General features: G+C 46.5%; 1 protein-coding gene, 1 long non-coding RNA gene and 1 pseudogene across 8 annotated transcripts, besides 7 other annotated features; 1 reads left to right on the forward strand and 2 right to left on the reverse strand.

Annotated features, from left to right (window-relative positions):
• Positions 1–15684: 15684 nt before the first annotated feature.
• IRX2 (iroquois homeobox 2) lies at positions 15685–31727 on the reverse strand. Of its 6 annotated transcripts, none has more exons than XM_011513979.3 (5): positions 31215–31727; positions 29432–29837; positions 28395–29102; positions 27591–27666; positions 21903–23082 (listed from the first exon to the last, which is right to left on the reverse strand). In XM_011513979.3, exons 1-4 carry the CDS (start codon positions 31461–31463, stop codon positions 27614–27616), a joined length of 1416 nt encoding a protein of 471 aa, XP_011512281.1. In that variant the 5' UTR covers positions 31464–31727; the 3' UTR covers positions 21903–23082; positions 27591–27613. The 6 variants fall into 6 exon arrangements, 4 of the variants coding, with proteins under 4 accessions (XP_011512281.1, NP_001127694.1, NP_150366.1 ...); NM_001134222.2 differs by lacking the exon at positions 21903–23082 and adding an exon at positions 25895–26836; XR_007058585.1 differs by lacking the exons at positions 27591–27666; positions 28395–29102; positions 29432–29837; positions 31215–31727 and adding exons at positions 15685–17189; positions 17296–17371; positions 17782–17934 and having other exon boundaries at positions 18018–23076.
• Positions 27866–28811: an enhancer, noted in NCBI's record as "H3K27ac-H3K4me1 hESC enhancer chr5:2747930-2748875 (GRCh37/hg19 assembly coordinates)". NCBI's record gives its function as "activates a minimal SCP1, AML or CMV promoter by ChIP-STARR-seq in primed H9 embryonic stem cells {active_cell/tissue: H9 hESC(primed)}" and the evidence as "EXISTENCE:reporter gene assay evidence [ECO:0000049][PMID:30033119]".
• Positions 28812–29756: an enhancer, noted in NCBI's record as "H3K27ac-H3K4me1 hESC enhancer chr5:2748876-2749820 (GRCh37/hg19 assembly coordinates)". NCBI's record gives its function as "activates a minimal SCP1, AML or CMV promoter by ChIP-STARR-seq in naive and primed H9 embryonic stem cells {active_cell/tissue: H9 hESC(naive and primed)}" and the evidence as "EXISTENCE:reporter gene assay evidence [ECO:0000049][PMID:30033119]".
• Positions 31842–32766: an enhancer, noted in NCBI's record as "H3K27ac-H3K4me1 hESC enhancer chr5:2751906-2752830 (GRCh37/hg19 assembly coordinates)". NCBI's record gives its function as "activates a minimal SCP1, AML or CMV promoter by ChIP-STARR-seq in naive and primed H9 embryonic stem cells {active_cell/tissue: H9 hESC(naive and primed)}" and the evidence as "EXISTENCE:reporter gene assay evidence [ECO:0000049][PMID:30033119]".
• IRX2-DT (IRX2 divergent transcript) lies at positions 31943–38628 on the forward strand. Of its 2 annotated transcripts, none has more exons than NR_122125.2 (4): positions 31943–32514; positions 32730–32804; positions 33335–33420; positions 35079–38628. It is a non-coding gene; the product is annotated as an IRX2 divergent transcript (long non-coding RNA). The 2 variants fall into 2 exon arrangements; NR_122126.2 differs by having other exon boundaries at positions 33335–33405.
• Positions 36654–37606: an enhancer, noted in NCBI's record as "H3K4me1 hESC enhancer chr5:2756718-2757670 (GRCh37/hg19 assembly coordinates)". NCBI's record gives its function as "activates a minimal SCP1, AML or CMV promoter by ChIP-STARR-seq in primed H9 embryonic stem cells {active_cell/tissue: H9 hESC(primed)}" and the evidence as "EXISTENCE:reporter gene assay evidence [ECO:0000049][PMID:30033119]".
• Positions 37607–38557: an enhancer, noted in NCBI's record as "H3K4me1 hESC enhancer chr5:2757671-2758621 (GRCh37/hg19 assembly coordinates)". NCBI's record gives its function as "activates a minimal SCP1, AML or CMV promoter by ChIP-STARR-seq in primed H9 embryonic stem cells {active_cell/tissue: H9 hESC(primed)}" and the evidence as "EXISTENCE:reporter gene assay evidence [ECO:0000049][PMID:30033119]".
• Positions 39971–40160: a silencer, noted in NCBI's record as "fragment chr5:2760035-2760224 (GRCh37/hg19 assembly coordinates)". NCBI's record gives its function as "represses an EF-1alpha promoter that drives an FKBP-Casp9 reporter gene in an ReSE screen in phorbol 12-myristate 13-acetate-treated (for megakaryocytic differentiation) K562 erythroleukemia cells {active_cell/tissue: K562(+PMA)}" and the evidence as "EXISTENCE:reporter gene assay evidence [ECO:0000049][PMID:32094911]".
• Positions 60266–61202: an enhancer, noted in NCBI's record as "H3K27ac-H3K4me1 hESC enhancer chr5:2780330-2781266 (GRCh37/hg19 assembly coordinates)". NCBI's record gives its function as "activates a minimal SCP1, AML or CMV promoter by ChIP-STARR-seq in naive H9 embryonic stem cells {active_cell/tissue: H9 hESC(naive)}" and the evidence as "EXISTENCE:reporter gene assay evidence [ECO:0000049][PMID:30033119]".
• LOC100130748 (3-hydroxyisobutyryl-Coenzyme A hydrolase pseudogene) lies at positions 67301–68658 on the reverse strand (annotated as a pseudogene).

Consider the following 69803-nt stretch of genomic DNA (forward strand, 5'->3'; position numbering starts at 1 on the left):
CTCAAAAAAACAAAGGAGCCTCTACATTTGGAAGCCAAGTTTTCAATTGCAAGAGCCATGTCCTTGAGGGAGAAAAGGATGTCCTGGCTTCTCAAGGCCTCCCTTGAGATGCTGAGAACCAGAGCCTATGAGCACAGGACGGAGAGGGTGCCCACAGAGCCAGACACAGGCAGAGTGTCTTTTCCACCAGGGGAGGGAAGGAAGGGCTGGAGTTAGGGGCCCCGAGACGGTCCTTGCACACCCGCCACCACCTACCCAAGGTCTCCCTGACTTGCAGATAGTGAAGAGGAATTTAGGTTCACATGCCCCAGAGTGCCACGCCAGGAGCTGGTCAGCTCACCAGTAGCCATGGGATGAGCTGCCAGCAGGAACTGACTGTGCCGGGACCCCAGCACAAACAGAGCCACCTGAGTTAGGGGTGGGATGGGAGCAGGGGAAGACATGTGGAGTCACAGGAGCTGGGTACATTCACCAACAGCAGAGAAAAAGAAGAAAACGAAGAGAAGACAGCAGAGGCAGACACTTTGCAAGACTCTTAGTTTCCTGAGAGAGGCTAAGTTAACCTGGAGATAACTAAAAGCAGCCAATGCCAAGAGGGCATTCTCCCTCCCACCCACACAGGCCCAGCACCAGCAGCAAAAGCAGTTTCTAAAGGGTTGATATCTATACAGAGAAACAAGGCTACTTACCTGCATGACTGAATAGACTGAACACTGACTGTAGATTTTAAACTAGAAAGCTGACACGTAGAAAGGAACGGCCTCTCGCCCTCTCTGCATCTTCCCTGTCCTGAAGGCAGGATGTCTTCGCTGCCAAATCGTCAAAGTAGAGGGGAAGATCAGAGTGGAAGAAAATGAACAGGTCATAACATATCCAGATGTGACACATATTTACACTGATGCTCAAAAGCCATCTTTTTGTGAAAAACTGGTGCTTGTGTGTGAAACAGAAGTCCTATGCCCTGGTGCCCTAATGTCTTTAGGGAAATGTTTTCTCCTCTGTGAGTCTCATCATAAACTTCAAATAGAGACATTGTCAAAGGTGGCATGCAAGAAAATGGAGAGCTGAGTTAATTTGTTTGCTCAAAAATACTTACTGAATGCCTACCCTGTGCAAAGGAGTTGGTTAAGGTGACAGACATGTCCACAAACCACATTTCAGTTCATCCCACACTGAATAGACAAAACTGACTTGCTTGTTGTGGAGAATACACTTGGGATATTGACACGGTATTCAAGGTCTCAGTAGCTTGAATTTGGGTCAATTACGACTGCCTTTGGCTGCAAGTAACAGATTCCTATTGGTATTGCTAGGACTATAAGCCAAAATTCCTATTTCAGCAGTTATTGCACCCAAAAGTAGTCCTAATTGACCATTATTAAACCGATGACCTAATTGACCATTAGTAAAGCTTGTTACTATGCAAGTTAACAGATTCCTGTGTTCTGATTTCTGCAGTCAGCCTTCACTATGAAGACAAGAAACACACACACTCTCTTTTAGGAGATCAGTCCTGGGGCCAAGGACCCAGATGCCCTGAATCTTTCCAAGTCTTCCACGTACGTACCTTGGAGGCTCTCTATCCTCAGACTCATCCTTGTAGATTGCAAACCAGCTACTGCCCTTCCAAGAAGCACTCACTCCCATAGCAGCTTACAGGAAGAAAGGGGCTGGGCAGGAAAATAAGGAAAGCGTGTTTTGTTTTGTTTTGATTGTAATCAGGGAAGAATATTTTTCTTGGAATCCCTCGTCTCCCACCCTCCACACACCCACAGTAATTTCCCATTTTGTCTCATGGACTTGAACTGGGACATGTGGCCAAGGCTTAGCTGCAGAAAATTCTTGGGAAGTGAATGTATAGCTTCTCCAGCCTCTAGAGAAAGAAAGAAGCAGGAGACAGAGAAAGGGCTGAGGGAGAGGGAGGAGGCGGCCACACCTGAGGTCAACCAAGGCCCTCTTGCAAGCTGCACTCAGCCCACTGGGCCCAGGAAGGATGCAGCAGTACGTTGTGGCCCCAGGTGCAAAACACAGAGTCAGACCCCAGCACAGGAGGCCCTCCACAACACACAGCCTTCCTCCCTGCACCTTGGGCACTGCCATTCTGGGAATAAAAAGCAGACTACCTCATGAAGATGGCACAGATGCTAACATGGTATAATTCTCCCTCTCAGATGGTTTATGAACGCCTTCTGCAAATCAACATCATCACCAGTAGAATTCATGTTGTCCATTATGTTATCTCCAGAATGGAATGAGTGGATGCTGAGGGTCTCTGAACAGGCTTTCAGTTCTAAAGTTTCATTCCACCTTAGTCGTGTTTCCCCAGCAAATCTACAGGGCTCCCCATTCGAAAGAACCACCATTGATCAACATGGTTTAAGGTGGTGATCACTTCAGGTGCTTAATTTTGATTGTCCTATTATTTTTATAAACATTTAGAAAATTCTGCTCCAAAATGTTTTAAATTAATCCAAAAATTCTTATTCTTAATTTGCAGTAGGAGGGAAGAATCAGTGGAGAAAGATGTTGATTTCTGCATTTGCACAAAGAAATAGAATGAATCATTTCTGGCTGAAAAACAAAGATCTGGGACTTTTAGCAGGAGAGAATTGGGAAAGTAATCCCAGAATGGGTTTTGTCTGCTTCTTGGCTTTGCAGAACACAACACAAATTCAGAAGTAAAAATAATTTTTTTAATATATGGCATGCCTAAAGTATTACATTTTGCTAACCCTTCCCATGATTAATTTAAAATAAAACTACTATGTAATTACATATTATTTGTCAGTGCAAAAAAAGACACATATATTTTTAAAGGAATATTTATTTTTTCTGCTTATCAGAATGCCAATATCCACATTTATAAATTACAAACTTCCCTTTATAGTGTTAAGTTGCCCCAATATCTGATGGCTATAGAAAGACACTAGAACTTCATAATTCGGAGTATCCCTGCCTGTACATTTAAAAATAGAAGGCATTATATTTTCTAACTTTTGCCAGATTGCAAGTGAGGAGGATGAACAGTGACTGTGACGGGTCAGACAGTGCATATCTGGCTCTTCAGATACCATCAAGCCCAGCGCACATCAGGGGCCTCCGTGGTGTCCTCGCCCTGAGTCATGGCCACAACACACAGGTGCATCCCCCAGACCTGCAGGGCGCTCCCAACCTCTGGTTAGGCACAAGGTGGTCACACCTCACTCAGGTCAGCAGGCAGCTTAGTCCTGGCACCCCAAAGCACACTCAGGTGTCTTTGAGAAAAGCAAAGAGTTTGCAGCTCCTGACGATGCCTGGTTAAAACTAACAAAAGCACAACCGTGATTTCATCCCATTTTCCCTCAAGTCCCCTCTGCTCTCGCCTGAAGGAGGCATCCTATATGTTACCAACACCCAGGAAGTTGCCTTACACGTACGTCTTCCTGAACTGAGAATGGACCCTTCAGTACTGGAATTTGAAGAAGGAGCACGAGGCTGAAGGCAGCATGTCCGCTAGCCAGGAGCTTAGCTGGCTCTAAAATGCCTGGGAAAGAAAATTCTGAGAGTATTTATTTATTTGTTTGTTTGTTTGTTTGCAATGGAATCTCACTCTGTTGCCCAGGCTGGAGTGCAGTGGCATGATCTCGGGTCACTACCACCTCTTCCTCCCAGGTTCAAGCAATTCTCCTTCCTCAGCCTCTCCAGTAGCTGGGACTATAGCCATGCCACCACGCCTGGCTAATTTTTTTTTTTTTTTGTATTTTTAGCAGAAATGGAGTTTCACCATGTTAGCCAGGCTGGTCTCGAACTCCTGACCTCAAGTGATCCACCCGCCTTGGCTTCCCAATGTGCTGGGATTACAGGAGTGAGTCACTGTGTCCGGCCCCATGAATTACTTTGATATTAAAAAACTCCTAAAGTGAGAAGACCTCATACTCACAATGGTGTGTATCATGCAGGAAAAAGATACAGCAATATGTCCATTACATTATTAATTACATTGTTTCTCCCCGCAAGTAGACCCATTGGCCACTTAGATTTCTAGTGGCCACAGTGGCAGAAGAGCTCCACTTAGCCGTTGGGAATGTGCTGGTGAGTAATTCTGTGCAACTCCACGCCTGTGGCTTTAGAATGATGGGCGGGTGGGTGCTGAGGACAAACATAGACGTGACATTCAAGGCGGGAGGCTGCATTGATTGCTTTTGCCTCCTGGACCCTGAATTGCCACCCCCTCCCCATCCCACACATAAGTGCAGTCAGTCCCTGGGGTTCAGCTGGGACTGTGCCCTGCTCCGAGAGAGACACACAGGACCAATCCTGGCCATCAACTCCACCAGAATCCTGCGTCCAAGGGTTGGCTCAGGGCCGAGTCACCAGAAGGACCAGATCCTTACACGATCCCATCTCCCAACAGCTGTAGCTATGGTGCAGAAATGAGCCACCGCCAGTGCCAGACCGGCCGTGGCCACAGCCCGGTATATGCTTCTTCCTCCCTCCTCCCTTCTCCCTCAGCCCAACTCTCTCCAAAACATCCATGTTGGTGACACTGGGTGGAAGGGAACCTGGAGCTTGGAAGAAAGGCATATGCAGAGTTGGGAGGACAGACTACTGCAGAAAAGGTCCCACACCTTCATGTTAATGGGAGAAACCCTGGAGGAGCCAGGAGCAGGCTGCTAAGGAACCGTGTGACCAGGTTAGGGTGCTAAAGGGGCCGTGTGACCAGGTTGGGGTGCTAGAGGGGCCGTGTGGCCAGGTTGGGGTGCTAAAGGGCCGTGTGAACAGGATGGGGTTTTAAGGGGCCATGTGAACAGGGTGGGATACTAAGGGGCTGTGTGACCAGCGTGGGGTACTAAAGGGGCTATGAGCCTGGGGCAAGGTTCTAAGTGACCGTGTGATGAGGACGGGGTACTATAGGGGCTATGACAGCAAGGCAGGGGTGGGTACTAAGAAGGGAGCTGTGTGACTAGGGCAGGGTACTAAGGGGCTATGTGGCCAGGAATTAGGTACTAAAGGGGCTGTGTGGCCCAGGCAGGTGCTGCTGCCTGAGGAGGGGAGGCTGGCATGGGACTGTCACCCCCTCAGAAACTTCCCTACTTCCTGACAGGGACATCAGGCCAGAGCCCCCACTGTCCTCCCTGGCCCAGATGCATTCCCAGCTCCTCACCCAGCAGGTGCTGAGAGAACCGGGAACCCCATCCAGTGATCACTGTTGACATTTATTGGATTTTTCAGTCGTAGAAAATTATCATACTTAATTTGGAAAATATATAAACATAAAAAGACGAGTTCGAGGTTTCCAGCCTGTTCTTGAACTCTGGGTCCAAGGACTGTCTGATGCTGCAGCCCTGCTCAGCACACTGCTGAGCCTCATCTCCTGGCTCATCGAGGAGCCCTCACTTTATTGGCCATGGAGCCTCCTGATTGAGAGGAATAGCCAGGTTTACCACCACAGAGCAAACTGCGTGGACTAACATGTCGTTAGAACATTATACAGGAGAAGATTCCTAACCGATTAAAACAGAAACACAAAGCCCCGGCCACATGCACTCACGCAGTTACTTCTTGCCGTGGTACAAAGTGACCATTAACCTGCCTAAGAATAAGAAACATCCAAAGGAATTTACCTGTGGAAAATGACGTGGGTGCTCATAGCGAAACCCAGAGTCCCATCAATCTGGGATGGTCCCTTCCCTGGTGGACAGCATCCCTCTCATGGGACAAGGTCACCTTCAGGTCCACACAGACACCTATGACACTGCCTTTGGCTCGCATGAACAGTCGAATTTACTAATTTAAATAAAGAAGAAAACTTCCTGTTCAGCCATTCTCTGGTGGTATCCAGGGAATTTTGGGTTTCAGAGTCACTTCCCCTAGAAAAGTGAGCACAGTGCCCTGGAGCAGCAGTTGTTCGGGAAAAGAATTCTTCATCTCCTAAAACAAAGCGGCAGGAAAAGTTTCTGCAGCCTGTGTTAGACACTAGGCATGCGAAGGAGCCATGAGTTGCAAATGAACACGGCGTACTAGCTACAGTTTCTTTCCCCAGCCATGCTGCTACATTACGTTCAGTGAATTTAAGGGGTGAAGGTGGTTGACAAAACAAAGACCTAGCTCGAAGTGACTTCTACAAGCTCCAGGACTGCACTGTGTGTACTATGCATTAAAGCATGCCAACTGTTAAACCCCTAAGCCCAGTCCCTCTCTTGGACTCCGATTCCGGTTTAGGAACAGAACGATGAAAGAACGGTCACGTGATGGGGGTCGAGCGCCGCAGAGAGTTCCCGGGGATTGGGCGGCTTGTCTTTCTCCACCTCGTCCTCAGCCAAGTGGCGGGAAACAGCTGGTCAGAATTTCTGAGTGCCTTTAATGAAGAGAACTCTTCGTTGTTCAGATTTGGTGATTAAATAGCATAAGACTAATATTCCTTGGTGGGTTTCCTGAAAGAAGATTGCACTGGAAGCAAATCAGGTTTAAGTATTGTGCTCTATGTTGGGAAGAAATGGGGCTTGGAAACTGGGCTTCTGGTCCCAGGGCTCAGAGCATTTTTCTTCCCGTGTTGTTTTTAGAACGTGTATGAGACCCAACTCAGGGAACGACGCAACGGCGTTCATCACATTTCTCCCCTCAGAACCCCCTGGAGGGAGAGGCTGCTCACACACTGTCCAAAGGGACCCGCCTTGAGCCTCCTTCCAGGTAGAGTAGGCAGAATCCCCATTACTCTGAGCCATCTTCGAATTCTTGGCCTCCCAGGCCTCCAAGTTGAGAGATAAAATGGGGCTTGTGGGTACAGAGAGTGATTTAATTTGTTTTAAACTCATCTAGATGTCAAACCCACAAAGGTCATCTCCTAAAGCACTACTTTTTGATGAGGTTGGATTGGAAAAAATAAATAAATAAAAATAAATAAACAGGAAGTGTTTTCTATGAATGCACACCCAAGAAATAGCCCAAGGGAAGTTAAAATAGACTTTGAAGTGAAGCTGCCTAGGAAGGCTATGGGTATAATGTCACAGTGCCAGGGCCCCGGCAGCCTCCTGCCTACCTCCCACCCCCGCGTGTGGTTGGGATAATTTTTCATTTGTAGAATCCAAGGTCATTTTAGTCACTAGTCACATGGTTGTGAGGAATTATTAACAGAAATTTTGAACAATACTGTTCAAACAGGATCATGATCTATATGCTTCAACAAGCAAGGTGTTAAGGATTCTGTGAGGTTGAGGATAACAATCACTGACTTTTCTCATATGAATGGGACACCCGACAGCTTTTCCAGTAAAGAGCCTCGCTCGGAGCACACTAGACGCTCCCTTCCCTGCTCTTCCGGAAAAGTTATTCTAAAATGTCCTTCAATATATTGTATTACTTCCAAGTGCAGCAGAAAGAGCTCATCCATGTACACAGCCCTTCCAACTCCAAAAGAGCTCAAACGAACTAGCATTTTAGAGAGGGCAAACCATCATCCTAATCGCGTTTGACCGTTTTCTTCACTACCACATCATGAAAATGCTGCAATCTGAAACAGGATTCTTCTCAAGGAGGGGAAAATAAAAAAGTCGGGCTTTTGGCTCAGGGTACGAAGTATATGCCGCCTCTCTATGCATAGACGGACTGCGGTTAGGGGAACAGCCTCAGAGTCCAGAGTTGGGGGTTTCTCCCCCAGCTTTGCAAAAGCCGTCTATGACCTCAGAGAAATCACACCGTCGCTGGGACTCAGTCTCGTGAACACGCGGATAATGTTTCATTCTACTTTCCTGCCTCCCCGGCTGTCAGTGCCTTCATGAATTACTATTTGTAAAGTATTTGGAACTATTTGGATAAGAGTCTCGGCGGTCAGGAATCGCATTCCTCTTCTCACCGACTGAAACACGTGGAGAAGAGACGGAGACATGCATCCTGCTCCACCTGGCAGCTCGCCCCAGCGTGGCGAGGCAGCTCCTTGCTGCCGGGTGACCTCCCTCGGCCCATGGCCCCCTTTAATTCCAGCATCCTGCCTCACTTAGGAACGCAAGTGCTCATGGACCCACCTTTGAAATAAAAGCAAACAATTCGCCACTACATCTTCACTGTTTCACCAACAAATCCTAAATCAATAGAGCTCATGCTGACTTCTTTCCACTGTTATAAAGCCATTCTCAAGTCAATCTCTTCCTTCCTTCCCACCATCGAATGAGCAGGCTGCTATTGGAGGGGTTTTTTTGCTCTTTCATTAAAATTTCCTTTTAGGTCTGGAAGCACATTTATGGACAGTACACACAACATCCATTTACACTCCAGAAGGTTTATGAGCCGTTCTAAGTTATCCCTCCAATAAAAAATTCTGAAAGTAGCACAATAGAGTTAATAATATTCAATGAATTGAAGAACGTGTTTCATAATTCTTAGCAGCATGATGAAATCTCCTGACCCCTGAGTGCTTGTTCTGAGCTCCATTTTCAACATCACCTTCATTAAGGAAGATAATCTGAAGTTTTTTAACCATGATACTCTATTTGAAGCTATGAAAGTCTACAATTAAAACTAACTTTACTTCCAGGTAATAAGCTAATTACTATACCGTATATTTGTAAACTTTTGTAGAATTGTCTAGCAGCCTGATCCAAACCAAGGAGCTGAATCCCAGCATTTCCATGTGGATGTGGCTACAGGAATGATCACGCACTGGCCTCTCCTTGCACGTGGGAGGCGACCATGACCAGGGAAGTCAGAGGCCTTGCTGGGTGCCCCGTGCTCTTCCCACATCTTCTCAGGTTACACAGTGCTTAATAAATGCACATTAAAATGCAGTTTTTGAAATATTGGATCTAACAATTGTTCCTTCAGAATGCACCATGTCCTGGCACCATACCAGGAGTGGGGCCACAGCCGAGTAAGGACAGTCCTTTCCTGGGTGCTGACGGTCCAGTAAGAAAGGCAAAGCTGTAGGAAGGTACACTGTGTGATCAGCTGGTTGCCGTCAGAGCCTGTGCAGAGCCCAGAGAATGCCAGCAAGGTGTCTCCTCTGTGTGGAGGGGCATCTCTGTGACCCGGACCCTGAGGCCGTACATCACGACATACATAGGGAAGTCCACACGCACCTCTCAGCATTCTGCCTGGAACCACCTGCTTGCCGATCCTTAAGCCATGCCTTTACAGTTCGCCCTTAATGTAAAATATGTATTTGTTTTCAAAAACTAGAAGCCTGTGTCTCCTGAAACCGGGAGATTTCTCACTGAGCTCCAGATACACTCGATAGAGACTGCTTAATGAAAAGGAGAGGGTGAGCACCATGTACCCCTGCAATTTTCTCCACACAACTGGTGTTGGAGAGAATGTGCCAAGCTGCTGATTGGTGATGACTGACAATCCTAAAATATTCCTGAAATGCACGGTCAACTTGATAAGTCTTGCTTAAGGGTTGTTAATCTATGTGCAGCAACACACACATAACCCCTGCGCCAAAATTAGATTGTGCCGGCGAGGCATGAATCGAAGGGGTTGAGCCTGGTTATGCAATTAGAAGAGACTTGTGGGCTTTTCCAGGAGTGTGTGTGTGTGTGTGTGTATGTGTGTGTGTGTGTGTGTGTCCTAAAGGCAAAGGAAGCCTGGCAGAAAAAGAGAAAGGAGCAGGACAGAAAGAGCTGAAGATGGAACGTGTGTACTGAGCCTGTTGCTTCCGTTCAGTGCCAATCCAGGACCTGCCACTGACCTGCCAAGGAGTCAGCTAGAAGGTGACAAGGAGAGAGTAATTTAAAGGAAATGTTTATGAAAGCCGCAGCTGTGTATTCCGTCTCCCTTTCAGACTTCTGCTTATTCTCGGAAATTTAAACTCCGTGGGACAGGGATATAAATTATAAATATAGATAGAGATACAGATAATATATAGATTAGATATAGATATAGATTAGATATACAGATAGTCATGGGTTTATAAACTAAAAAAGATAAGATCTCAGAAAGAAACCCAGGGCTTGGATTTTAGTTTCAGACTCAAAAAGAACAAGAGCTAGAGTTGCTTCCTGGTGCACATGTGCAGGCTCCAGGCTAAGCACAGGGGCAGTTTCCAGGGTGGCCCCACAACATTGTGCACCCTGAGGAACAGCAGAGGGTGTGGCCTGGGAGCCAAGACTGGAAGCTCAGCACCACAGTCATCATCACTACCTTTTCGTATGGCAATGGTTTGGGGCTGTATTATTTATTTTTGCAAATACTGATTCCCTTTTGCTTGTGAATTTGCCATGGAATCATTTAAGAAAAACAACTTATGCTAGCAGCAGCTCTACTTCAATCAGGAAGGACATGCTGCCATTCCAATTTGTGGAGAGAAAGTCCATATTGCTTGGAGAATTGAGCCTAGGTCCTTTGTGTTTTGCTATATGTTTGCACAAATCTTTAGCGTCCTGATGGGCACTTACTAAGGCAACTCCCTGCAGTGAGGAGGGAATCTGGGAAAGGCACCATCCAGAGCTGCTGGCTTGGGCCGCTGGTCATTGCCATGGCCTCCGTTTCCTGCATGGAATCGTTTGCGCAAAGCTGAATGAAAGCTGGCAGCAGAGGCCAGAGAGGGTGGGGGCTGCCCAGGGCATGCGGCAGAGACAAGAGGACCTCAGCCCAGGAGAGAAAACTGGGTGCAGGATGTCTGTGCCTCAGGGAGGTTGGGGGCTGTACCTCAACAGAAGAGCATCTAGAGCAAACTCCTGAACCTTGATTAACTTGGGCAAATGACAAGCCTCAGTTTCCTTGCCTGTCCTGTGGAATGTTGTGAAGACGAGATGCCTCAGGATACATACACAGAGCAGGCACTAACTAAACGCTGCAGTTGCCGTTATCATCAGCTGGCATCCTTACACAAGCCACTCAGGGCTTCTGCACCCTCCTGTGTCTCCTGAGAACAAAATAGCATCAACTCAGATGAGCTGAGGAATTTTTATGACCTTTAAATGAGATGTTAGGTGGGCACCATGGCCCATGCTTGTCATTCCAGTATTTTGGGAGGCAGAGGCAGGAGGATCACTTGATGCCAAGACCAGCCTGGGCAACATACCAAGATTCCATTTCTACAAAAATGAATAAATAGATAAATAAACCAGTCATGCTGTTGTGCACCTGCAGTCCCAGCTACTCAGGAGGCTGAGACAGGAGGATTGCTTAAGCCCAGAAGTTCAAGGTTGCAGTGAGAGTGCCTCTGCACTCCAGACTGGGCCACAAAGCAAGACTCTATCTCAAAAAATAATAAATAAATGAGAAGCTGTGTTTGAAGGTGTTATGTAAACAACATACAACTAAATCTTAGCTAGTCCCACAACAGCTTGTATCAACCACAGCTGTGAATAAAATCTGCTGTAAAACAACTCAAGCCAAAGGCCCTTCCCCAGGGCAGGCCACAGGAGATATCCAAGTTTTCGTCCAAAATGCTCAACAGCACCCGGACATCTCCAGCTTCCCCCATATCACTGTTATTAATGGGCCCTAGATATTAGCCATGAAAGACGTGTGTTTTTCAGTTAGTGGACCTATTTGGGGTCACATAAACTGTGACCTGAGGATGAATTGGCTGGGCCCAGCGCTATGTAACCCCCATGGCAGAATGAAAGCTCTCCAGGGTCCTTGGTGGCTATCATTCCATCCAGTCTGGGTCCTGGGAGGCTCCTCCTCCTGCACCAATAAGTCAAGGAGGCCTGGGGTCAGTTGTTGAGCAGAAGCACTTGTGAGTTTCATAATAATTATCCCAATTCATCTCTGCCTGCATTCTCACCTCCCAAACATAGTCATGCCCCTGCGACCCCTGAAAACGAAATCTCCCTGAAAACCAGAGTAAACACATGTGTAATTTATTTCTTTTCTAGGACCAGGGAGCATTCACTGAGTTGTCACGCAAATGCCGTCATCAGCCACTAATTAAAGAAATAACATGTTGACGGAGAGGACACTTTCACATGCATTTGCCTATTTAACTTCTCTCGTCGAGGCCATTTATTTAAACAAATAGTAGCTAATGTTAATAAACCCGGTTTTTTCAATTTCATGAATTTCTTTTTCATCTTTGAGTTTCCTGCCCTATCAAAATGTTTGCATGCTGCCTCTCCTGAGCTGGGGGTCCTGAGAGGGCCTGGAAGATAATACAGCCCTGCAGGGGAAGCATGTGTGTGCTGTCCCAAACAGAGGCATGCTCACACCTGCAAGGGCACACATTCAGACATGTGTGCATACATCCACACACGTGTGCACACACAGTTCTGTGCAGTTTTCGACCTTGGACAATAATATATCTGGTGTATTTGTAAGCAGAGTTGTGAACTTCACTGACGTCATTGCTAAAAGGCCATCATTTATTCTACAGCAGAAAAAAGCCCAGAGGTTCAGCTAAAGAGTACTTAAACTTGTTCTAGAAACTTGGGTTCCCTTTGTATTTGTACCTAACGGGGACTGTACTCCTCACAGAGAGCTTTCCTACAAGTTTTACTGAAAGCATGTTTGGTTAAGCAGGCATGAGCTTGCTCACATCCCTGCACAGTGGAGAGATGGGGCGCGTAAGTACCCACAGGGAGCTGCCAGTAGGACCTGAGCGGGGCATGGTGGTCCACCTGCGGCTTCTCCTCTCCTCCTTCTCTCAGTCACATCCCCTTCTGCTTCTCACGTTAAAAATCTTTCCATCAGCTTATGGCATTCCAAGACTTCAGGATCATTTAAATGTGTACCTTAATAAGGGCACATGTTGAAAATAAATTATAACTATCTGCATCTTAGATTGAGCTAAAAAGCATTCACAGGAAGAGGGTCTGAGAATGTGAAGAGGGTCATGTGAGTCTCCTGTGCAGGAGAGAGAGCAAAGGATGCTCACTGAGAGCCTGACTTTAGAGATTCTGAGATTGCATGAAACACCCCGAGAATCCCCTGTTCTACACATGAGCTGCTTCCCTGGCCCAAACACAAAGATCTTTCCTCCAGTCAGGAGGCCCAGGGACTCTGAGACAGGCAGCTGTCTGCATCGGGGCCCTGCAGCCAACACAACACCTGCTGTGACTGTCTGCACAGCCTCTTACACCTGACTGTCTATACAAGCCTCCTGCACCTGACTGTCTACACAAGGCTCTTACCCCTGTGTACACAAGCCTCCTGCAGCTGTCTACACAAGCCTCTTACACCTGTGTACACAAGCCTCCTGCACCTGACTGTCTACACAAGCTTCCTGCACCTGACTGTCTATACAAGCCTCCTGCACCTGACTGTCTACTCAAGCCTCCTGCACCTGACTGTCTACACAAGCCTCCAGCAGATGGTTTTCTACGAGGGGCCCATGCAGCTAGTAGTCTACGCAAAGCCCCAGAAGGAAGAGGTGTTTTCAGATGATAGCAATGCACCCACTGGAATCCCAGCAGGGATGAAGGAGGAGAGTGGAGCAGAAGGAAACTGGCAAAACTGGGGTTTTCCAGGGGGGTCCAGCAGCCTTGGGTTGCAGTCTTCAGGGTAGCAGTTCACCCAAAAGCCCTGGGATTTGGCAACGGTGCAGCTGTGCTGCGCTCTGGGAAGACATTCTGGTGGTGGGTGCGAGGCAGCATGGTAAAGGGAGGCTTTGGGGCAGGAGGCTGGTGTTGAGGATCCGTAAAGGGCAGAGAGTGAGCAGCAGCAGGGAATGGGAAAGGCAGGAGAAGAGGGTAAAATGAGGCCAGTGGGCAGATGAGCAGCGCTTTTTAAATTGCCATGTGTTTTCCTATCAAAACTGCTGAAAAGAAAATGCTCAATCTCATATGAGATTGTGGCTTATGACATCTGTTGTTTCTTCTTCTTCCTGTAAATTCTCTGGACCTGGAGCGTAAATTACTACTTGAACATTGCATCCTTTTTGAACAAATCCGGTGTCTTCTGCAGACATACAGGGTAGCCACAGTCAAGAAGAAGTGAGCTGATAGGGTGCCAGAGGAGGTGCTGCTCTGGGCCACATAACAGGCAAAAGACATCCAGGAGTTGTTCTAAATACACAACTCAAGATAGCAGTGGCTGCATTGCCCTGGAGCCAATGAGGACCCAGAAGAAAGCTGTCTTCCCTGTAGGTTTGAAGTGGGTTTTAATGGTCTCATTTCTAGTGCATTTAGATTCATAAGTTGGATTGCATTAGAAACACAGTGAAATCCAACAAGAAATTATTGGAAGCTCAAGTTACCATCTCATGATTCCAGTTACACTTGAGCTGAAAGTGAGAATTTTGAGGGAACTCTAATCCGTCAGCCACAAGCAATGTATCCAACATGTATGCATTTGAATGTAGCTTGCACAGGTGGCTCCAAGTGCCAAATCTCATTGAAAACCCTCATGCCCAGAGCTGTTCCTTTGATTGCATCAAATTGTCTCTCCCCTTTTCTATCTGTGAACACTTAAAAACATCCTCTCAGTTGGAGAGGCTGCTTGGAGTGAGTCCACAAATATATGCTGTGTTTATTTCAGGTCAGTGCAAACCTAGCAATTCTCCCTGGACTATGAATCTTGCATCCTCGTAAGTCAAGGAGACCTCAGGGTTATATGAAAAAGTCTGGAGTCCATTTCAAGAGTGAGTGAGGCATTGTATTCTAGATCTGCCTCCTGCCATGGGAAGAGACTGTTCCAAGGATGCTGGGAAGGACCAAGTTCCACCTCATTTTGCCTGGCTGCCAGAATGCTGCCTAAATTTTCACCTGGAGGATTTTATTTCTTATTTTCTCAGCCTTGGTTCGTCAACTTTTAGAAAAAAAAAAAAAGTACCAATTCCTGGGTCCACTCCAAGCCCACTGAGCTCCAATCTGCTTCCCGGTGGCCCAAATGTCCAACCAGGCTTAAGGACCCTGGCTTGAGACATGAAGGCACCGAATGTGAACGGTGAGTGGCACACATGCTGACTGTCAGTAAATCCATGCTGAGCTAAAATGATCATGTTTAAATGGTAGCATTTACTTATTCATTAGAAGAGTACATGATTCAAGAACAGGCTTTCTTAGAGAAAGGAAAGAACGGGAAGGCTTGGGAAGTCCACCAAGCGAAGAGAAATGTTGAAATCAATATTGGGATTCCTGTGCTGAAAGACAAAGTTTCTCTACTTTGTATGTTACCATAGGGTGATTCTGGATGAACAAAGGCTGTGTAACCCTTCATCTCCATCCATAAAAGATGTTCGGATGTGTGAGTTTAGTTATGTGAATTCTGACCCAGCTTCCCCCTACTGCACTCCAGAGCTCCAAGCTATGCATAAAGAAAAGTCTCACTTGGCAAATATTTTTCAATATGTTTCATCAATATTAAGTTTTCTAGATTTTGGTAAATGAAAATTAAGAATGCCTAGTCAAATTTGGATTTCAGATAACCAACAAAAGTTAAATGTGACTGGTTGTCTTGTATTTAGCAACTCCGTACTTTACATATACTTATATGTTCATGTTTGAGTATTTATATGTCATTTCTGGTTTTATTGCATTGTACTTCTATTGTACTTTTTATTTGTCTCAGATATCTAAGGTGTACTTCTGAAATTAGGAAGGGATCTGTTTTTGTGCTACACAAAATGAAAACCCATAGAAAGTACAACACAAAGAGTGAACCCTAATATAAACCATGGATATAGTTAATCATAATGTGTCAATATTGGTTTATCAATTGTAACAAGTGCACACTAATGCAAGATGTGAATAATGGGAAAACCTGAGTGTCAGGTTATCTGGGAACATGACATTTGCTATGCATTTTTCTCTAAACCCATAACTTCTCTAACAAAATATTTTTTAAAAAATCAAACATACAACATGTATAAACACATGCTAATATGTTTTATTTTCTATATGATGTAAGCAGAGTCTGGCATCCTGGGTGTGAAGTTAGAAGGAAACTGAGAATTGAGCTGAATGCCAGGCCCCATGATCCTGGTGAACTGCTGATAAGATGCTCACCAGCAACTAGTGGAGCTTGGTAAATTGTCTGAGATTTGAACTCAGAACTCAGAAGCCCAGACTGTAGCAAAAGCTACCTCTGAGTCTAGTTGTGCTGCACCGAGGTTAAAATGAAGTAGAAATTGGAACTATTAACCTCAAGGAAGAAAAAAATTCCACTCTGTGCCCTTCTCCACGTGGCCCTTTTCCCTGTGGGGCAGCTCTGAGGTCTTGCCATGCTCCTTGGCCTCCTCCCATCTGAACTGACCTTCTTACCCTATCAGCCCACGCCATGGGTTCCTAACATCTAGTGCAGTTGAAACCAACATCCCAGTCTTCCCCCAAGCCCCTGTGTCACACCTTGGCATTTACTCTTCCCAACAGCCCTCGGGTAGGTGATGTGTGCAGGTGGGAGGATGAGGTTCAGCAGGGATGCCTGCAGCCTTGCCCTCCACTGGGCCCTGGTGAAGCACTCCAGCCCTGAGTTCACACCTGGGATCTCCCAAATGTATGCCCTTCCCACTACCCTGGCCCCTTCTGATGCGATTTCTGAGACCTCTTTCATCTCAGGGATTAAATTTTTAGAATTAAAACAATTCAGCTTCATAATGAAACTTTTTAATGAAAACTTTTTATGGATAAGTTATAGTGTGCATTGTGTCTTTAAATTTTAATAGAAAGCTTTGAATATGCTAGAAGAAAAATTTTTTTGGAAAATCACAAATAATTTAGTTATTTTTATTTCTTACATTTGATTTGCTATCAATTTTTGATGAAGATATATTTAAATGTATGCTTTGAGAAGGATCACTTTTTAATTTTTGAACCACTATTGTCAAAACACAAATTATGTGAAAATCTTGATTGCTACAGGATATGGAGTGATTCTATTTTTTTAAAGGCAAAATATTTCATAGGATAAATATGTACTTTATGAATTATTCTGTCTGTATTTTTTTGCAAATCCTAACATTGCTACCCCCTCAGAATAGAATGCCAGACGTACATAAGAATCATTAAATCTGGTCCTCTTTTGATATGTTGATGACTTCCATGCAAATCATGCTTTGCACATATTTTGTGATTTCTCTCATTTGAAAACGTATTTTCCAAGGCAGGAGGATAAGCATGTTGTGTATAAGCACATTGTATCTAGCAGCTGATTTACAAGTGGTCAGTGTTCAGACACACAGGGCCTCATTTGTCCTCTTGTCCTGGTCCCCACTGCGGCCATCTCCGGTGGATAGATGGACAGCATGCGGTGGTGGTCTGTGGAAGTGGGCCGACCACAGCCATGCCAGAACCAGCCTGACCCATGGCCTGCTCATGCCTGTGGAACCCCAAAACCTGACACAGAAGTAGCTCCGTTCATTCACGAGAGGCCTCAGGTGTGGCTCCTGGTCACTTTAACATCCACGTGGGTAGCAAGTGACAAGTAAATACAGAAAAATACCTGCATTATTGAGCAGCCATTCTCCAGCTGAGTTAGAAGAATCTTCCAGGCAGACGGATCAGTCTGTTCAGGTCAGCTGAGAAAGGAAAGAGCTCAGTGTTCAGAGGTTCAGAGAAGTGACAGGACTGGCGAGGACAGAGGGCGGAGACAGGCAGACCCTGGACATGTTTCTGTGCCCGCTGGCCTTCCTTGGCTTCATCTAACTAACAAGAAGCCCTCTGCAGAGCCTGCTACGTGGGGCCCGGTGGCACATGGAAGAGATGGGCTTTCAGGGGCAGTCATTTGGCCCACTCAGATGAGCCCCACTAGCAGGTCTCGAGTGCTGTCCTCTCCACCAAGATCACAGGAGTCGATGGTGAGCACCCACTTCCCCAGCCCCATCTCCTGCCTGTCCTGTAGGGCAACTGTCCAAAGACAGGGCTGTGGACCATGCCTGGGTGTTCACCCATCGTACTCCATCTCATGTCTACCCGTAGTAGTCATTACCTGCCCTCAAACATTCCGCCTGAGGCTGCCAGTTCTTGTAGGAAGTGGCCCCGGTGCCAGGCCAACAGCTTTCCTAGGCTTCAGAACACCGAGATGATTTCGGGCCATCACTGATCTTCACCCACCAGAGAAGTTTTTCACCAGGGGCTTTTCCTGACGTCAAAGTAACAGCCAGGTTAAGGGAACCCCTGGCCTGGGGGTGTCCCCCTGCCCACCCCCTGCAGCCCACAGCCCACCTGTCCTGCCTGCTGACAGGTCTCCTCCCACTCCTCCCGGCCTTGTTTGCACTGGAAAGTTGGGGTGCATCGGCTGTGCACCTGAATGTGTTATTTGCTTCTGCTTAAAGATCATAAAGTCAGTAAATTGTTTAAAATATAACTCATTTGAGGGTCTAGCTCCTGCAAAGTCTGTTTGTCTTCTTTCAAAGCATGCCTTAACTCAGCCCCTTCCTTTATAAAACAGTCCAGCTCCATAGAAATTTTAAACAAACTGTCTCTCTCCTCTGGGCTTGGACTCAGCCCCCTCCCGGTCACAGGCCTGCCTGGAAGAAGCAGGTTGGGCCCTCTCAGCCGCTTCTGTTTATATCTGGGCCCATTATCATGAAGGGCACTTTTATTTGAGGAGTTGAGTATTACATTAGCATTATAAAACAAATTGTTTTTCCATTGCTTGAGAGCCAGGGAGAATAAACCTGGACGGGCCATGGCCTCCTATTTAAATAAACTAACGTCATCCTGGGTACCAAGGAGCCTGATTCGCCCCCCTGTTCCCCGCTTGGGCCGAGTTGTCCTCCCGGCCGCCTCTTTGGTCCCCTGGCCTCTGGGGCTCAGTGGGCTGTTCCCAGGGAAGCCTTCACCCTCTCTCCACCAGGGCTGTACAGTGACCCCGAGTCCAATGGCAGAAAGGATGGGGCTCATCACAGGGCCCAGGACCCCAAAGGTTACAAAGCACCCACCCCTCCCCATCTGACCCTCACCACCCCCAGCCGCACGCTTGGGCCTCCCTCCTCCTGTGCCTCCGGGACCGTCTCCCCACCTGCGGGAGGCCAGGTGTGTGGCTCCAGAGACCCTCCACCTGAACTACCCGCTCCCAGAGCCCCAGTCAGGGCCGCCAGAGGTCGCGGAGGGTGAAGCCAATGGGCCTGGACGCCGAGGCCGGGGAGAGGAAGGAGCGAGGTAATGGCTGTGGCTGGAGACCCTCTTCTGACTCCCCAGGCTGCCGGGTAGGCCTACTGTGGGATGGGACTCAGGCGACCAGACGTGCTCTCCGTCGCCTCCATCCCGGCCGCTGACTCCGCTGTGTCCCCTTGGATCCATCACCACCTCCAGGCAGCCCTCCAGCGGGTTCTGGTGGCGCCGAGAGCTTCGAGGGGACTCAACGCGCTTTGTAGGGCCTGTGAAATCCGGCTTGTCGCATAAGCTCCCTGAAGAAGAGAACAAACTTCCCAGACCAGGGGCCCGCGGGGAGCGGTGCAGACACCGCGGCAACCCACCCCGAGCCCGCCGGCCCTCGCTCCGTGCGCCCAAGGGGCGTCCCCCGAGGTGTCGCCTGCAAGGCAGCCGCGTACGTCGTTCTCAGTGCGGGTCCTGGGGGCGGCGGTGCCGGGGGTACGGCCTGGGGTCCCGTCGGTGTCCACTGCCCGCCTGGGCGCTGGGGCCGCAGATCGGGGCTACACGGCTCGCGCCGACCGAACGCTGCCGCCAGAGCGGTGGAAAAGCGCTGGGCAGGCCGGCCTGGGGCTTTCGAGCTCTGCCGCCGAGCGCAGCAGAAATACGGTGTGCAGGCAGGACCCGAAACAGGAGAGACCGGGGGGACCGGGGAGGAGAGGAAGGCTGGCTGTGGCAGGAACCCGGGCGCTCGGCACCTCCCCTGGTCCCGGGGGCCCTGAACCCCCGCCGCCGTCGCCGCCGGACCCCGCGATCGTCCTGAACCCGGGCCGGGCGCTTTCGGTTTCCCGGCGCTCTGCGGCGCTGCTTTGTTCACCCTGCGCGCGCGGTTCCCAGAGTCCAGAGCTGCGGGCCTGAGGCTGAGGGCCAGGGAGCGAGGCGAGCACCCGGGGCCAGCCACGGAGGAGTCCCGACCACCACGGGAGCAGGGGGACTGGGAGGCAAGAGGTCGGGGGAGGCCGGGGTCAGGGCGGGAGGAACCCGATGGGTCCCGCTGCGGCTTCAGGCGCGGGGTATAGGGTAGGACCAGGAAGGGGACTGAAGCCCGGGACCAGAGCTGGGGGTGCCAGGAGCGGGGCCTCCAGTGGGAGCTCGGGGGTCCTCGCGGGTTCTTCTGGGTCGGTTGGTGGCTACCCATCCCCAGAAGCCTGGCTGCATTCCCCTATAAGGAGGCTTCGGAGGGCCCGACTGGGTTTCCCCTCCAGGGCACCGGGTCGCAAAAGCGGCGTCGAAAACTCATGAACAGGCGGCCGGGTCTGGGGCCGCCGGGGCAGTCGTGGCGTGCGGGGGCGGGGGTCCTGCCCATCAGGCTGACTTCAGGGTCTCGGTCTGCGGCCTCCCTGGCCGTCGCTGCCTCCTTTTCCAGGTGCGCCTCGGCCCAGGGCTCCCAGCCACCACCTTGGGGCCGCAGAAGGCGAGCGGTCACACCGGGGCTGAGGTCAGGAGCCGGCTCACCCCCTCTCCTGCGACTGTTCCCTGACCTGCGACTGTTCGGTTCTCCCGACTGGCCTTGGTCGTTGCCTTTTAGGGTCTCGGTGTGACCAACTAAGCAGACACTCAGCGGCAGCGCCGCGCTTGGGGAGACTGCAGGGCAGAAATGGGCCTAGAGGTGAAGGAGCCCTTCCCAAATCGGACAGTCCCGGGGCTGGAGAGCCGGGAGCAACCCAGTTCCCTGAAGAAATGATTGCAGCTGCTCAGGCAAAACACGTAGGCCTGGAACCAACCCTGGGTGGGCGTTTAAGGGCTTGAGCCAGCTTCTGCCCCTCAAGACTCCCCAGGGAGCACGCGCCTGCGGGGAAGGACGTGGGCCGGGTGGAAGGTGGCCCGGAACCCCGGGAAGAACGCGGGCAGGGCACCAGGCAGGCAGCCGGGCCAGCGCCTCCAGCTCCCGCACCTTCGGCCCAGGGTCTCCAGCACTGGGAAGGCGACAGCGGCGACAGTGCACCGTCCCCCTTGCACGCACTGAGGAGCCTGTCTTGGAGCTGAGACCTCCTCGCCCCCTCCGAGCTTACTGAGCACCCGGCCGGCAGCCCCCCGACTCCCCAGGATGCTGCCTTGACCCCACCTAATCTGGTCACTCACCTCCTAACCTTTCAGGGTCCAAGAGGACCCGCGTCCTGCCCCACCTTGCTGGGTGCAGAGCCGGGTGCACGCGGGACCCGCACTCGCTCTGGGCGAACACGCAGCGCCCTTCCCGGCCTCAGGCCGAGCCGGACCGCAACGCCGCTATTAGTAAGGACTAAAAACAAAAGTTCTCCCCGAAGCCCACCTTTCCCCAGTAAGAAGGTGTCAAGGGTTAAACCGTTCGATTTGCCCTTTTTCTTGATCTTAGAGGGAAGAGGCAAGAACTCCTGGCACCTTTATGGGCCTCAGACCTGTGGCTGCTGCCAGCAGTCTCAGTCCCACTAACTTTGATCAGCCTTATTAATTCCAGCTGTGCTCTATTTGTTTGTCATTTTCCCCTTTTCCTCTGGAATCATTATTTATAGCAGGAAAAAAAAAAGCCCACTGTTAGAATGGAGGCAAGGAGGGAATTTCTGAGAACGACTGGGTGAATGTATTTTTCCTTAAAGGTCACCAAAAAGGAGGAGAGGTGTAGGGGTGAGTCTTGACTCTTATGAGCTCTTCTTTGAATTTATTACTCAAGAGCATTAACTAATTACCAGATCAGATAAATGAAAAAAAAATTCCCTAAAATAACCCAAGGTAATTATAACCGTGCTGTTGACACTAACGATTAATAATTGATCAGGAGTCACACACAATAAATTGTCAATTTATCTCCCCACAAAAATGCGAGTGCTTGTGTAGCATTGTGTTTTGTTTCTTCCCTCTGGGTATTTTCTGTGAATATCGAGTCCGTATTGGAGGCAGCCCCAAACCTCATAGTCAATTCTTTAAGAATATTACATTTCATTTATTTACAGCTCCATATAGAACAAAGTAACATTAGAACACCTTTTAAAAATACTTTTATTATCATGGGGCCAGAGTTAAACAAACAAAAAAAATTCTTCCTCTTTCCTTTTATCTGGGATTGCGCAAATACGGACAACAGATATTTCCTTTCTTCATTGTATTAGCAATACAGTCCTCTTAAATTGTGTCTTCAATTATTATCTTTCTTAGAAAGAGAGAGAACACTCTGCCTTCACGGTAGGAAACACAAGACTATTCTCTGTTCCAAGGGTGGAGGGGACAGAGGTGCCGGTTGAGGCCACATCCATCTGTTTCTAGGGATGCAGCTGAAGGGAGAGGCTGATGCATACAAGTGGGGTGTCTGCTTCCTAAAACTGGGGCTCAAAGTGTTTTCTCTTCCACCCATCAATGGCTGAGGTCCAAGTGCATATTGTTGAAAACCAGATTCGTAGCATTCTAGCCCAAGCAAAGGGGAGGGCTAGTGAGTGCTTTCATTATGGCCAATAGATAGTAATTTTCAGCAACTGGAAAATTATATTGTCATAGATTACTTCTCCTTATAATTAGCCTTTAAAATATCTGTAGGGATTTGTCACTTGCATAAAGGTTTGAAAATACATCAAAGGGACATGTCCCCCTTGCGATTTGTAGAAATTCAAATGATGTTAATCATAATATCCACATAGCACAGACGGTTGTGTATTGTTCCCAAGATAGCCTCTTCGGTTAACGCTTTCAAAAAAATAGTTAAAATGTTATGTTTGTAAAAGCAGTTTAAAACATATTTATTATATCTATTTATATTTTAATTTTGAGTCTAAATGAATGTTTTCCTTGGGATTCTCAAGGTACTGGGCAACTAAAGAAAAATTATATAGTGATAATTATTGTATATTGTTACTTGGATGAAACTTTCTCATAATTCACTTCAGAGTGTTATTGAAATTTGAAAATGCCTCTGAGTGGACCACAAATTTGTTTGGAACAATTTTTTTTTCCAAATTGATGTCTGTTTAATTAGGCTGTAACAGTGGTAGTTTAGTATGTACATTCACTCCGTAGTTAAAAAACAAAGGGTCCACTTTACTTTTAGCCTCCTTGATATGTACTTAAATGCAATTGTAAATGATCCGAAAACGCGCACGGGCTTCGGAGGTGGCTATTTCATCTTTGTGTTTCTTCGCAGTGGTTCTCGCCTCCCAGAATCCGCAGAGATCTAATAAACACATAAGTTAAAGAGAGCCTCAGGGGAACCCCGAGCCCTCTCCCACCACTCTCCCAACTCCAGAATGAGATCCGCGGCGGCCCGGCGAGGGGGTTCTGGGGAGGCGCACCCCAGGCTGGCTACCCTGAGCCCAGGCCCAAGGCTGCCCCTCTAGGCCCCAGCACCCAGCCCCCTTCCTCTCTCCGCTCCCCGCCCCTCCTTCCTCGCATCAGACAAAGGTGGATGAAGTTCTTTTCAAGTTTCAAAGGCAGTTGCTGGGCAGCTTTGCAGAAACAATAACTCTTTTATTGGGAACAAATGTTGACATTTGACGGGCGCGGGAGGCAGCGCCCGCGCCGGCCGCCGGGCAAGCGCCCCGGTGCTCTCGGCAGCCCCCGGCCCCCGGGGCCCACCTGAGATTAAAGCGCGAATTCCGATAAATCAGCTCTAAGGAAACCCTGGGCCGCGGAGAGCAGAAGGGCTGTCGCGGATCCACCACGCGGGCGCCGGGCCGCGGAGCCGGGAGCGCGCCCAGGCCTGCACCCGCAGCAAAGCCAAGGCCACCGCCCCAAAGCCCATCTGCTCCTGGTCGCCCCGTTTTGCCGACGTCTCCCCGGCCTCAGTCAACAACAGCAAACTTCTATCTTGGAGGGCTAGGTAATTTTTGACTATGAAAATTTTAAAGCAAAAATAAAATTCAGACCCCATTAACTTCCCTCTCCAGTGAAAGATATCTCTCTCTTTCTCTCTCCTTCCTTCCTCGTTCATCTTTTCCAATGACCAGCATGGAGAGGAGCTCATAAATCACTCTACATTTCTTTAAAAAGATCCTTCTAAACACCTGCAGGTTTTAGGTTCTTAGTGTATATTTTAGAAATCAAGTTCTCTAGAAGGAAATTCAGGTCAGGAGACAGAGTGGGTAAGTTATGGAAATCTTTAATAATTTGTTGGGCATATAAACATCAAAGAAGCTTCCTTAGCCTTGGCTAATCTCCTGAGCTGCTTTGAGTTTTCACCAATTGAAATATGCATGTCCTCCCAGAGAATGGAGTCGTGTGTGTGTGTGTGTGTGTGTGTGTGTGTGTGTGTGTGTGTGTGTTGAAAGGGAACAGGGATCGCATGTTCAGGTAAAACAATCTTCCTCATTCCAAAGGGAGGCGGCTTTTACCCCTGCTCCAATGCCTGAACATAAGCGCAAAGGTTAATTTTGGCTTAGCTTTTCTACTCTCACACTTAAGAAATGTACTGCCTTAAATGTTGTATCTTCATTAGAGTGCATGATCTTTCCGTGTTTATTTTGTTAAATATTGTTAACTTTCATACTTTTCACAGAAGTCTTCCAATTACTCTAGTTATAACATTACACATAGCAGAGACATTGCTGCCATGTGCAATTTATTTCCTGCTGATTTAGGAAATATGGGTAATATTAATAAAAGTAAGCTACGTAAGACCTTCAGACAACAATCTAAAACGCTTCCTGAAGGGGAAAATCATTATCTCTATGAAAAGTCTATGAAGGTTTTATTTCTAAAACCAAAACAAGCAAATATACTCAATCCCCCTTTTACCCTCCAGACCTCAGATGTGTTTGTTTCCAGATACACTGCCAGAGTGGCAAAGCTTACCATGTGAAAAATCTTTCCTCCTGCCAATAGATAGCTCAGCTCCACACACGCTCATATCTATTACTAGGAGAGGCAGAGAAGACAGAAAAACAGTTCTCCACCACAGAGATTTACTTTATGTCTGACCTCCAAATGCTTCAATATTTAAAACTAACAAAATACATAAGAAATAACAGAAAACAGAAACCTGGTTCTGCCCCCCTTCTCCACAGTCAAACCACAATCACTTCTCCCCATCGGTATGGCTCTGTGTCCAGTTAACAGTCCCCTGGCTTGGCCTCAAGTATCTAAGATTACTTTCAAATACCCTTTCTAACAAGACCCCAGCAAGAGGCCACTAATTTCTATGGCAAAAAAAGCCACTAGAGAGAGATCCGTTTGTCAATATCAACTGGTCCAGCAATTTCCCATCCTCAGACACATTGGCCTATCGGAGCTGGCAGATGTTTAGACAAGATTTTATAAATTGTTCAATATCAGCCCATAATGAACCCCAACTGACCATTCCAAAGCAGCTAAAAGCATCCCAGACCTCCCCCGCTGGGATCCAATAATGCTCTCATGCTGCAACATTATTAATCATGGAATAAAATAGATGAACCTCTTGAAAAATAAGTGTATGATTGATTAAAGGGCAATCTAAGAAGCTATTATTCTTGTTTTATAACCGTAAGTTATATTCACTCAATTTATCTTTCGAGAGGAAATAAATGATTGTTCATTTCTTCTCTGAAATTATATTATATGGATATCCATATAATTTTGCTGAAAATTAAAGTGACAGGCTTGCTACTTTTATGATACTAATCAAAGGGGATATGTTACTTGACTACAAATTTTAGACTTGTCCTATAATTAGAAAGTGAGTAACACAATAAAGAGGCAGTAGTCTAAGGTTGTTTAAAGGTTTCTTTTCCCCCAGGGTAAGAGTAAGAGCCACTGAAAGGAAAGTAAGTCCCTCCCCCAGATCCTCACCCGAGGTTTAATGTGCATTATAGGAAAAGGACAGTTAAGAAATCCTTCCATAAATTTGAATAATTAGGCCAATTTGGATAATTCAGCCTTTAAAAAAAACAATTATTTCCATCAGTAATTTATTGGTGGGGGGGTGTGGCTCTCCATTATCAATATTATTCTCCAGTTTGGTTTACTGAGGAGGTTCAAGAAGCCAGCATCAGAAATAAATATAAAATGCATAGGGTGTCAGATCATTTTATTTTGCCAAGTTTTAAAAATTTACACTAACAAGTAATTAGCACACTCAGGGCACAAAAATCTTATGTTTTTTGGTTTTTTTGCAATACCTGTATAGAAATCATCTACAGCACATGTTTCTCCCGATTATATACTTCTCTTCCATCTGCCTTTTTTTTTTTTTTTCAATGCTCAGGAGAGAAAGGAGAGTTTATTTCACACAGGTTTTCATTAAAAAGGTGAGGTCAGATCACCTGGAGGTTATTCACTAGCGCTCTACCCCAAATCATTCTTCTAGGAAAAATAAGCCCCAAACATCATATTATTGTAGACTAGTCTGTTTTTATTTACAATTTAAGATATAAATTAGTAAAGAATTCGTGTTAAACAACCAACAAAGATTGTATAACCAGCAATGTTCAAATAAAAACCAGGCAGAATTTATTTACAAAAAGTTTAGATTCCATTGCAATACAACTTGCATAAATTACTAGAAGCTTTATATCATTATAAAAATAAATATCAAATTTGTTTCCACTTCTGAAGTACTCAAGTTCTTCCATCACGTTTTATTTCTACTGTGTACATCTTTTACAAATAAACTTTACAGTAAATCCTATCACACCTATAGAATATATACCGTGGCAATGAAGTGATCAATTCAAGATATCCTGAGAAAAACAGATTGTTTTCAAAAGTCACACATACATCGGGGAAACTATACTATGCCAACAAATTCACATATGTCCAACAATAGTCTGTTCCAATTGTTAGAGTCTGTGGGCTGACAGTGCTGTGTGGATCCTTCTCTTTTACAGTGGCACAAGATGTGGTCTGGATTTAGACATCTGTTTGTTGTATCTGTAAATTTATGAGCTTGGGAAGAGAGAATGGCCTGCTGACTTTTTTTTTTTTTTTTTTTTCAAAGCAATTGTGACACCTACCTGTGGACCAAGGAAAAAACCAAATCATCCCCAATCTTTCAGTTCCACAACAACACCATTATAAAAACGAGTTGATCTGAAGTGGTTCCAAATCTTTCTTATCTTCAAGATCTATGATTAGTAATTCTGACTCGTTGCAAAGCAACATATTTTTTGAGATACTGTTGTGAGCCCCGGGAGAATGTCAGAGTCCTGTCCACTTGGACATGGGTGGAGGGGAGGTTGGACAGGGCTGATAAAAGACTAGTACGCCTCGTGTCTCTTCAGTCTTATTTTGCAAACATCATCTATAAAGGTTTTTGCTACTCCAAGTTTTGGTAGCCCAAGCTCATCAAAGCATGTGTCTATTATGTGTCTAGCATAGTAAAAATGGCTCTAAATTGCATATAAATGCCCAGATTTTAATAATCTATTGTTTCAAAAGAAAACAACAGTAGTGTGTAATATATATATACACATGTACTATATATATACATGTACTATATATATACATATATATATTACACACACACACACACACATATATATATATATTTTTTTTTTCCTTCCCTAGGTAAAGGAGTGATAGAACTTGTGCCAAAAAGAGGGAATCTATAAAACAGAAAATATAGTTTCCCCCTTAAGGAAAGAAAAGCTGGACAAGATTGAAATGCTCTGTCTTCTAACCCCATGACCAGAAGCAAGAAAAACACATTAAGCAAGTTGGTGCTGGGAGGCTCCACAGGGTCTGGGAAGCACCAGGGTGCCCACTTACTTGCATTGCTGTGCTCGGCCCTTCTATAGGTAGGGCTGGACGCCCCCGCCAACCACGGTGCAGCCCTCGCTGGCATCTGTCAGGGGAGTGGGCAGTTAGTCAGAACCGACCCCACAGCCTGCTGGCTGCGCAGACCACCGTGCACCCACCATCCTCCACTCCCAGGCAAACAGCAGTTTGGGAAACCGACTGTCTCCAGGGCCGCTATCTGAGACGACTTTTGGTGATGGTCCCTAGTTCTTAACTTCCCCCCTTGAACTCCTCTTTCGGGTAGCCTGACTTAGGAGCAACACAGGCAACATAGCACAGGGGAAAAAACGGTTTTCTTTCCGAACAACGACAACAACAAAAAGCGGAAAAAACATTTGATTTTATCTTTTGAAGACAAAACGCCTCTGAGAGTAACTGGAACGTTCTGTTTGCCTCTAGCCAACGGCAGAAAAGCGGATTCAACTCTGACTCCTTAACAAGACACCGAAACACACCCAGGCTCATTAGGGCGACACGCTGTAATTTGAATTTCGTGGCAATCTGGGTTTGCCGAAACTAAGACAGCCACGATAGTAATAGTCAAAATAACAGTAAATTAAGTAAAAATAAATAATAACAGGGCAAGTCTAAAAAGAGGGCCACACCTTCTTTGGCTTCCATCTCGCCCTCCGCCCTCACTCTGCTAATTCTGGGTCCCAGGAGTGGCCCCCTGGATCTTCTTCCCGGACCCTCCCTCGGGTCTCCCGGGCGCTCCGCCTCCCCGGGGCTGGCTCTCCCTCCCCTCCCGGGCGCCGCCGGCCGCGGGCCGCCTACCTTTCTTGGGCTCGTAGCCGCCGCCCGGGGACCGGTAGTGGGACTCGAGCGGGTGCGCGCCCGCCTTGCCCGCGTCGCTGGCCGCCTTTGGCGCGGTGTGCAGGGCCTCGCCGGGGGCCGCGGCCGCAGAGTTGTACCGCAGGAGACCCTGGCCCTGCAGCGCCGCGTTCAAGTTCCCGTAGTTTGTGTAGTTGCCGTAGAAGGGCGACGTGTAGTAGAGGGGGCGGCCCAGCAGCGGCGAGGCAGGGTAGGGCGAGCCTCCTGGCGGTGCCCCGGTTGAGGCCGGCGCGGCGGCCGCGGGCAGCCCCGGTGGCCCGCAGCCCGGGCCCAGGCTCGGCTGCTTGAGGTCCGACGTGGCGATCTCGGCCAGCGACCACAGCTTGGGCTTGCTGGCGGGGGGCGGCGCGCCCGGAGACGTCCGGCTGCCCTGGGGCGTCTTGCGGCCACCGCGGGGCGCGGCCTCGGGCGGGGGGCTCAGCAGCGGCGCCTCCAAGCCGGTAAGCGGCGACGAGGTCACGGGCTTGGGCGGCGCCAGGCCCCGCTCGCCCTCCTCGTCGTCGTCCTCGTCGTCCTCCAGGTCGTCATACTTGTCCTTGCACTCCGAGCCCGATTCGCACAGGGGGTCCCCGGCGCGGCACGGAAGCTTCTCCCCGTCCGACTCGGCCGAGCACGAGTGATCCGTGAGCGAGTCCACGTGCAGGCTGATCCCTGTGGGGGCGCGGGCACGGTGGGTGGCACGAGGGGACAGCGCAGGCACCTGGAGCCCCCTCCGCCCCCTGTCCTGCGGCACTGGGCCCTCCCCACGGGACCCCTCACCTCGCCCCCACCCGGCCACGTGACAGGCGGAGCCTGACCTCCCCGGGAAGGGCCCGAGGAATCGCTCGCTCAAATCCCGGCGACCCCAGGGCAATGTGGTGCGGCTGGGGCTCCGGCCCGGACCTGGGGTGTCCGGCGGGCAACGTCCTCCCCGCCTTAGCTCTGCGCCCCGCCTGGGAAGAAAGCGCCCCGAGACCTTGCGCCGGCCGCTGCCCGCTCACCTTCGTCCTCTGCCGAGGTCTCCGTGCCCTCCTGCGCCTTGTCGGGACTCTCGTCCTTGCTTCTGGTAGCGTCGCCCTCGTCCTCGTCCTCATCTTCGCTTTTGTTTCTCGGGGCCCAGGTCATCTTGTTCTCCTTCTTGAGGCGCCGGCGCGCGTTGGCGAACCAGGTGGAGACCTGGGTGAGGGTCATCTTGGTGATGATGGCTAGCATGATCTTCTCGCCCTTGGTGGGGTAGGGGTTCTTGCGGTGCTCGTTGAGCCAGGCCTTGAGAGTGGCCGTGGCGTCCCGCGTGGCGTTCTTGCGGTACGCGGGGTCGTTGAGCTGGTACGGGTAGGCCGCGCTGCCGTACGGGTGGTAGCTGATGGCGCCGGTCATGCCGGTGGTGTGCGCGTCGTAGGGTGCGCCCTGGAACCAACAAGAGCCTGTGAGTGGAGTATGCGGAGACCCCGCGGGCAACCAGCCAGAGGATGCCACCCCTCCGCCCGCCCACGGCCACCGTTCCCCCCGTGAGTCTGGCTCTGGGGCTGCGCTTCCCGCCGCAAAAGAGCAGGAAAAACGCAGTGTGATTCGGGACCAGCTGTTGATCACAAAAAGTACCGGAGTTTTATTCTCGAATTTCTGAACTATTTCACTTTCCTAAAATGACCCATCTTCCCCTAAGTGTTCCGGAGCCGCTCGTGGCAATGTACACAAACCCTTGCACGTGCGCGCACACAGGCCCACAGGTAGCTCTTTGATATCTAAATTTCTGCAGATGCTTGGAGTGCGGCTGCCTCCCCCTACTCCCTCTTCCCCTCCCTTATATGGTTAAAAAAACACCCCAGAGCCCCCAATTCACTATTCACTGCTCTAAAGCTGGGCAAATCCAATTTGCAACTCAGAAGCCAGTCACCGTTTCGAATTCTTCAAATACGCCGTAATTAGCATTTTAATTCATCCTTTAACGTTTAAATTCGAGGCATTTGCAGCCTTCGCCAAGGCCCCAGCGACTCGGTCGCTGCCCAGAAATTCCGCCGAGGGCCGGCAGTCGCGACAACCCCGTAATGGCCTCAATCGCCCGTAACGTGCTTCGCCGCGGCCCGGGCCTGGCCCAGCTCAGTAACCTCGAGACTCGCGAGCCGCCCCCAGGTCGCCGGAGCAGGAGCTGCGCTCGGGCCACGGAGGACTCAGGCGGCCCTTAGCGGGTCACGCGCCCGCAAGCACGATATTTGAAAGCATGGTCCGCTGGACAGAGTAAGGCCGAAACCTGGGCGCCTCGGGCCGGACTCCGGAGCCGCAGCTGAATGCTCGGCTCCTGGGCCTAACTCGGTGACCCCCACCGCCCTGAGCCCCGCGAGTGAATGCGAACCGCCCGGCCGTCGGCTCAGAGGCCGCAGTGACGCGGACCCTCGCGCCCCACGCCAATGCAGGCGAGCACACAGCCCGCTCCGAACGCCTCCCCAGGCTGCGGTGCGGAAACCAGGGACAAACGGCGCCAGACCCCGGCCCCGGCGGAGACGCACTTCCCAGGCTCTCAGAGAAAATCAGCCGGCGAGCCGAGGGGACGCGCGGGGGGCGCGCGGGTCCCGGCCGGGCTCAGGGACGTCCCCGCCTGCCGCGCTGCCCTCCCCACCCGGGGCCCGGCTCAGCCTGCGGGGCGGCCAACCGAGCCGGCGACTCCTGAGTCGCCAGCCGCGCCACATTCCCGGCGGCCCCCGCCCGCCGAACCCGAGCCCCGCTCCGCCTGAGCCCCGTCTGGGTCCCGGCGCCCAGGAGTCCCGCGTCCCGCCCGCGCCCGGTTACCATGTAGGACGGGAAGCCGGCGGCGGCGGCGGCGGCGTCGGCCGAGTACTGCAGCGGGCTCCCGAAGCCGGTGGCCGCCTGCGCCGTGAAGGCCGCCGAGCCCGGGTAGGGGCTGAACGCCGAGCCCGACGCCGAGCGCGCCAGCTCCTCGCTGCGCGGAGCCGCCAAAGCCGACGCGCCGTAGGCCGGGCACGAGTAGAGCGCCAGCGAGCCGGGCGCCTGGTACAGGTAGCCCTGCGGGTAGGACATGGTGGGCGCGGGGCGCGGGGCCCGCGTCACGCCGAGCAGCGGGCAGGGCGCGCGGCGCCCTCCATCCACGCCCGGCCGGGGCGCGGCGCGGCGGCGGGCACCCGGACGGCCGGCGGAGGCAGGCCGGCCCGGGTACTAGCCTGGGCGGCCCGCGGGCCGGGGCGGCGGCGGGGTGGCGGTGGCGGCGGCAGCAGCGCGGAGCCGGTGGGCGCAGCCGCGCGCCAGGCCGGCGGTCGGGGTTTGGGGGAGTCTGGAGTCGGGAGTGAGGAGTTGAGGAAGGAGCGCTCGAGTTTCCGAGGGACATTGGAACGCGCAGCTGTCCATCACGCGCTCATCTGCATATTCGGGGGCCCGCCCCTCCCCTGCTCCGCCCGCTGCAGCCTCCGGGCCGCGGCCGGGGGAGGGGCAGAGAGACGGGAGGGAGGCGGGGGAGGGCGGAGGCGACGGAGGCGGGCGGCGGGAGGGACCGGCAGGCTTTTGTGGCGCAGCCGCCTCTCTAGCAGCTCCGGCCCCAGCCCGCGGCTCGCGGACCTGCAGCCCAGCCCGGCCGCGCTGCGTGCCCCGGCGCGCACCCCTCCCACTCCCATCCACTCGGAGCCACGTCCCCTGCCCGGCTCCGGCCGGCTCCCACCGTCCCCGGCCACCGTCTTCGCCCCTGCCCGGCCCCCGCCCCTTCCAGCCACTACCCCGCCCCCACCCCCTTCTCCACCCTCACGGACTAGGCAGAGGCCGCCCGCGGTCAGGCCAGGCCGGGTCCAATTAGGGGACTCACAGCCTGCCCCGCTGTGCACCCCGAGGAGGCCCGGCCCCTGTGTCCAATCCGGAAGTCGCAGGGAAGTGGGGAGGTCAGGATGGTGGCGCCCGCGGCTCGGGTCTTCCTCCGGGCAGTGCGCGCGGCTCTCACTTCCACGGTCCCGGACCTGCTCTGCCTCCTGGCCCGAGGCTCCCCGCGTGGCCTCGCGTCTGGTCGCCTACCCCTCGCGGTCCACTCCGCCCAGCATGGACCTGGATCCGGGGCGCCTTGGTTGCGAATTGCCAGGAGGGCCCTGAGGTGAGCTTTCTGCCCCCAAATCCGCAGCGCAACCCCCGGGGCCCTGAACGTTACGACTTTCCACTGTTGGGAATGACGCCAGGGCTTCAGCTAAGAAGACGCCGTCCCCTAAAGAGTTTTATTTTATTTTGTTTTTCTAAGTTGACTCCTCTTTCAGATTTGTGTTGTCAAAACACTGGGGGGATGATTGTTACCTGACAAACCGCCTCTGGCAGGACCTGAAGCCTCCCAGTCACGTCGAGAACGGGCAGGAGCTCAGGTTGGCGCCGCCGGTGCAGTGGGCATTACAGGTAGCTCAGGTGACGCGCGGCTGGAGTAGGGGGGCGGTTGCCTTGCGGGGCTCAGAAGCGAGGCGGTTGGCGAGGGTTCCTAGGACCCCAGCTTCCTAGAACCCTCTCCCCATCACGCTTCTCCAACCCTTTTCCACTCGGGGATGGCCGAAGAGGGCGTCTGGCTGCCCACTCCGAAGGGTCACCTATGGGGGGCGCTCAGGGGGATGGAAGAGTGTCAGGTCTGTGCTGGCCTATTGGGAGCACCCACCCAGCAGGTGCCTCTATCCTCGGAAGCCGTCTCGGGTGGGTGCGGTGGAGAAGAGAGAGCGCAGTGGCCTGGGGCGGGCCTCAGCTCAGGCCTGCAGCCGACTCCTGCACCCCTGCTGGCCCTGCAGCCTGCGGAGCAGCCTTAGTGATCTCAGGACGCAGGGCATGTTGCGGCCTCCCTGTGGTGCGGCTGCAGCGGCGCGGAGGGAGCGGAGCCCGGGTTGCCAGTCTGGTCCAGGGCGCAAGAGAAACACTCACGGCATCAGGCTGTCTTTCCCCAGGTGCAAGGGAACCAGTTGCAAACTGCAGTGCTGTGCTTGAGGATGGCTCCTCCTGAGCCGGCAGGCTCCCGGTAGGCGCGGTCCAGGCACGTTACCCCTCCCGCCAGGAGCTCCCGAGCCGAGCCACTCGCCCCCTACCAGTTATCCCACCCACCCCTTCGCCCACACTGCTCCCCCACCACTCTTCCTACAAACCACACCCCCATCCTGCACACATCCTCTTCAGGCCATCTCAACACACGCACACGCACACACACCCACGACCACCTCTCCCTCCACCCACAGACACCCCGTTCCCACAGGCTGGGCCCCCTGCAACGACCCAGCGGGGGGTTTCAACCTTGTTGCGACTCCACATGGGACATCCTAATTCAGTCCAGGACAGATATTTTTAATCAATTACTATAGAGCTGAAAAACAGAGAGAGAGAGAAAGCAGCCGGGTTGGGCAAGCCGTCGACAGTCTGCGACATTTTTGCGCTTCCTGGGAGGGAATTCCTCCAAGAAGAGGGGTAAATGAGAGGCCCACACGCTGGATGGCAAACACAAACACTGTCAGATCAGATGGCAACCTTTAGGGTTCCTTTACGATCAGATCAGTTTAAATGAAAAAAAAATCGGGTGTAATTTTTATCACCAGGGAGCACTGGCCTGGAGTATTTCCATTTCTAAAGAGCGGTTCCCGCTGTGGTTTCATTAGCATTTGGGGCTCATCCTCCCTCCCCCTCCCTTGACCCACCCCCCTCCCCCCGCCGGACCTCTGCCAGGGGCAGAAGAGAAAACAGCCAGTTATTATACAAACATCCTCAGTTTGGAGCTGGAGTGTCTGCTCTGGATACAGTCGATTCTGACATCAATTAAATATATAACCAGACACGTGCAGTGGCGGGGAGGGTCCCCTCACCCAGGGTGCATCTCCAGAAACGCCGCCTGCCCTTCCCCCTCTTTAGCTCAGTGTTGGGAGTTTGAAGATGGCCTCTTCCCGTCCTGTGTGTATTTTCCCCTTAGCAATTATACTCCTCCACTGAAATCTATATGTTCCATACCGCTGCTGCCTGTTACTAATAAAAACCGTCTACCTTGCACTATTAAACAGTCGACTCTTACTACATGCCGTTTTTATTGGTAGTGACTGTAGCAAATTAAAATGCCTACGCAGGGACATTAAAAACTTAACACTCGTCATTGTTATTGAAATATATAAACTACGTTTTGCTTTAAAGCTCTCTGATATTAAAGAAAAAAATCACATTCCTTCTTCTTAAGTTAAAGTTGGCTTGGTCTTCTTCTTAAAAAAAAAAAAAATCAATCATGAGAAAACATGCTGCCAGCGTGGAGTCTTGGCGCGGCGGTCCCGGCGAGGCTGCCTGAGAGGGTGGCGGGCTCAGCCCAGACTCCGTCTCGGGGCCACGAGGGCTGCAAGGCCGCGGCTCCCGAAGAGGAGGGCCTGGGATGTTTTGCTCAAGGGCGAGGCGGGGTGCTCAGGCCTGTGGGGTCGCTGGGGAGAGCCCGGCACTTGGCTTCTGAGGCTTTTCAGTTGCCGTCCGAGCAGGAGGGAGGGAATGAGCAGGCACGCAGGGAAAACCCAGTAACTGCTTTGCAAACGCGACCCCTGGTCACAATAACCCAGGCGATGGGGGCAGTTTCAGGTTCCTGGTGGGCCCTGCCCCCTTTCCTAGGTGTGCCCTAGGAGGTGGGGAAAAAATTAACACTGTTTCTATTTTTCTTTATTGTCCCTGCAACAGCCAAAGAATTTAGAACGAGTCTACGTGGACACGCAAGTTTCAGCGAGCGGGGATTTCCTGCGAGGCCGAGCGCGAGGAACAGCCGGCCCCGGAGGCTCGGGCTCGGGGTCTCCCCGGGGACGCGGCCGACTGAGAAGGCCGGGGCGCTCGCCGGGCGCGGCGCCGTCCTCCGTGTCGCGGGGACGGAAGGAGGCGACGCAGGCCAGGAGTCGTGCGCGCGGGCGGCGAGGGGGCGCTGTGGCCCGTGTCTGCCGGCCCGAGTCCCGGCAACGGTGGGCGCGACCCACCTCCTCCCCCGGCGGCTTAATTCGGGGAAGAAGAAAAAACGGCATCGAGGCATTTCAATAAAACCTAAGCGACTCCTGATCCTTTCTCATTGTGGTTCCTTATGAGCTTTCGGTGTCTGGCGGGGAAACAGTTACCGTTCGGGGGTGTGGCAAACTTTTTTGGCAATTAAGATGAAACAGACGCTTTTATGTGGGTTTCCTTTAATGAAGTAACATTGGAAATGTAAGTAGTTTCAGTGCATCAAATCACATCGCTACCGTATTCGCGGTCACCGGCCCTCCCGTTCCAGGGCTCCCCGCGTTTGTCGAGGGAGAGAGCGAGGCAGGAACAGGGGGCCGGGGACATGAGAAGTTTGGCTAAGAAATTTTTCTTTTCTTTGAAAACAAAAGCGTTGTTATAAATGGAACAAAATTTAAGTCAACATGGAACCCACATCTCTTTCAAACGTCGTTTCTAGGTCTAGTACTCTGTGAGTAGGTTGGACTGGATTTCACGCTCAACCGGCATTTCTAGGCTCTCAAAGACGCTTCCGAGGCCTAAATGTTTTCCTGGAAAACACGTGCAGAGGAGCATCCGTGGAAGACTGAAAGGTCCCCGCAGCTCCAGTCCTGGCAGGATGTGCAAGGCCTCTCGAGGTTTTCAAATGGGCCCCCGAGGCCTGGGAGATCCCCGAGTAGCCACGCGGGCGCCACTTCAGGGACGCGGGGCGGCGGCTACTGTGGGCCGGGAGGGCCCCCGCACGGGCTGCTCTGAGCGCCTGGACCCGGGACCCTGCGCGCGCTCTTTTCTTTTTCTTTCGTTTCTTTCTTTCTTATTTATAATTTACATTCTAGGGACCTCGTATTCAGCTAACCAGCTCTTGCTTACTTAACTGCCCTGTTTTCAGCTCCGGATTTCTGGGAGGTCTCCCCATGGCTAACTTGTCCCTCCCGGCATCCTTTAGCGCTCTGCAAAATTTGCCTTCCTCCCACAGATGCCCCGCCTCCGACGTGCTTCCTGAAGTTTCTCTCCCGCTCAGGGTGCCCACAATCCTGAATTCTCCAGCATCTCGCCGACTCCGTCTCTACCCTCCTCTCCTTCCTAATCTCGCGCTGGCTTCGCCCTTTTCTCTCTCCTCCTCCTTCCTACGCGCCCCGCCCCCTCCCCCCAGGTCGCACCTCTCCCCGCCCGGGTCGGGAGCCCCTCGTGGCCAGGCGTCCGCGCGGCTCAAGACCGAGGTCCGCCACGCTGGGCCGCTCGTGGGCGGCTCTCACCCGGCATACCGTGGAAACGGCGCGTCCCGCCAGCTGCGGCTCCAGCCTGGGAGGGAGCGCAGCGCGGGGAGCCTGCAGCGTCTGGAGAGTGAGGAAAAGGGACATTCCTTGGAAATGGACAGAGCCGAGTTCCTTAAAGGGATCGCAGTTGAAAGAGACCCTCTTCAAAATCAGCAACGACCTGGCAGCCTTAGTTCCTCAACAGGAGATGGTTCGAAGATGAAATGTTTGAAACTCCGCCGCCGTTTCACCTTTGCACACACGCGCACGGCAGGCCCAGATCCGCACAGAGACGCAGACACGCGCGCGCTCGCGCTTCCCGGAGAGGTCGGCGCGTCTCGCTGAAGCTGTTCTGGTCAAGTGGAGTTGTCAGGGCTTTGTTTTGTTTTTGTTTTGTCTTTTAAATGTGTTTTACAAGACAGTCTTCAGCAGAACTTAGCTCCCTCAACCCTCCGTCCCTCCAGCAGCTCCTCCGTGGCTCTGCAATCTTCTGTTTAAACACCAGAGCGCACCTCGGTGCTGGCCTCGGCGGGGGTGCGGGGTGCGGGTCGCGGGGTGTGCGGTCACCCAGGAGGCTGCGAAGAGTGCAGGGGTCAGCTCCATCCCGACGAAAGCAGATAGGACTCCTCGCTCGCAAGAAACACTGGAGAAAAGAAAATAATTCCTCGAGTGTTTTTACAATTATTTTAATCCAACCAGCGAGGCTCTAAAGAGCGTTTGTCTTGAGGCCGTGTTGAATACCCTTTGCCAACTGTAAATTCGGCGTGTGTGCCCGAAACTGCTAGCCCTGACCAGGGGCTCGGCAGCACATGGCCAGGCACACACCGAACTCCTCCTTCCCAAATCCTTCTGCAGGATCCTACACCCCTGGAGTATATAGGCAGCGGGAGGGGAGGGTTGGGTTTTGCTTTCTTTGCTTTTTATTTTTATTTTTTAATATGGCTGGGAATGCAGAAATTTTAAAAATGGATACATTTGAGTGTGTTAAAAGTAAAAACTTCTCTTGGACAAAACATAAACTGCTAACCGCAACGGGGGAGAAGATATTTGCCGCACATGTAAATAACAGAGACTGTTCTACAGCACCAGGAGGAATTCTGACTGCCAATGGGTGAAGACGAGGCACCCAGGGAAATAAAGGGGCAGGGATGGGGCAGCCCTCCACGCAGAGGAGACGCCTGAGAATGCGCACATTCACTGGTTGTCTATCTCTAGACAACAGCAGATGCCTCTTCACACCAATCGATGGCACCCAGAAAGGCCTAGGATGTGCCCTGTTCAAACTCTCCCTGCGGTGCAGCTTAAATTTCTATAGAGAAATTCGGGAGACATTTGGCCGCATCTGAAAGCGCAGAAGGTGCGTGCTCCCTGGCACCCAGCACACAGGTGTTGGGGAAGCGGGGACGAGGCAGCCCTGGAGCATGGTTTGCAGGAGTGCAAGACTGCAAGCCTCCTCCACGGCCACCACTCCAGGCCTGGATAAAGAATTCGTGGCATATTTCAGGGAACAGAATGTCCCCTGGGGCGAAAGGGGATGAAGTCATTCTACTTGTACCAACTTGAGTGCCTCCTAAAAGTGTAACCTTGGGGGCGGGGATACAGAAGGATGATGCTGACAATGGAATTTAAAAACAAACAGCAACATTTTGTGGTGTCTACAGGCGTGGGGGTGGAGGAGCTGCAGCGTCACCATGGGAACAAAAGTCTCCCACGCATCTCAGGCCCGAGGAATCTTTAAAGAGGGAGAGTGGGCATGGGAGGAGGACTTAAGCTATTAGTCATATTTTATTTCGAAAACTAGATCTTAAGTAACTGTAGCAAAATGTTAACAATTCTTACCTTGGAATACCGGTTACATGGGATTATGTTACTCTATTTTTTCATCATGTGAAATATTTTATATTTTGACAATTAAAACTAAATAGTAGCTTTTTATAAAAGTGGCATATGCACTGAAGTATAATGTGCTAATTTGGGATTCGTTTAAATAAAACAGCTTTCTTAGAATATTTTATTTTTAATGTCTCTTTTCTCGTCTCAATTCCCCCACCTCTAAAAAATCCAAGCATGTCTTGGAATTGCCATTTAGCCTTAAAGGGAATTCCACTTGCACGTATGTCTTTGTGCCCCTGTCCTGAGCATCCTGTGGAGGCTGTCCCAGCCCTGGCCCTCCCTCCACTTCCTCTCCAAGCCCAGGGCCTGGTTCCCACTTTGCTCATGGTGGTGCATGAGAGGAAGGGGTGCACTCTGGAGGCAAAGGACAAGCCTGGGTGTGCTGGGCACAGTGTGGCTGCATGCCATCACCCGCATGCGTCTACGGGAAAAGACATGCTTCTACATGCCATTTGACATTTTCTCATTCCAGAGTGTTTGTGGTATAAAGAATATAGCCTGGAAAGGAAAAGGGCAGTCGGAGGCAGAGGGGAAGGCTGGCCTTCAGTGCTCGGCTGGACTCCAGGTTCCTAGCAGGTCCTTTCCCCTTCCACATCCCCTCTCATTCTCAGCGTAGAACACAGGGCCTTTCTGGCCAGTATGCTCCTTCCAGAAACAACCAGTTCTGCCTAGTTCTCTTCACTGTGGCCAGAAGAAGCTGGATCTTTGCAAATACAAATCTGCTGAGAGCCCCAGCACAGTGGGAGGCCATCGGGGGTGGCCTTGGTCAGTAGTTAGAAGGTGATGTGTTTGGATGTGTGTTCCCTCCAAATCTCATGCTGACATGTGGCCTCCAGTATTAGAGACAGGCCTCATGGGAGGTGTCGAGGTCATGGATGCAGAGTGGCCTCCAGTATTAGAGGTGGACCTCATGGGAGGTGTCGAGGCCATGGATGCAAAGTCCTCATGAACTGCTTGGCACAGTAATGAGTGGTCATGAGTTCACAGGAGAACTGAGACTCCCTCTTCTCTCTCTTGTTCCCACTGTTGCCCTGTGACATGCCTGATCCCCCATTGCCTTCTGCTGTGATTGGAAACTTCTGGAGGCCTTGCCAGAAGCAGACGCCGGCACCACACTTCCTGTACAGCCTGAAAACCAAGAACCAAAATAAACATTTTTTCTTGTTAAATTACCAGTCTCAGGTATTCCTTTATAGCAATGCAAACGAACTGAGACACGAGGTCTGCATATTTGATTCTATTCCTCGCTGTGCTTGGAACTAGGCAGGGAGGAGGGTACTGCTTCCTGGAAAGTGACACAAATCCAGCCCTCCCTCTGCTGACATGCCTGACCACCCTGTGGAGCTGCTTCGGCCTGTGGACTCCAGCCCTGGTCAGTAGTTAGAAGGTGATGTGTTTGCAGCCCTTGTCTCTCTGCCTGCAGCCAGGCTCCCCGCCAGGCCGGGGCTCTCCAGGTGGCTTCCTCCTGTAAACTTCGCATTTATTTCTCCCTTTGGAGGTCAGCAGAGGCCCAGGAGGCTCCCAAAGCTCTGCGGCAGCAGCTGCCAGGGCTGCAGGTTCCTGTTGGGATGGTTCTCTGGCCTCAGCCCAACCCCTGACTCCATGCCTGGCATGTTGGGGGCACTAGACAAACATTGATTAAATGAACGTATATGAGAAAGAATGAATGACTCACTCTTGGTTTTTCATCTTTATTTCTAAAAGGCATGGCGGGGTGATGAAGGAGATAAACAAGAATGACAGGAACACTTGCTCACAGGCCCCCTGCCCCACCAAGAGCCGTCACTAGACCTGACCCGGGTGAACCACCCAGGCTCCACCCAGATCATTTGATGGCACTCTTCAGTGGCACAGGCTCCCAAGAACAAAGCAAGAACAGTTTTGCAAGTTAAATTTTAGGGTTCGGTAAATAGATATGTACATTTAAAATAATATTTAGTTAGTAAAATAAATTCTTACATTAACAATCAACCCAAAACCATGTGTTCCTTAAGAAAAGCAGACACGTATTTTTATCGTTCTATTCCAAAGGACCTCCACAGCTCCCAGCACACAGTGGGTGCTCAATATAGCTAGTTGAGGGAATGAATGAATGCATGTTGAAGTCTGGGGAAAAAGAAAGTTTAATAAAAGCAAACTAAACTTTAATGATATTTTCAGTAAAAAAACAAACAAAAAGAGTTATAGATATCTTATTTTAAAAGCAAATTAGATCCTAGCAAGGCTTTGTAGACATAGACAAGTTTATTCTAAAATATATATGGAAAGACATGAGCCTTAGAATAGCTAAAACAATTTGAAAAAGAAGAATAAAGTGGGAGAAATCAGCATACCCAATTTCAAGATATTTATATGGCTATAGTAATCAAAATAGAGTGATGTTGGTGGATGGATAGGCCTTGATCAATGGAACAGAACAGAAAACCCAGAAATAGACACAAACAAATATGCTCCATTTATTTTTGACAAAGGCACAAAACAATTCAATGTTTCAACTTTGTTGAAAAGTTCGCCTTTTCAACAAATGGAGCTGGAGCAATTAGACACCCATTAAGGAAAAAAAAAGTTCACTTTATGTAAAAATTAACCAAAAATGAATCACAGACTTAAATGGAAAATGGAAAATTATAAAATTTGAGAATAATAGGATAAGGTCTTCAAGACCTAGGGCTTGGCAGAGTTTTCAGATCAGATATCTAAAGCACAATACATAAAAGCAAAATCTTGATTAGCTGGACTTCACCAAATGTAAAACTTTTGTTTGTGAAAGACCCTTAAGATAACAAAAAGATGTATTAGAGACGGAGAGAAAATATTTGCAAACCACATATCTGATTAAGGACTCATATTTACAATATACATAGAAACACAATAGTAAAACAGAGACAAAAACAAAAACAAAAACAGAAACACAAACCAATTAGAATTTAGGGGGAAAAACACAAACACATTTTCTGTTTTTCAAAGAAAAAATACAGATGGTAAAAAACAAAAAGCACATACAATGATTTTAACCTCTTTAATCTTCAAGGAAATGCAAATTAAAACCACAGTGAGATCTATATATCTATCAGAGTAGCAAAAATCTAAAAATAGTAGCAATACCTACTACCGCAAAAAGGCAGAGAAACAGATCACTCATACATTGTTGGTGGGAATATAAAATCTTACATCCATTCTGGAAAACAGTCTGGAAGTTTTTTATAAAACTGGAGATGCATCTACCATACAATCCAGCAATTGCCTTCATGGGTGCTGGTCCCAGAGACTCATATGTTTCACACAGAAGCCTATATATCAACAGTCACAGCAGCTTTATTTGTAACAGGCAAAAACCAGAATCAGCCCAGATGTCCTGCGCAGGCTTTAGGCAGGGAGTAAAATAGTTTGATTTACTTTTTAAAAGAAGATTCGTTGAGATATAATTAACATACCGGAAAACTTATCTATTTTAAGTGTACAGTTCAATGATGTTTGGTATATTTAAAGAGTAGTGCAACCTTCACAGCAATCTAATTTTAGAAATTTCTGTCTTCCCAAAATGAAACCCTGTATGCTTTGGAAGTCTTGCATCTGGCCTCCTCTGCTGAGGATACTGTTTCTGAGTTTCGCTGCTAGTGGCTTTCTTCACAATAGCTGGAGAGTGAAGAGTGTCTGTCTGCTGAAGGATGACTAAGCAGAGTGTGGTTTATCCGCACAGGGGAACAGCCCTGAGCAACCACGGGGGAGGGCTTTGTTGTTTGTAGAAGGAGACTAGACCCTGTTATAGGCAGATGGAGGGGAGGCAGCAGGAGGCTGGGCCCATCCTCCCAGCTCTGAGCTGGAAAGAAGGGAAGGAAGGAGGAAGGGAGGAAGGAGAAAGGGAGGAGAGAGAAAAAAGAGGAAGAAGGAAAAAGGAAGGAATAAAAAAGAGAAAAATTGAAGGAAGAAAGAGGGAAGGAAGGAAGGGAGGGAGGAAAGGAAGAAAAGGAGGAAAAGGAAGGCGAGAAAGGAAGAAAGGAAAAGGAAGAAAAAAAAGAGGGAGACACAGCAGCTACCACAGTGTTTAGAAAGCTCTTTATATGCCTACGTAAGAAATTACGTGTATACAAATATATATTTTTCTAAGTAATATATACATTTAGAAAAATGTTAAAATGGATAAGTAGTTCTAAGATGCTTAGTACAATGTGTAATTTCCTGCCCTGCCATCTGCAGCTTCAAGTCCTGCTTTTTAGAGGCAGCGTTTGCAGTTATTCTGACGTTATTTTTTAGCATTCACTCTCATATTATAAAGTAATAATCTTACACTTCTTTGTTGACCTTATCTATGCCTGAAATTAATTAATTAATTAATTATTGGCTTCCCATTTTGGAAGGTGAGGGCTAAGGGGAGTGACTCAAGGCTGAAGTGGCATTGTCACCATGAGGACCCTCAGCCCCAGGATGTACCCTGTCGCTTCTCAGAGTTCCCCAGTGGCCCCTGGAGAGCAGTTGCACCTGTAGCCCTGGGTGGCAATCCGGCCAGCACACGTGGACGGCGGCGGGTGGTTATGCCTCCGTTCACCCAGAGCAGTCCCTCCACTTTTGTTTTTCAAATTCTCCCAAGTACATCGAGAGGCATCCAGCCCAGTGTTCTGGCTTTGTCTTGCTTCCTCTTTCAGGAGTGTTATGGTCAATGAGAAGTCGAGGCCCCTCAGCCTCTGGGGGAGCACAGCAAGCCAGGCGGCCACCCCAGGAGGCCCTGACACAGGTGCTGCATTTGCCACCCCATTGCCACCCGTGGCTCCACTGCATACCTGTGGGTGACTTTGCTCCCCACAACCACCCTGCCCTGCATCCTTTGCTGGACATTCTTTGCGGTGTTTAGGAACATTCTAAATCTCTTTATGGAATGCATCATCAAGAGCAGTGAAACTTTAGAGAACTGTTTTTGCTCCAGCCACTGCAGTGCCCACATCCCACTGCTAACACTGGACTGTACTTGCAGAAGAGTGCTCTCTGAAATTGCCAACAACCTCTCCTAGTCTTTTGCTGAATGGTCCCAGCATCTGCTCAGGAGACACAGGACTGATCTGCTCAGGATCCTTAGGCAGTGTCCCCTCTCCTGGCCTCCTCTCCAGAGACGGCAACACCAGGCCGGAGGCAAGGGACAACCTCAGCCTCCTGTTAACACCAGCTGGGGCTTGCTCCTGTACATGCATGGGTCCCAGGCTAAAGGGGAGCTCCGGGAGACCTCTGTCCTCCTGGCGTGCAGTGAGGCCTCCAGTGTTTCTATTAGAGTATATTGTTTTTACTTTAGTTGGAACATATACTTGAGTTTTGTTTAATTTGTGTCCAAATTGTTACTCTGTTGACACAGAGACCTCACCGAAAGTTCTCTTTGATAGTATCCTCTTTGCTGTGTACAGTCTTTAGGCCTGCCTGTGAGTCTACATGCACTTGTGTGTGTGTACACGAGTACATGCTGGTGTGCAGGGCAGGCTGTGTGTGACTGCACACATGTGTGTATGTGTGGGGTACATGTGCGCTTGACTTTTCTAGAATGTCCAGATGTGCGGGTCTCTGGGGACAGGCCTCAGAGAGGTTGCCCACAGCTATCACGGCTACTAATAGGTGGTATAATATCGTCATTTCCATTTGATTGCAGGACCTGTTTTTATTTTGTTTTTTGGGGGCTGAGCAACAATCTGACTCATTCATTTTCCTTTGAGTGAGAATCTGACAATGTAAGAAAGCATGTTTTTTAAAAACAAGTTCTATCATAAGTGTATCCGTAAAATGGTCTTAATTGATCCAAATCATAATAAGGAATTTTAAAACTTGCCTATAACCAGCACCAGAGTATCTCTGACTTAGATCTTCTCTAATTCTAACATTCTTCTTTCTGGGTCTGCGATTCTCCTTTAGAGCCTCATTTCATGTCAGGTCTGATCTTTGTTGGAACGGGATACTGTTGTGAGGGTCACACTCGGGTCGGCAGCAGCTCCCTGTGGTCAATGAGTTCCAAGCTTGTTTCGAAGTGAAAGAAGCAGGAGGAGTGTTTGGGACCAGGGCTCTGGAAGGGCCACCAAGCCAGCCAGAAACAGAGGAAGCTGCGCAGCCCCATGGGGAATGTCGCCATTTTCTTTTCCAGCCAGGCCAGGACAGAAGTCCAGTACAAGCTCATGGTCATAGCTGCGAGTTTGGGGGCAGCACGGAAAGGCACGCTTTCTGCTGCTTCTCTCGGTAGCACATCCGTCATAGCCACTTGCACTCACCAGGGACCATGGAAGCCGCCCCTCTCCCTGCCAGCCACGCTTCTCCCATCTTCCATGGACAGTCACATCCTGCTTCCCTGCCCGGGGTCCCAGGGTGAGTGCTTGGGCAAGTGGGGTCCTTCCTGCCCGCCCGCCACCACACCCAAGGCCCTCAGCTCTGCACCAGCCTTCGCTTGAGCATGCAGGGACATTCTGGCGATGCCTCTGTCAAAAGCACAGGCTCCTGTTCCTCCTGCAGTCTAGCACGCGTCACTAACGTAACAGGTATTTGATGTGTTTCATGAAGAAATGGACAAGAACTTAATGCGACGGACTTTACAATGTTGTTTTTAGAGGTCTTCAAGGGATCGATATGGCACGAGAGCAGAAGATGTGGAGTGTGCTGACAGGGTTACTCCTCTGAGGGTGCAAAGGTAGGGCAAGTGATGAGGGCAGGGAACAGGCTGTGCTTCTGAAGGTGCAGAGCTGGGAACCACATCAGCACCTGCACTCTGGGGAGCTTCTGTGCAAACAGGGGTTTCAGAAGTGTCAGCTGGACAAGTGGGTCATGGCCATCTCATAGGCAGTGTCCTCATGGCTCTTCTACTTTAAGGAAGGCATAGCAGAGAAGGCACGGAACATTTCACGAGGATGAACGTCAGTTCTAGGTACAATATGGGACTGTGGCATGGTTTTTCTTTGTTTCTAAAAACAGAGTTCTTATCTACAGGAAGATTTGTAAGGATACAAACAGAATTTCCATTGCTTTTATCATAAGGAATGAAATCTATGGCATGAAAGGAGAAATATTCACATTTTATCACTCCTATACTTTTTGACCATTTTACAATAAGCATGTATTTGCTGATTAAAAAAATTTGCATACAAAAGTGTTGAATTGGAGGTATATCTCAATGAAATGAGAACAAAATGTTTTTATATATGTTATCTTTTGCAATCTCTGAGTTTTCCACAGATTTATATGACTGAGAGAAATGTTACTTTCATACACAGATATTTGGATTAAGGTAGACTATTACACAACTAAGATAACAGTCTATCTTAATTCAATTCTGCCCACACACATGTATTTCCAATTCATATTTAAAACTGAAGTGTTTTTATTAATATATCTTCTCATAGATTAGAAGCCTTGTTTTTTTCAACATTGGCATGTTTATTTACTGAATTTATCTTAAAATAGATGTAAAAGTTTCAAAATCATAATACTGACATGACTACTAACAATAAATGTACTGAGAACAGTTTTAAAAAAATCTTTGCACATCTTTTTGCATCTATGAAATATCACACTTGGGATCTATACTGAAAGCATCATGTTCAAACTTCCTTGAAACTATTGTTTTATCTGTTATCTACAAAAAGGCTTATTTATTTCTGTATTCAATTTTAGTGTGTTTCCCTTTTCTGACTTGCTTGCAGTTTTGCAAAATAGCTTACCTGGTTTAAAAGTCGGCCGGGTGCGGTGGCTTATGCCTGTAATCCCAACACTTTGGGAGGCTGAGGCAGGCGGATCACCTAAAGTCGGGAGTTCGAGACCAGCCTGACCAACATGGAGAAATGCCATCTCTACTAAAAATACAACATTAGCCAGGCCTGGTGCGCACCTGTAATCCCAGCTACTCGGCAGGCTGAGGCAGAAGAATCACTTGAAACCAGGAAGTGGAGGTTGTGGTGAGCTGAGATCTCGCGATTGTACTCTAGCCTGGACAACAAGAGCAGAAAATAAATAAATCGATAAATAAGTAAATAAATAAATAAAAAGACAAGTTGTAAGAAGTGTGGTTGGTAGTTTCTGGTGCCTTTCCTTCTCTCCAGCTCACTGCCCCTGCCCTCTCTTCTTCCCTTTCATTAGCTTCCAGGCAGTCTTTCCTGCATTTATTTTTGCATCTGTAAACACATACATGTATGCATGCGTAAGCATAAGTAAACAAACCCTTTTTCTTTTTATCTTAGGTAAAAGATAACCTATCATATACACTCTTCTGCAACTTGGTACCTTTCTTAATAATAATGGAGATCACAGTAGTGAGTAGAGATTTTCCTTGTTTAAAAAAACATGTAAATAGCATTTACTTTAGAAATTCACAGTAGTTATTCAACCAGATCCAACTGCAGGTAATTTGTGCTGTTTATAATCTTTTGCTCTTATAAACAGTGTGACTACACATGGCCTTCTACACCTGTTTTTCTGTGTTAGTGAAGACAGTTTCAGAATGGATTCTCAGGAATGGGATTGTGGGCTCCTATAGTGAGTGAGTGTATAATTTTACCAAGAATTGCCAGGTTTCTGCTGTGTTTTGCACTCCTAACATCGGTGTAAGAGATTGCACGTTCCTTTTGCAGCCTAACCAATTTAGACTGCCTGAAGGAAATTGGGGTCTTTCTAATATAATATGTGAAAAATAATATCTAACTGGAGTATTTTAGCAGGGCAAAGTTGTACTCATTAAGCCAAAGTTTCCACTGCCCTAAATCATCCCAGGGACAGGTACCAGGCAGCTGGAGATCACACCTGCACCCCAGAGCCCCGGAATCGTACCCAATCAGCCCATGCTAAACTGTCATGTCTGCCCAGACTCATCTTTTCCCTGGAAACCCCGGTGAAGGCTCTGGCCTTGGTGTCCCCTGGATCCTGCGTCTGCTCCTGGCCACACCTGATGCTCCTCACATGACCCTGCCTGATGAACTACGCTCTCTTTTCTTAGGAAAGTGGGTAATAAATTCTTCTTTCAATAGCATCAGCCTCTCTGCCTGGGCACCTCCGTGAATTAAAATCCTGTTAGGTACATTTCAGGATGAAGTGGCATCCCACTGTGGTTTAATTCAAATTTTCTAAATGACAAACGATGTTGATCGTCTTTCCATGTACTTTCTTGCCACCCAGGTGTCTTCTTCTTTGAAGCATCTTCTCAACTCTTTTGGCAATTTTTAAATTGTCTTACTTTTCTTCTAATTATTTCCTTATAAAGAGCTTTTACATATTATGGTCACAGCCCTTTTTTAGATAAATGTTTTGTAAATACTTTCTCCCAATCTGCAGTTTGCCTTTTTCATCTTTTAACTTTATTAATCAAGTTTTTCAATTAGCAAAACTTTCAATTTTGATAAAGCTCCAATTTACAACATCTCCTTTCTTTTGCTTTGCCTTGTGTATATATGTGACCATGTCTTCCCTTTAAGAAGTATTTGCTTAATCCAAGGTCATAAAGATTTTCTCTTATTTAATTTTTAGAACTTTTTATGGTTTAATTCTTTGGTTTAAGTCTTTTACAATTTATTTTGGAATATTTTGTTTATGGTGTGTCATGAACATAAGGGTCAATATTTATTTTTCCCCATACAGTATCAATTATTAAAGACTATTTTTCCATGGAATTATCTTGGTGCCTTTGACAAAAATCATTTGACTATTCGAGCATGGGTCAATTTCTAGCTTTTTAACTCTTCCATTAGTATTTATGTCTATCCTTAGATCAATACCCTACTGTTTTGTTTATTATCTCTTTAGAGTAAGTGTTAAATCATGTAGTGTGTGTTTTCCACCTTTTCTTTTATAAAATTGTTTTGGAAGTTCTAATTTATTTACATTACATACTAATTTTGAATTAGCTTCTCAATTTCTACAAAACACCTGCTATAATTTGATTGGAATTAAATTGACAATACAGATCAATTTGTGAATTCCTCTCTTAAAGATATGGACTCATTCAGTTCATATATATGGTATATGTTTCTTTTCACTTAGGTTTTAAAAGATTTTTCTCAGCAATGTTTTATGGTTTTTAGTGTGCAGATATTGAACACATTTAATAAAATTATGCCTAAGCATTTTATCTATTTATGTATTATTTATGCTTTTGGAAATGTATTTTTGTAGCATATTTTTAATTACTTATTGTGAATATATAGAAGTACAACTGATTTTTTTTGTACAGTAACTCCATGTTCTACAACCTTGCTAACTTCCGTAATTAGTTATATTAGCTTTTTAGAAGATTTTAAAAAAATCTACATCAATTATTGTGTCTTCTGTAAATAAAGAGTTTTATTTCTTATTTTCTAATTTGTTTGAAAATTTCATGTCCTATATTGATTGCAGTGGCTCTGACCTCCAGTGTTCCCTGCCTTGTCTTATCCTAGTTAGGAAGCTCAATCTTTCTTCACTAAATAGAATGCTACCTGTAAGAGTTTTTTTGTTTTGTTTTGTTTTTGTTTGTTTTTTTTTGTTTGTTTTCTTTTTAGATGGACTTTCACTCTTGTTGCCCAGGAAGGAGTGCAATGGAGTGATCTCGGCTTACCGCAACCTCCACCTTCCAAATTCAAGCGATTCTCCTGCCTCAACCTCCTGAGTAGCTGGGATTACAGGCATGGGTCACCACACCCGGCTAATTGTTTTTTGTATTTTTGGTAGAGACAGGGTTTCTCTATGTGGGTCAGGCTGGTCTTCAACTCCGGACTTCAGGTGATCCGCTCGCCTTGGCCTCCCAAAGTGCTGGGATTACAGACATGAGCCACCAAACCCGGCTGACCAATTTTTTTGTTTGTTTGTTTTGTTTTTCGACGTCCTTCATCAGGTTGAGAAAGTTTCCCTCTATCTAGTTTTCTAAGAATTTGTATCATGAGTGGAGGGCTGCACTTTTTCTGGAAATTATTTTTCCACACCTATTAAGATAAACATTTTTTTTTATTTACTTCTATTATTATAATATGGTGTGCTACATTAATTGATCTTCAAATGTTAAGCCAACCTTGAATTTGAGATGAATACCACTTAGGGTTAAATTATCATTTACCAGACATTAATATCTCTCATGAACATAGAAAGAAAAATCATCAAATACATGAGTGAATCATGGTCAGTAGCATACCACAGGCTAACACACTATGCACAAATTGGGTTCATCCCAAGAATTTAAGATTAACACCATTTTGGAAAATCAATCCATGTAAGTCACCATCTGAATAGAATAAAGAAGAAAAACCATATAACCATTTCAATAGATGCAAAAAGAGCTGTTGACAAAATTTACAACTCCTTCATTAAGAACACACAGAAAACTGGGTAGAGTCAAATTTCTCATTCTGACAAAAGACATCAGCAAAACATCTAGAGCTGACATCATTGTTCATTATGAAATATTGAGTGCTTTTAAAGATTGGGAGCAGGGTAAAAACGTCTACTTCTATTCAACAATGTACTAGAGGTCTTAGCCAGTATAATAAGTCAAGAAGCACAGGCATACATTTGCATGTAAACAAACAAATGAATCAGTAAGACAAAGTGCAGAAAGTTTTTCTAGACAACCTAGTTTTCTATGAAAAATCCCAAGGCATCTACAAAACATCTCTTAAAATTAACGTGAGAAGTTAACAAAGTCACAAGTTATAAAGTCCTTGCTTTAAAAAAAAAACACCTATATTTCTACAAAGAGACAACAAATTACAGAAAAATGTCATTTACAAATACCATTTACAATATCATCAATAATATTAAACAAATAGGAATGAAATAATCAAATATGATGCACAAAACCTCTACCTGGAAAATTACAACATAGTGTCCAGCATTATTAAAGAGTTACACATAAGAAAGTTTATAAATAAGATGAGATACAACACAGTCATGGGTTGAAGCCTCTGCATCGCTAATATTTCCATTCTTCCAAGTTGATACATAGATTTAATGTAATGCCAATCAAAATCCCAACTGTACCTTTTTGTAGAAACTGATAAATTAATCATAAAGTTTATGTGGAATTAGAAAGGACTAAAATGGTAAAATAATTTGGAAATACACATGCCCACCCAGGGAACTTATGCTACTGGATTCCTGGCCTTACCGTAAAGTTACAGTAGTTAAGACGCTTCCATATTAGTGAAAAGTTGGACACATAGATCAATGGAACAGAATGCAGAGACCAGATACAGGAGCTGTGATTGTGGCATTGCACTCTACCCTGGGTGACAGAGTGAGACCCTGTCTCAAAAACAAATATATAAATAAATAAACAAATAACCAGCAAAAGATCTATGGATATAGGATCAGTTAATTATTGATATCAATGTCCTGGTGCTAGAACAACTCAATGTCCATATGAACAAGATGAATTAATCATGTCTCCTACCTCTCATCATATAGAAAATTATTTTAAAATGGATCATAGACCTAAATGTAAAAGGAAAAGCACCTAGAAAAAACATTGGAGTAAAGCCGGGCGCGGTGGCTCATGCCTGTAATCCCAGCACTTTGGGAGGCCGAGGCGGGTGGATCACGAGGTCAGGAGATCGAGATCATCCTGGCTAACACGGTGAAACCCTGTCTCTACTAAAAATACAAAAAATTAGCCAGGCGTGGTGGCGGGCGCCTGTAGTCCCAGCTACTCGGGAGGCTGAGGCAGGAGAAAGGCGTGAACCTGGGAGGTGGAGCTTGCAGTGAGCTGAGATAGTGCCACTGCCCTCCAGCCTGGGTGATAGAGGGAGACTCTGTCTCAAAAAACAAAAACAAAAACAAACAAACAAACAAACAAAAACATAGGACTGAAACTCTACAACTTTGAGCTATGCAAATATTTATTAGCACAAAAACAAGACTAACGATTTTTTAAAAAAGAAATAAAATTCTCTTTAGGTGACAAGGATTATAAAATGAGAAAGCAAGATACAACATACATGTATATAAACATAAACATATTAACTATTACAATAATATAGTGTATGCTGTAATTTGTATATAATATTAATTTAATATCATATTATTGTATAATAATATTATAGTCTATTGACAAGAGACTTGTATATATAGCATATCTTATATCACAAAAAAATGAGCTTAATACAAAATTCGCAAATGTCTTGATTTGACACTTCTCAAAAGAAGTTATATAAAAGGTCAATAAGTGTTTTTGGAATGATTCACATCAGTCTTGAGAGAAACATAAATCTAAACCATAATAAGATACTGCAACACATTGGTGAGAATGTTTAAAGTTAAAAAGGCAAACAATATCAGCATTGGAGCAACTGAGATTCTCAAGCAGCATTGGTAGAAGTGTAAAATTATACTAGAACTTTGGAGAACTGTTTGGCAGTTTAACATAACCTTAAACGTACACTTACCACTTGTTCGGGAAGTTCTACTTCTAGTTATTTACCCAAGATAAATAAAAACGTGGGTCTCCTGAAAGATTTGGCTCAAATGCTTGTGATAGCCTTATTACAATTGCCTCAAACTGGCAACAACCAAAATATTCATCAACATTTGGCCATTCCGAGTGGTTTAGTGTTCTAATTATAGGATGTAATATATACAAGCATAGAATGGAAGGAACCACACACCCAGCACAGGTGAATCTCAATATCATCATGCTGAATGGGAGAAAACAGATACAAAAAAGCACATCCTGTGATTTGATTTATGTGGCAGTCTATACCGTCTCCAGAGCAATACTGATTAATGCTAATCAATGGTGATAGAAGTCTCCTGGGACTGAGAGAAGGGAAGACTGAGAAGGGACGGGAGAGCATTGTATGGGATGATGGAAGTGTTTTATATGCTAGTTGGGGTTGTGATTACATGGGTGTCATATGTGTAAAAACTACCAAATTTTACACTTTATATCTGGGCTTTTTAATGTACATAATTTATACCTCAATTAATAAAACATATACTTGCATTTTTACTGAAATTATAATGTTTAAAATACTCACTGAAGAGTTTGTACTTATGTTACAACGCCTATTTATAAACTCTTGGCAGACTGGATGTTATCATTTTTATCTTTCTGATCTGATATGTGATAAGTAATATTTTACTTGTTCTAACTCTCCTTTGTTTTTATTGTATTTGAGGCTGGACATTGTTTCACGTATTTATTTATCAATTATCTTTCTGTTTCTGTAAACTGTCTCTTCAGGTCCTTTTCTGTCTACTCGATTGTTAATCTTCTGTTGTTAAAAGATATCTTTATATTTTTATGATATTAAGCCTTTTACAGCCATAGAAATTAAGATTATTTTCCTCATGGTTTTGGTCTTTCAAGTTAGTTTAATTTTTTTTCTTTTTACTTTCACTCCAGCTGGTGTAAACCTGTGAAATGTTTTTTAGCTTACATACATTCTTGATTTTTAACAGTATAATATATTAATAATTTATGGGTTGTAATCTTTTGGTTGATTAAAATCATTTTTTCTAAGTCATGAAATAAAAATATGCATTTTTTTCTTATATCTGTTGGACTTTCACATTAACATTTTAAATTTATTTGGAATTTACTTTTTAATCATGTAAGGTAACATTTATTAAATCAATAGCAAATTTTCTCAAGCCTCTAATTCATCTCCTCTACTGATTACATATCTGAAATGATCCCCCTTTTCCATATTAAAATTCTCCAAATCTGTGTTTCTTATCTAGTCCGTATGTTTCTTTTTCTAATGTTGTTTTTATTTTTATCAGAGTTCTATCCCCTCATATTTTAAGGACTCAGAGAGCCCCACAGAAGCCCCCTGGCTTCCTCTCCCTGGGTTTCTGCTGCCAGGCACCATGTGTCCTCTCCCCCGTCTGTTGGGCTCCATGATCCAGGTGCTCCATGGAGTTCTTCACTTTAGGAAGATGCAGCGTGGATCCTCTCACCCCTGGCCCTTCTTATCCACCCACTCTCCCAATATACTTATACATGTCCTTGGTAAGCTTGGTAGAGTTATATTCCAGTGATATAAACGTCATTCACAGATGTGCAGTACATCCTGAGTTAATAGTGGTTTTGTTTTTCTTTTGCTTGACTAATTCAAACCCAGACCTATCCCCTATGTATCGCCTCTCTTCTCAGCCATTGGACGCATCAGGCATTCCAACAATTCCATCTCCTCTCCTGCTCTGGTCAGGACTGGGAGTCACCGCACCTGCGACATCTCTATCACCCCACACTGTCTGTTCACCCCTGGGTCTCCTTGCACATCTCTCCAAACCCACACATTCCCACCCAGGGGCTCTTTTCTCTCTCCCCTCCCCGCTTCCCTCTCTCATTTTACTGGAGCACATTTTCCCCAACTTCCTGAAGTAGAGGTTACCGGATAGGTATTTTGAGTTTTTAAAGTCTGATGATGTATTTCTATTTACCCTAGAATTTTACTGACACTTCAAAAGGTTTAGAATTCAAGACTGAAAATAATTTTCCTTCTGAATTTTTTAAGTGACTTTTTAATTTTGGAATAATTTAAGACTTGCAGAAAAGTTGCAAAGATTGTACAGAGTTCCGTATCCCCCTTACCCAGGTTCCATCAGTGTCAAAGTAAAACTTTATGGAACAACTGTCACAAGGAAGAAACAAACATTGGTGTGGTACCAGTAGCCACACTCTAGACACGATCTGGATTCCACCCATCCTGTTTCCACATTTGTTGAAATAATTAGAGGCTTTTCTTCTTTTATCCGTAAATGGGTGCATTATGTGAATATATTATTTAATATTAAACTACCTCCCGGGCATGGTGGCTCACGCCTGTAATCTCAGCACTTTGGGGGACCGAGGCGGTTGGATCACCTAAGGTCAGGAGTTTGAGACCAGCCTGGCCAACATGGTGAAACTCCATCTCTACTAAAAATACAAAAAGTAACCGGATGCGGTGGCATGCGCCTGTAGTCCCAGCTACTCGGGAGGCTGAGGCTGGAGAATTGCTTGAACCCGGGAGGCGAAGGTTGCAGTGAGCGGAGATCGTGCCACTGTACTCCAGCCTGGACAACAGAGCGAGACTCCATCTCAAAAATAAATAAATAAATAAATAAATAAATAACTACCCTTATATTACAGAATCAAGTCAATTTGGTCATAATAATTTACCTTTTTGAGAGTACATTTCTAGATTTGATTTGTTAACTTTTATTTAGAAATTTTGCATATATGTTCTTTAGGGAGACTAACCTATGTATTCCTTTCCTCAAATAAATTAAAACGGTTCTCTTAACTTGTTTTCTAGAAGAATTCCTGGACAACCAACATTTTGTGTTCCTTGAATATTTGATAGAACTAGTTTAAAAACCATCTGTTTTTGATGTTTCCTTTTTGGAAATGTTTCCAATTACTGATGTAATTTATTTATTTTTCTTATCTTAACATGATTTTTCTAACCTACCCTTAGCACTTAAAATCTTTTCTCATATTTTATTTTTAATCTTTTTATGTCATTATACTTCAGTTGTATTTACTGCAAACTGCTTTTACTGGATTTTAAAAAATAATTATACTTGAAAAACTTTCACTTTTAACTGGAACGTTTAGGCTGTACACATGTGTTGATTATCTTTGTAGTTTGATTTTTTACTATACATTTGAAAAGCTATTTATATCCGTTGTTTCTATATGTTTTCTCTTTTCTTATCATATTTAGAAACAATTTGATTACCATTTCTCTTTTTCACTAATTGCTTGGAATTTCCATAGTTGATTTTAATTTTTATAATGGTTGACAGATGCATATTTAATTTCAAGCAGTATGAATTAATTAATCCTTTTTAGAAGGATTTTAGAAGCTGGAAACAGTGATAAAACTCTTCTGATTTATATATTTTATAAATATATAAACCTATATAATATTAAATGTATAACAGATTACATTTTAGGTTTTTTAACTGCACAAAATATGTTATTCATGGTGCTTTACACAGTCAGTGTTGGACAAGAGTTACTTACATGTTACTCTTTTTAATTTTATCATCATTCTTTCATCTTTAATACTCTTTGTGGGATCACTTCCTTCCTCTCTGGAGAACATTTTGTAGGAGTTATTGAGGAATGCTTTTCTAGTCTATCAATGCTTTGGTCTTTTTCTAGAAAGATAATTTCACTGGGCATATCATCTAGGTTGACTGTTGTTATTTTTTTTTCCACAGCCCTTTCAAAAGCGATTCTATTGTTTTTCATCTTCATGATCACTTGTGAGAAATCAGTGATCAATCTAACTGTTGTTCATTTGTAGATAAGTTAACTTTTCTCTCTGGCTGCTTTGAAGATCCTCTCTTAGGCTGCTATGTTTTTGCTGATGTTTCAGGTGTAAGTTTTTAAAATGTTTTTCCTGAATCCATTAACCTTCCTGATTCTGAGAAATTATGTCTGTATTCATTTAGGGATCATTTTAACCACTATCTCCTCAATATTGCCCCTCCTCTCATTTTGTGCCCTATGTTTTTGGAAGTTCAAGGAGATGTTCTTTGGAACTGTTCACTTTACCTTACATGCCTCCACCTCTCTGTCATACTTCCTGCCTCTCCCTCCTCAGTGCTCGATTAGCAGTCATTTCTTTTAGGTTTATCTTGCAGGTGATTTTTTATTTGTGTCATATGTACTGTGTAAGCCACTCATTGAGTTTTTTTAGTGTTTTAATTGATGCATGTAATTGTGCATATTTTGGGGGTACACCCAATATTTGATACATGAATATAATGTGTAATTATCCAGTGAGGGCATTTAGGATATCTATCAACTCGAACATTGATCATTTCTTTGTGTTAAGAACATTTCAACTTTTCTCTTCTAGCTATTTTGAAAGACACAATGTATCCTTGTTCCCTATAGCCACGGATGGAGTCCTAAATTGCAGTCATGGACACTATTTGGCTCTGTTTCGAGTCCAGCTGTTCATTTTTTATAGTCTCCTACTCCTTGATTATATTTTGTATTTCCTCTCTTATATATTTAATATATTTGTCTTCCATCTCCTATAATTGTTGTCTCGTGTCTGAATCCATCGAGTTATTTAAATTGAGGGCCTCCTCTTTTAAAAGTGTCTACTTAGCATTTTCCGTGGACTCAAACTAACCTCTTCAAAGAGCAAGGATGAGGTTTCAGAAACTTGACTTTTTAGCACCTGTTACCAAAGTGTGACTTCTGGTTAAATATGGCATCGGGCTTGGGGTCTTTAGAAAACAACGGAAGTGAGAATGAGCGCTCAGAAACATTCTGAGAAAACATTTTTTCCCCAAAGAAAGGAAGTTTGAGGCCATTCGGAACTGAGGAGGACTCTGGCTGTGGCGTTCATAAGAACAGTCTCAGCGCAGAGAAGGCGGAAGACGGAAAACACACAAAACAGCCAGCTGGGAAAGCAGAGGGGAAAAGAAGTCACAAGCCTCTCCAGGAAAGAAAGAGCTTTGGGGATTGCAGGGCTATACTTGGAGAAGGCTCAGTTACAAGCTGGCTGCCTGGAGTGGGGGATTCAGTGGGAGTTTAGGACACAGGAAAGTCAGCACCAGGGCTTTGATGCGGTGATTTCAGAGGAAATTGGAGATTGTTAAGAAACATATCTTTGCAGTGAAGCTTCAGTTTATTAACTTCTGAGAGGAAGACAACGAAACTGTCTGGGCTAACGTTGAGGTGCTGCCTCCTCATGAAGCTGTGTGGGAAGTACCCTGCACCTCGGCCCGGGCGGCTCTGAACCACGGGAGCAGAGCTGGCCTCCTGGGACACTGGCCACTGTGTTGTGACCAACCCTGGGCAACTCGGCAACTCTTATTTTTGGGGTGTTCAATATCCTGTTTGGTCTTCACCACCTGACCAGATCACTGGACCAAGGTAGGCAGCTCTCTGCCCGGGACTGGAGGTATTGAGAGAATCTGACCTCATTTGAAATTTGCCTTATTTTATTTTATTTTATTTTATTTTATTTTATTTTATTTTATTTTATTTTATTTATTTATTTATTTTTGAGACAGAGTTTCACTCTGCCGCCCAGGCCAGAGTGCAGTAGCATGATCTCGGCTCACTGCAATCTCTGCCTCCTGGGTTCAAGTGATTCTCCTTTCTCAGCCTCCCGAGTAGTTGGGATTACAGGCACTCGCCACCATGCCTGGCTAATTTTTTGTATCTTTAGTAGAGACGGGGTTTCACTATGTTGACCAGGCTGGTCTCGAACTCCTGACCTCGTGATCCGCCTGCCTCAGCCTCCCAAAGTGCTGGGATTACAGGCATGAGCAACTGCGCCAGGCCTATTTATTAATTTTTTTGTCTGGTAGTTACCTCGTTTGTTAAATGCATCAAAAGCACTTTCTGAGCACGGTCATGGTCTGAACTGTGATCTACCCAAATTCATATGTGGCAGCCTTAACCCCCAGTACTTTAGAATGGGACTGTATTTGGAAATGGGGCCTTTAAATGGGTGATTAAGTTAAAATGAGGTCCGTAGGGTGGGCTCAGTCCAGCATGACTGTTGTCCTTAGAAGGAGATGATGCCACCAACATGCACAGAAGAACCACCCTGTGAGGACCTTGGAGGACAGAGACACACCTGGAGGGATGACACCTGAGGACACAGGGAGACGAGGGCCGCCCGCAAATCAAGGAGAGAGGCCTCAGGAGGAACCAACCCTGCCGAGTCCTGATCTCAGACTTTTGGACTCCAGGACTGCGAGACAATAAACTACAGATGAAGCCCCAGGCTTTTGTTTTCCTGGGGTTTATTCTCAAGTGGGAATGAGGATGGAAATCACAAATTGAGAAATCACACCAGCATCAGGAACCTCTTATGGCCTCTCCTGAGGGTGACACCAACTTCCGTGGTGTTTGCAATAGTCCCCTGCCCACTAAACTGTATGCCATAACCTAGTGAAGAAAGAATGGTCCACCACACTTCCCAAGTGATTTCTCTCTGGAGGGGTGCTCAGAATATAGATTGGGGTTTTGAAATAGATGAAATTGTTGGCAGAATTCTTGAGAGCAGGGAAGTGGTGGGATGCCAGCCTGCCTGAAAGCACGTGCCCTCGACCACTCCAAGCACGCGGGACGCAGGCTGAGGAAGTCATGGAGAGCCAGGGACTCCCCCACATTTTGTGAAAATTGGGTAAGAAGACAAGGAGATCTAATTTTATTTTTCGGGGAATCTGTCCTTGCGTTCGCAAAAGGAAATTGAAGCCAGAATGAGCAGGGGCACCAGAATGTTCTGTTTATATATTCAGATGTTTACTGCATGCTCACTACGTACAAGGACACTTAGCAGTGTGGAGCAGAAAGAGTTGATGAAACAGTTTCCACCCGCACCCACTGGAAGATTTGGAGAGATCACACTTAGCTAAAGATGCTAATCTTCACCTATCTGTGTAATACAGAGAACGGTGCAGCAGGGAGGGCACAATTTCAGAAGAGGAGCTCCAAGTCCATTACCCACCTCTGAAGGGACGGGGCGCTTGATGCTGAATGGTGAGATTCAGCCAACCCTCCCTGGCTGCATGTACACACATTTGAAGCAGGAGCCTGCATTCACAGCCAGCTCTCATCACCAGTGGTTCTTCTTGGTCTCCTCTCTTTGTCTCCTGAGAATCTGCTGAGGAATGATAACCTTTCCAGGGCTTAGAGTGTGTTTTACACTTTTTATTTCTAAAAGTATGACCCACGTCGAAGAACCTTTGTTTGGCCTGTATCCATTTCCTGTGTGGTTTTTAACAAGCAGTTTCTCACCTATAGCTTGACCACCTTTGCTGTTGGGTGGAGTAACATGGCCTGTGTCTCAATGGCTCATCATCTTCCTCAGTGTGGACTTTCAGGAGGGTGCTCTGGTAGTGGGATGAGCCCCATCACTCCGAGCTCTGCCCCTGCCTTCACACAGCTTTCTCCTCTGGTCTGTGTTTCTCCTCTTCTTAGAATGACACCTGTTACTGGATTTAGGCCCATTCTAACCTGGGCTGATCTTTACCTTATTCACAACTGCAAAGAACCTATTTCCAAATAAGGTTGGATTCACAGGTTCTGGTGATGGTGTCTTTTTTGGGGGTAAAGGAGACCATCCAATCCACTATGCGTGTAGAAAATATAGATGTTGGGAGGAATTCAGCATGAGTGCCGCACCCTAGAAAGGGTATTTGTTGTCGGCGCCCAGCACGGTATAGGAAGAGGCTGAGAGAGTGGCTGCCCTCAGGCTGGTGACTCAGATACAATCTCAGATGGACAAGATGTTCACAGGGCCAAGGAGCAGTGGTGACTTGCTCAACTCAACGGACAGAGCAAGGGAAGGCCCCAGGGGAACTGGTGCTGAGGGAAGCAGCCTCGCAGGTGGGGACCTTGGCAGGTCAGCCTCGTGGGTCTTTTGGACACACAGTCCCCTCGTCTGTTTTCTCTTTGCCTTCCTTTGACTTCAGGTGGTCATTCCTCCCACCTATGGTTTCCAGGGCCCCGTGGTGCCCTGTGGCTACTCAAACTCAAATCTCATCTGTTTCCCTCTCTCCCTCCTCACAGGCCCTTGATGGCAGGGCCATGGCCCCAGCTGTGGAGGGCAAAACTCACCATTTCACTGTTTTTAAGAGTGTGTTGGTCCTGAAAGCATCTGAATCCATTAGCTAGGGCTGCCATAACCAAGGACCACAAAGGAGGCTGTTAAAGGACAGAGGCTTGCTTATCTTCCTCAGTTCTGGATGCTGGAGGCCTGAGATCCAGGTGTGGGCAGGGTCGGTTCCCTGGGAGGCTGTGGGGAGAACCCGCTCCTCCTATGGCCTCTGTGCTCGCCTGTGAACTAATTTCTTCTTACAAAGACAGCAGTCCCATGGGATTAGAGCCCACCCTAAGGACCTCATCTACCCTAATTACCTCTTTAAAGGCTTATCTCCAAATACAGTCCCATTTTAGGTACATTTTAACCATAGGACGTCAACATATGAATTGTAAAAGAGCACAATTCAAGCCAGGGCTGCACCCGTCCAGATGCGCCAGGACCTCGGCAAGCTCACTCTTGTACTTTAGGTCCTTCTCCGCTTGTGCAATGGCCCCAGCTGCCCACTCACTTGGCCTCTCCCTGCTCCCCCGCCCCCAGCCCTCTGCCTCCAACACTGTTGGAATGTGCCCTCGGGTCCCACACACCTCAAATGCAGGTGAGAGGCCTCTAAGCATAACTGGTTCAACCTGTTTCCACTCCAGCCTCTCCACCAGGGGACCAGGGGATGGAATCCCAGCCATTCCAGAGACCAGCTCCAGAAGCCCTGAGTCCTCCTTTGCCCCAGACAGTGGTTGACCAAAGGGGCTCCAGGCCCTGCATCGCAGCCCTGCAGTGGGCACAGGCGCATTGCTGGGGAGCAGGCAGCTTTGGGGGCACAGGTGCAGAGGATGGCCACGCTCTCCCACCCACCAGCTCCCTCTGCTCCTTCCTCGTCTGGAGTCTCCTGGGCTTCAGTGGCTTTGAGGAAGAGCCAGGAAGGGCGTGAGGCAGGTTTACTGTAAGACAAAGGCAAATGGCAGATTAAATACTGGTCACTGCTTTTCCCTGGCCGCCTTCCTCACCCTCCTAGTCCCTGCCTCACCTTTCTGCTCCACCCTCCCTGACTCCTCTCACATCTTAGGAAGACCAGCAAAACCACAATTTTGTGCTAGTTTCTGCCAACAGCCAAACCATCAATCTTGAATTTCTTAAGAAGATTTTATGCTGACGAAGACAGATTCCTCTCTAAGAAAGCCGCTTATGCCAGCTGTTAACTAATACATTTTATGTGACTGAAAAATGCACATATATAAACATTTTCCAAAATAATGAATATTTATAAAATACATAGAGATCCATAAAAAGAGAAGCTTAACTTGCAAAATTATTTCATTATTTTTTAAGTAAAAATTTTGGAGGCTGCAATAATATCATAAATTAACAACAAGGCAGCCCAAAATAGACTACTTGAAAATTAAACGACATTAGCAAAAATAGAAACAGAGCTCAAACTATCTGAAGAATGAATGTGCACGTGTTCATGAACATGGGGAGGAAAAGGAAATTATGTGTTTCTGCTGCCCAGGTAAATTGGTTAAGTATTTCTGCAGGCCATTTTAAAACATGTATCACAATTCAAAAATTTCAAATTTCATAATCTCCGATATAACAATTTACGTTTCCAGAAATTTAAACTATGGAAATACACTGAAATATGTGCTTGAGGGTATTTATTCTTGCATATTTTCAATAGCTTAAAATCAGAAGCTACTTACACACCCACTAGCAGAAAGATTTCCAATAAGTAACAACACATTGATGAATGGAACAGTTAGTAGCTCTTACAAACAGTTGTTCATCCAGATTACATGAACATTAAAATATTTGTTAAGATTTACACTATATGGTTAAGTGTTTAATTTCTGAGCAACAGAATAATGGGAACTAAAATATGCTTATTTTTTCCATAAGATTTTATTATTTTAATTTCCACTATAAGTATGTATCAGTTTATAATTTTAGAAAAAGAGAAGATAGGATAAGTATGCATTCTTATTTTCTCCATGTGATTTTATTATTTCAATTTTCACCATAAGTATGTGTCAGTTTATAAGCTTAGAAAAAGAGAAGTTAGGCCAGGTGCAGTGGCTCAGGCTTGTAATCCCAGCACTTTGGGAGGCCGAGGCAGGTGAATCACCTGAGGTTAGGAGTTCAAGACCAGCCTGGGAAACATGGTGAAACCCCATCTCTACTAAAAATACAAAAATTAGCCGGGTGTGGTGGTGCACGCCTGTAGTCCCAGCTACTCAGGAGGCTGAGGCTGGAGAATCCCTTGAACCTGGGAGGCGGAGGTTACAGTGAGCCAAAATCGTTCCATTGCTCTGCAGCTTGGGTGACAGAGTGAGATTTAGTCTCAAAGAGAAAAAAAAGAAAGAAAAAGAGAAGGTAGAAAATAGATCCTTGGTTAAATATGTTATAATATGGCTAAAATGAATGAAGTAGTGGTGTCTGCAATTAAGTGGAAGGACAGCCGCTAGAATTTGTTAGAATATCTACATGTGTGGCAAAGCTACGGTGACCCACATAACCATGTGTGCACATGTATGCATTAATAAAGACATGTAAAGCAAAACGACAACTGCTTCCTTGACCTAGTCCGTGGTCACAGAGGACAATCCTCCTGAATAGAGGTGGTGTGGATGGCATCAGTGATGTATTGCTTTAGGCCGATCCAGCAAGCACTTCCAATTAATTGTACCTCGGCAGCAGTCCTCTGCTTCATACAGGGCAATGGTCCTCAACAGGAGATGATTTTGAATTGTCATATGACTGGGGAACTGGATAACTTAGTACCCTACTGCACAACAGACTACCCTGCCCTGAATACCAACATCATCCTCATCACCCTCATCCCAGAAATACTGCTGTATGCTAATGGAACGCCTGGCTTTCACCTGAGTACATGGTTGCCTTGACTACAGTTCCCAGATTCCTAACAGCAAGGTGTGGCCATATGGCCAAGTGCTGGCCGATAGGGTATGAGCAAAGAGATCAAGTCAGCTCCCTGGCAGTGTCCTTGTTGGTGGATGGCTCACAATTCTTCCCTGCATCCTTGATCCTGGCTGGAATGCAATGTGGCCACACAACGCAGATAGGGGGCAAGACCCTGTGTCCACAGGGCAGAAGCAGCAAGGGGCACGGACAGGTTCCCAGGATGGTGTCAGGGTCCTGAGATGCCCGCGCCTGTTTCCCAGGACCAAGCCACACCCCCAGGGAGAGTCCTTCAGCCACCGTTGTTCTGGCTTTGTGTCTTTCATGGGTGAACCACATCCAAACAAATCTGGAGCCTGATATTTTATCTACATAAATTATACAAGATTCTACTGTTCCTATAAATAATTTCAACATTATTGATAAAAATAAGATTGCCGTGACTGCTGTAACATATGATCACAAATTTGGTGGCTTAAGGTGACTGACATATTTTCTCTCACAGTTCTGGAGGCCTGAAGTCCTAAGTCAGGGTGCTGGCCAGGCTGGCTCCCTCTGGAGGCTCACGGGAGAATCCGTCTTCTCCCCTTCTCTTCTGTGTACCAGGCTGGCAGGCAATCCTGGGGGTCCTTGGCTTGTGGCCACAGCACTCCAGTCTCTGCCTCTGTCTTCACATGGCTTTCCCTCTGCTCCTGTCTTCTCTTTTGTCTCTTGTAAGGATGACTGCCATTGGATTTAGGACTCACACAGATAATGCAGGATGACTTCTTCTCAAGCTCTTTAACTTAATTACATCTGCAAAGACCCTTTTTTGAAATAAGATCACATTCACCAGTTCTGGGGTTTAGGACATGGACGTACTTTTTTGGGGGCCACCATCCAACTCACTATCGACTACTAACCCAATCTCATTTCCCCCCCCAGGGAAATCCCCAGAGCTCTCTCTAAGGATTTATATGCATGTTTATACACTTACAGACATGTATACATGTTTCTGCACCTATAAATAAATTAGACCTAGGTACACATGCATGCACACCTGTAGGTATGCATGGCTTGTGTGCATGCATGAGCACCTGTAGACATGCGAGGCCTGTATGAATGCATGGGCACCTGTAGACATACAAGGTCTGTGTGCATATGTGCATGCACCTGTAGACATATAATGTATGTAGATATACATTGCTTCAATAGACTTGTTTGATGCAGGGTTGCCACAAATCCTCAATTTATTAAAAACAACAACAAAAAAACACATTCTCTGTGAAGTGTGATAAAGTGAATACCAGGTGCACCTATAGGTATAGGTGCCCATGCATGTGCATACAGGCCATGTATGTCTGCAGGTGCACGCACATATCCACACAGGCTTTGAATGTCTACAGGTGCACATGCATGCACACAGGCCTTGTATGTCTACAGGTGCACACATATGTGCACACAGGCCTTGTATGTCTACAGGTGCACACACATATGCACATAGGCCTTGTATGTCTACAGGTGCACACATATGTGCGCACAGGCCTTGTATGTCTACAGGTGCACAAACGTATGCACACAGGCCTTGTATGTCTACAGGTGCACAAACATATGCACATAGGCCTTTTATGTCTACAGGTGCACACATATGTGCACACAGGCCTTGTATGTCTACAGGTGCACATGCACACAGGCCTTGTATGTCTACACGTGCACACACATATGCACACAAGCCTTGTATGTCTACAGGTGCACACATATGTGCACACAGGCCTTGTATGTCTACAGGTGCACATGCACACAGGCCTTGTATGTCTACAGGTGCACACACATATGCACACAGGCCTTGTATGTCTACAGGTGCACATGCATTTAGGCCTTGAATGTTTACAGGTGCACATGCACATCCTCACTTCCTGTCTCTGTCACATTTTGGAAATTCTCACAATATTTTAAACTTTTATGTTATTATATCAGTTTTGGTGATCTGTGATCAGTGATCTTTGACGTTACTCTTGTAATTGTTTTGGGGCACCAGGAATCACACCCATATAGGACAGAGAACTTAAGCAATAACCATTGTTTGTGTTCTGGCTGCTCCATTACCTAGTTGTTCCCCAACTCTCTTCCTCTTCTCAGGCCTCCCTATTCTCTGAATCACAGCAATATCGAAATTAGGCCAGTTAATAGCCCTACAATGGCCTTTAAGTGTTCAAGTGAAAGGAAAAGTTGCACGTCTCTCACTTTAAAGCAAAATCTAAGAATGATTAAGCTGAGCAAGGAAGGAATATCAAAAGCTGAGTTAGGCCAAAAGCTAGGTCTCTTGTACCAAAGAGTCAACCAAATTGTGAATGTAAAGAAAACAGTTTTGAGGGCAATTAAAAGTGCTACCTTAGTGAAAACAAGAATTTTGAGTGAAACAGGCATATTGTTGATAGGGAGGAAGTTTAAATGCTCTAGATAGAAGATCAAACCATACACAACATTCCCTTAAGCCAAAACCCAATGCAGAGAAAGGCCTTAACTCTCTTCAATTCTATGAAGCTTGAGAGAGGGGAGGAAACTGCAAAAAAAAAAAAAAATAGTTAGGAGCTAGCAGAGGTGGTTTCATGAGGTTTAAGGAAAAAAGACATCTTCATAACATGAAAGTATCAAGGTGAAGCAGAAAGTGCTGATGGAGAAGCTGCAGCAAGTTATCTGGAAGATCTACCTAAGATTGTTCATGAAGGTCACTACACTAAACAACAGATTTTCAGTGTAGATGAAACAGCCTTCTATTGGAAGAAGATGCCATCTAGGGCTTTCATACCTTGAGAGGAGAAGTCAGTGCCTGGCTTCCAAGCTTCAAAGGGCAGGCTGACTCTCTTGTTAGGAGCTGGTGCAGCTGGTGACTTTCAGTTGAAACCAATGCTCATTTAACATTCTGAAAGTCGTAGAGCCATTAAGAATGATGCTAAATCTACTCTGCCTACGTTTTATAGATGAAACAACAAAGCCTGGATGATAGCACATCTGTTTACAGCATGGTTTCCTGAATATTTTAAGCCCATTGTTGAGACCTACTTCTCAGAAAAAAATATCTCTTCCAAAATACTACTGCTCATTGACAACTCACCTGGTTTTTATGCAAGAGCTCTGATGCAGATGTACAATGAGATGAATGTTTTCATGTCTATTAGCAGACCTATTCTGCAGCCCAAGGATCAAGGAGTCATTTTGACTTTCAAGTCTTAATATTTGAGAATACATTCTGTAGGGCCCTAGCTGCCACAGACAGTGATTCCACTTGAAGAATCTGGGCAAAATAAATTGAAAATCTTCTGGAAACAATTCACCATATTAGATGCCACTAAGAACATTCATGATTTGTAGGAGGAGGTCAAAATATCAGCATTAACAGGAGCTTAGCAAGAAGTTTATTACCACTTTCATGGATGACTTTGAAGGCATCAAGACTTCAGTGGAGGAAGTAACTGCAGATGTGGTGGAAACAGCAAGATAACTAGAATTAGAAGTGGAGTCTGAAGATGGAACTGGATTGATGCAATCTCATGAGAGAACACATGAGGAATTCCTTCTTATGGATGAGCAACGAAAGTGGTTTCTTGAGATGCAATATCTTCCTGGTGAAGATGCTGTGTGTTCATTGTTGAAATAACAAAGGATTTAGAAATTACCTAAACTTAGTTGATAAAGCAGCAGAGAGGAAACACTCCAATTTTGAAGGAAGTTCTACTGTGGGTAAAATGCTATCAAATGGCATTACATACTACATAGAAATCTTTCATGAAAGGAAGATATAATCAAAGGGGTAAACTCAATTCTTGTATTATTTTAAGAAATTGCTACAGTGACCTCAACTTTCAGCAACCACCACTCTGATCAATCAGCTGCCACTGACATTGAGGCAAGACAATCCACCAGCAAAAAGATGAGGACTCCTTGAGGGCTCAGATCATCCTTAGCTTTTTTTACCAATAAAATATTTTAAATTAAGTTATGCTCACCGCTTTTTAGACATAATGCTATTGCACACTTAATAGACTACAGTAAAGGATAAATATAACTTTTTTTTTTTTGAGACGGAGTCTTGCTTTTTTGCCCAGGCTGGAGGGCAGTGGCACAATCTCGGCTTACATGAAGCTCCACTTCCTAGGTTCATGCCATTCTCCTGCCTCAGCCTCCTCAGTAGCTGGGATTACAGACACCTGCCACCACACCTGGCTAATTTTTTTTGTATTTTTAGTTGAGACGAGGTTTCACTGTGTTAGCCAGTAGGGTCTCGATCTCCTGACCTCGTGATCCACCCGCCTCGGCCTCCCAAAGTGCTGGGATTACAGGCATGAGCCACCGCACCTGGCCAGGATTAATATAACTTTTTTATAACTAGTTCCAATAAAGCTTTATTTGTGAACTCTGATACTTCATATAATTTTTACTTCATTAAATATTAGTCTTTGATTTCTTTTCCCAACCATTTAAAAATGCAGAAACCATTCTTAGCTTGTAGTGCATATAAAAGTAGGCAGCAGGCTGGATTTGGCCTGCGTGCTGCAGATTGCCAACCCATGCTACAGAATATACCCTGAAAGCCTGTCACCTCAAAATTTCAAATCATTGCTTCCCAAAGACTTAAAGTGATTATTCAAATCTTCATCAGTAACTTCTTTTAGATCAGCTGGTTTCCATTTTGGACTCTGGTCTTTATTAATTAAAACAGCTCTGACACCTTCATAAAAGTCATGACCCTCCATACAAGCTTGACTTAGCTGATACTCCATAGTTAGTACTTCTTGCAAGGTCTTTCAAGACCCCTCCAGGAGTTACCTTAGTGTGATCTTTAGAGATGTTGGAGACATGTTATTAATTACCTTCAATTGCTCTAGGGCAAAAGATGAACAATCTTGCTGTAAGTTTTCAATAATTTGTCCCACAGTATTGGCTGAAAAGCAACTGTTTATTTTGCCCATGTGTTCCTCAAGTATAAAAGACTTGTCTTCATCAATCTTAGACTCCATATGGTAATTTTCTAAGACAGCTGCAATATTTTCTTTTGAAGGAGATTTCAAGGCTAACAAATCTTCCTCTAACATGCCCAACTTTTCAGAATCTACAAAGTGTGTAGCAATTCCTGCTCTGTACATATCATTTCATTTTAGTCTGAATCCTGTTAATGCAAGGATGTAACCAAGTTTTCCTTGAAGTCATGGCAAGAAATAACCTCCACCCACATCAGGGAACAGCCCTACTGCGGTTTCTGGCATGGCAAAAAGACACTTTTCTGTAGCCACTTGAAGCTGCCCATGGACTGACGACCAACTCTCCCACCCATTGTAATTCCATGAATAAGTGCAACATAAGGTTTCTGGCAAGAACCAAAAGCATTGTTCAGCATATATTCTTCTCTGAAGAAAACTGGCGCTATCTTCCGTTTTGCCTTTTCAGCCTCCGAGATGACTCTAATATCACTCCCATCACAGAAAGCCTTTCCTCCGGCTCCCTTTATAATGATCAGGAGAGTTTCAGGATCTTCTTCCCACTTCTCTAGCCATGGATACATCTGCACACGTTTCTTTCCCCCCCCCCAATAGCACGTCTTCTGCTGCATCTGTGTGCTTGGACATTCTCAAATGGTGCAGTATGGTATTAATCCTTTTGAATGCATTAAACCTCGACATGAGCCTCCCCACCTCCTGCTGCCCCATCGCCAAACACTCCGGAGCTAAAGCAGCAGAGCAAGAGGCACCCGGATGGTTCCAGCACCTCCAAATACAGCTTTTTATATGCATTGGGAAAACAAAAAATTTGTGTGACTCGATTTATTACAGTGGTCTGGAACCCAGCCCTCATCTCTGAAGTATGCCTGTATATACACGCATGTGTATCTATAAACATGTAAATCCTATGTAAACATACGTGTGCACCTATAGATGTGTAAGTCCTGCATCCGCAGGTATGTGCACCTGTAGACATGTAAGGCATATATATACATATATACATGTCAGCTGTGAGAGCAGACTTCACTAATTGCTAATGAACAGAACATGTCAGAAATGATGGAATGTCACTTCCAACATTAAGTATTAAAAGATTCTGACTTTCCATTTTGAGTCTCCTTTCTTTCTCATTATCCTCCAATCACTGATCTGGGGAAAACCAGCTGCCAAGGTTTCCCTGAGACCAGCGACCTGGAGATCGTGAGGCCGCCTTGTGCACAAGCTCATGTGGGGAGAGTGAGGCTGGTCAACAGCCAGGTGAGTGGGCTTGGAAGCCAGTCACTGCCCCTGTTGAACACTTAAAACAAATCCTCTAATTGTGCAAGTTCAATATTGAAAGGCAAATTAGACCTAGCTTATTACATATAGGTATTCAACTTTTCTACTTTCTTTCTATTTAATCTGTTAGTTTCTGAATTTTAAGTTACTGTCTCTTACAATGACTGAGAATTTTCTACTTTTTGTACATTGTGTGTTTTAAGCTGTTATGTGCAAAAAAGTTTATGACTGACATGTCTTCTTAATGCATTATTCCCTTTATTATATAAATAACCAATTTAATCCCCCTTGTTATTTTCACCCCGACTTCTAATTTATTTTCTGTCAATGCCTCCAGTTGCTAGCTTTTTATTAGCATTTGATTGGCATCCATTTCCCATCCAATTCTTTTCAACTTCCATATGAAAGTTGTGCCTTGGTGCGTCTCTTCTGTTGGTGCAGAATTGGATTTTTTTAACCCAATTTGTAAGGTTCTCTCTTTTGCTACATGAACAGAACTCATATTTATTACAAGTACTGATCTGTTTCACTTTTCTTTTCTGCCAAATAATTTATTTCTAGATATTATATTTGCCATTTTATTTTTTCCTCATAAATGCCATTGTTTTTAATTGATCATGTTTTCTCAGTTACTTT

This window comes from Homo sapiens, chromosome 5 (genome assembly GCF_000001405.40).
Source record: "Homo sapiens chromosome 5, GRCh38.p14 Primary Assembly".
Taxonomy (NCBI): domain Eukaryota; kingdom Metazoa; phylum Chordata; class Mammalia; order Primates; family Hominidae; genus Homo; species Homo sapiens.

Excerpts from the sequence above, each read along its gene's own strand:
- IRX2 (XM_011513979.3), bottom strand. The coding sequence starts at position 31,463 with ATGTCCTACCCGCAGGGCTACCTGTACCAGGCGCCCGGCTCGCTGGCG. Across the intron at positions 29,103-29,431 it reads GACCTCGGCAGAGGACGAAG|GGATCAGCCTGCACGTGGAC; the intron begins GTGAGCGGGCAG and ends GCGCCCCCACAG. Across the intron at positions 27,667-28,394 it reads CGGCTACGAGCCCAAGAAAG|ATGCCAGCGAGGGCTGCACC; the intron begins GTAGGCGGCCCG and ends CTCCCCTGACAG.